The sequence below is a fragment of the Leptonychotes weddellii genome, chromosome 2, assembly GCF_054177405.1.
Source record: "Leptonychotes weddellii isolate Sample4059 chromosome 2, ASM5417740v2, whole genome shotgun sequence".
In the NCBI taxonomy this organism is placed as follows: Eukaryota; Metazoa; Chordata; class Mammalia; order Carnivora; family Phocidae; genus Leptonychotes; species Leptonychotes weddellii.
In genome coordinates this window covers 102338892-102410980 of record NC_138370.1, presented here as the reverse complement: position 1 = coordinate 102410980, position 72089 = coordinate 102338892, and positions in this window count along the sequence as shown.

Genomic DNA, 72089 nt, shown 5'->3' with positions numbered 1-72089 from the left:
TTAGCTTCCATAAAAGTCAGGGAGAAGATGAAGACCTAGATAAAAATCATGTGAAAATAATGACAAATCCTCACATTAAAAATTTTTTTTCTAATACCAAAATAGTCTATGTTAAAAGTAATCCAACACAGATTGTGGTAACTTAGCTAAAATGCTCTGGTGTGCTTCTTATATTTGGCAGTGAGAACATATGTGTGTTTTGTGGACACTTGGAAATGTGGGCTATAAAAGACGTGTTATTCATTCATTCATTTCTTCATTCATGAATACGTAATCCCTTCTAAGTTCCAGACACTGTTCTAGGGGTAGAGTTCCACAGTGGACAAAACAAATTCTTTGGCCTCCTGAAGCATACATTCTAATGGGGGAGGACTGAGGATAATAAGATAAAGAAGCCAAAGATACAGTATGCTAGACTACTGTAATTCCTAAGGGAAAAAATAAAAGAGGGAAAGAGATGAAGTATTGGAAGCAGTGATTTGAAATAGGAGTACATTTTCTTCTAATCATTCACTAATTGCATAAATTTATAGCATAATATTCATTTAGAAACATCCTTTAACAAACTGACCGTGTATTCTTTCCATCTCCACACCATATGCTGTGGGAAATTTTGAAGTCCCATAGAGATCAAAGATGCAAAATAATTCTAAGTCTATAAGCAGAAAGTCACATGTTCCAAACTGCTGAAGACTTATGAGACTACTGAAAACAAAGTTTTTCCTACTCTGTTGGTCTCTGGATTCTACTAGGAGATAATCTGTTGAAGCCACATACAGTATCAATTTGCAAGGGAGGCAAGGGCTTAAAGTTTGGAAGATTTTTCAGACTTCTGGTTAACTTTACCTGCTTAAGAAATTTTCACCACTAAGTACTAACCTTTGATAGCTAAAACTACAATCTGAGTTTCTCTCTGTATTAACAGCAAAAATCTGAGGACACTCACTCCTTATGTAGACAGATGGTTTTAAATCAAGAGTCGTAGTGGCATGATGACAGGATATTTCCATTTTGTCCTTGATTTGTAGCTAAGTCCTAGAACTGAAAATAGGTGCTGTATACTCCATTTTTTAAAGAGAACCACCAAAAATGGGGCCATGGATCTCCTCTCAGGATTTTCCAAAAGATAGCACAACCGAGTATGGTCACCTAACACTACAACCCTCCATCCCAAATCCATAAAATGAGAGGACCAGGAAAAGGAGAAACATGCCTTAGAGTCCTCAGAGGCCTGCAAGTTCTGTTGCCTGGTGAGAAACTATTCCTTTTCTTCCCCAGGAGCTTCCTTCTCCTCCCGAAGGCCCAAACTGTAAAGATTCTGAGTGATTCCATCAGAGTAAAACAGCCATCTCATTCCTCTGTTGGCTCTCTGCTAAGGCAGTCGGACTCACTGATCCTCCTTTGAATCTGCCCAAACTGTAAAGATTCTGGGTGATTCCATCAGAGTAAAACAGCCATCTCATTCCTCTGTTGGCTCTCTGCTAAGGCAGTCGGACTCACTGATCCTCCTTTGAATCTACCCAAACAAAGAGAAAAAGAGTTGGAAAGAGAGGTAGCCACAGCACAGCCTGCACCTCCCCTTGAGTTCTGGAAAGGGTAGCTGGGCTCTAAAAACTCTGTTGGGGCTTCTTCCAAGAAAGCTCAGCTGTACAGTGAGGTGATCTCAGCAGCAGGAGGCTGTGAGGGAGACACTTAGGGAGAGAGGGTAGAAGAGGTTGGCCAGACCTGGATTCCCCATGTCAGGAATTGTGCATAAGGAAAAGCTTATAGGATCTGTCCCCCATGACTGAGCCAGGCTTTGAACCCTTGCCCCACCAAGGGCAAGGTTAATCATTGGCGTCATGACAACCAAGTAGGAGAGATCCACAAAATGGAGAAAGTTAAATAATGAGGTGCTGGCCCTGTTACCTCTCCCTTCTTCCTACTCCAGCACAGTCAAGGGAGCCTGGAAGAAGCAGAAACCCAGAAGTTTGAATCAAGATATGTGTGTGGGACTGGACTGAGCATTAATACCTAAAAGTAACTCAAGAATTATAATATATGTCCAAGATGCCAGTAGAGAGCCCACCACTCCATAGAAAAACTGATTCAACATTTTATAATTGAAGTGGAGGCTTGGAAAAAACAAACACATTCACCAATGAAAATATGTAACCAGTTGCAAGAAGATATGAAATAGAGATGTGCCCTTTGGTTTAAAAACCAGAGCAACGTAAGTCCCTGACCCATAGGAGGTGCTCATAACGCTTTTGTTGAAAGAATCTACAGATAGGGATGCCTGGGTGGCTCAGTGCCTTCAGCTCAGGTAATGATCCCAGTGTCCTGGGATCCAGTCCCGCATTGGGATCCCTGTTCAGTGAAGAGCCTGCTTCTCTCTCTGCCTGATACTTCCCCTGCTTGTGCTCTCTCTCCCTCTCTCTCCGACAAATAAATAAATAACATCTTGAAACAAAAAAAAGAATCCATGGGTAGGTTGATTTCATCTAAGTAAAAAATAAGCTAACAACTGTAGTTGAATAAACATACTGTAGATGTTCCAATATATGATATCTCTACAGTCTGATCCTTCTATCCACAATTCCAATAAATTGCAAATACGGGCTGAAAAGTCACAGCTTTCTTTTTAATTGATGAATTTGGTATTTAAAGCATACCTCTTCCAGAATGGCTGTTAGGAGCTGGAAAAATATTGGTGGAATAAATCATCTTTTCCAATCAACCCTCAGATGATAACTAGACATCTCTCTCATACTATAACCAGTTTTGTTTCTAGTCAAGTGCAGAAGAGTGTCTCTTAGTATAAACACTGAGTGATCCTTCTGAGTTTTCTGAAATACTTTTTAATGCCTCTTGTAATAATGAACCTTTAGTTTCAGTAGGGCATCTGCATTTGGTAATACTATCTCTATAAAGAAATTTCGATTAGGTATAATCTAACTCTACACCCATTATCTTATAATTCCAAACCATGAACACAGAGAGCTACGTGATTTGCCTAAGATTACATAGCTGGGCAGTGAGAAAATTGGGACTACATTACAATCAGTCACTTCCCCTTCTCACTGCTGCCTCCAACTCAGACCAGCCCCCCACAGCACGGAGCCAGCGCGGGGAACCTGGCCAAATCAAACAGCTTATATGTTAAGGCTACTAGTTAAATGCCCACCCTTTGGGGGTTCTTTAAACTCATTACATTAAAAAATCATGACAGCTTTCTCAAGAGATATTAATCACAGATTCTCACTTAGATTAAATGATATGATGAAGAATGAATATTCTGGTACCCCTTTTCCAATTTTAATCAAAACAAATTGTAGATGTCTTATAGGCAACCACCCACAGGCCCCTCTTTAGTTTTCACTCCATGATCTAATATTCCAGGATAAAAGATGCTCCCCAAAAGATCCACATTATTACAATCTGGTCTTGACTGCAGGAAAAAAAAGTGATTGAGGCAACTGTGCTTTTTTTTTTTTTTTAAGCGTGCAAAGAGAGTTTAGGGAAGGGAGAGTTTGGAAAGCTACTTATCATGCTCCCGTCACTATACTGATGAGTGGAATAAAAAGGCCCAGCATGGAGCTATTCTTCTGGCTTCTCATACACAAAATCATCAGGTTGCTTTCACCTTGTTTTTCTAAGGTTTTAAAACCAGATTTCATCAAGCTCTATGTAGTCCCAAATCCCCTGCAGCACATACCAACATAAATAAATAAACTCCTGCAGATACCCACAGCTTAAGAAGAAAAAGATTTGAATTAGAGCTTTGCCTTAAATCAAAGGCAGGCTTGCTGTAATTACTGCCACCACTGAGATAAGAAAGTACATCAACAGCTCTGCTAATATAAGCTGTGTGCTTCTGCTGGCTGGTGACACTCCTGTCTCATTTCTCCCAAATTAAGCTCCTTTGGCCAAAGACAATGGCTTTGTAAAAGAAAAAAACAATTCAGAAAGCCAGGGTTACTATAACAACTAGCCCAACAAGGTTTCCTTCCTGTAGGAGAAGGATTTAATAGTTTAATAAGCTCAAAAATTACCTTTAGACCCTAAAGCTCAAAGTGAAGGTCAAAAGAGTTTAAAAGTTAATAATGGTGAGGGCCTTAATAACAATGTACTCAGAAGTCTTTTTAAGACTAAATTCAACACTGAAAATAGCAGCTAGTTAGGTGAGAACCAGTGGCATGAAGCCAGAAGACAGGTGCCAGGAGGAACCCCTAAACAAGCAGCCTGGAAGAACTCTGTCAACTTTCTGTAATCCATCCCAAGTATGACAGGCACAAAGTGTAGAGGAAGGAGCAGATCAAAGCAGATGTGTAAATTCTAGGGTTGGTATAGCTTTATTCTAATGTAAAGGTGGGGCTCTAAAGGCCATTATCATAGATTTCACAAATCAATTTAGAATTCAGTAAGCAAACAACAGTAACTGCCCATTGTAATGTAACGGCTGGTGATATATTATGGGAAGACTACAAAGTAATAAAAAAAAGGTCACTTGCCCAAGAGAAATTTCAATTTACAGGTTGGAAGGAATACATAGAAAAATAAACATAAGCACACAAGTGCTGGAAACATGAAAACATTTTCAATTAGGCTCTAAGTTGATGCCTACTGGAGAAATCCTTTAAAGTGGAAACTGTCTTTTGTACTCTTAGTTTTATATAGCAACCTTACCTGTATAACTGAGGGGGAAATGAGTGTCAGAATGATGTGCTTGTGTAACATAACCTGATTATCGACAGCAAACTCATATTATTAGTATGTCTTCAAAAACTTGGAGATCTCTTTATTTTATTCCTAAAAGATCTCTTAAAAATATCAACAACAATGTAAGAATCTATGGAAACATTTTCCAAGACTCTCAACTTTTTGACCCGAGAAAGGGAGCTGAAATGACTTCATTTGGCCCACTGGTAAGGTTCTGATTTGGAATAGTTTGTGTTCAAACTATTTTGGTAGGGCAATGTTTTTAAATTTTTTGAATTTTAAAGCCCTTAGGTGGAATATGATCTCTCCATCTTGCTATAGACTCTACCATTCCCAATTGTTTACAACTGGCCTAATTCACGCATTTATCTTTTGCCAGCTAGCCCCACATAAATATATGAAATTATGATTCTTACCTTGGAGTTACCAACTTTCTTGTGTTCTGGTTTTAAAACTGTACACACACATGCACACACACACACATACACACAAGGTTTGGGAAAATTATCTGACTGGAAGTTTTATATGATCCAATAGTGTCGTATGTTCTTAAAAAAAAAAAAAAAAGCCAATATAACTCAAGTTGCACTAAGAAATGTCCAATGGCCAGATTTCTAAATTGAAATGGAGCACCATTTTCAATTCTGAATTCCAGAAATTAAAACTGAACTTTGACAAATTAGAGTATGACATGGATATAGAAGGTCTGTAAGTCATGTTTTAAATGAACATTTGACCAAATCATGGATAGGTAACCTTCAGGAAAAAAAAGTGTAGTAAAAATTGCAAAGTTGTCATGAGGAAGAATTTATAGATTTGTCCTACTTTACTATATGGAAAGCAGAACTAAGGGGGCTCCTGGGTGGCTCAGCCAATTAAGCATCCAGTTCTTGATTTCAGCTCAGGTCATGATCTCAGGGTCATGAGATGGACCCCCACATTGGGCTCTGCACTCAGTGGAGAGTCTGCTAGAGAGTCTCTCTCTCCCTCTCTCCCTCTCTCTCTCTCTCCCTCTGCCCCTTCTCCCTCATTCTCTCTCTCTCTCTCTTTCTCTCTTTCTCTTTATAAATAAATAAATAAATATTTAAAAGAAAAAAAAAAAGAAACAAAGAAAGCTGAACTGGAACCAAAACTTGGTTATAAAAGTATCAGGTTTAGGGGCGCCTGGGTGGCTCAGTCATTAAGTGTCTGTGTTTGGCTCAGGTCATGATCTCAGGGTCCTGGGATCGAGCCCCGCATTGGGCTCCCTGCTCAGCAGGAAGCCTGCTTCTCCCTCTCCTGCTCCCCCTGCTTGTATTCCCTCTCTTGCTGTCTCTCTCTCTGTCAAATAAATAAATAAATAATCTTTTTTTTAAAAAAGTATCATGTTTAAAAAGGTTTAAATTTGACTCAACATAACTATGAGTTTTTGAATTATGGTTATTCCAATAAGTTGGTGATCCTAGAAAGAATGCATTTCCTCCCCATGCAGATATTTGAATCAGCCTACATACACTAATTGAGTACTTTATAGGTCTTTCCATCAAAATCATTTGGAAATCCTCTAAAATATATACATATATATATATATATACATAAAATCTGGGGGGTCTCCATTAAAACACATCTCACCAGGATATACCTGATGATGCCAGTCAAAACAGTGTATGGGTCTCCAGCAGCAGAACAACACATCTAAACTGCATGACCTCTATCATTATGTTCAAGTATAAAAATTGAGAATCATTTCAAGAAAATTCTTCTCGGGGTGCCTGGGTGGCTCATTCGTTAAGCGTCTGCCTTCGGCTTGGGTCGTGACCTCAGGGTCCTGGGATCGAGCCCCACATCGGGCTCCCTGCTCGGTGGGAAGCCTGCTTCTCCCTCTCCCACTCCCCCTGCTTGTGTTCCCTCTCTCGCTGTGTCTCTCTCTGTCAAATAAATAAATAAGATTCTTAAAAAAAAAAAAAAAAAGAAAATTCTTCTCAAGATCTGCCCTTCAAAAAAGAACAGCTTCTTCTGTACATTTATTTGGATGACCCAGAAAGTCATGCCATCCCTCTGAAACCTCAACTCCAGAAATAAACTGTTGCTTAAATGATTTAATACCTATAAAACACCAATTATCTTTCAGAAGTTCTTTCCCTCTACCAAGAGAGATTATTTTTTCCTAGGATCCAGGCTTTTCTCTCCAAAAAGGCATTTCTTCATGTCTACATTATTTAGTCTAGATCAGTGTTTCTCAAAATGTGATCCCCAAACAAGAAGCATCAGCATTACCTAGGAACTTTCCTGTAGTGAAGCCCAGCATAACAAGATTTCCACATGATTCTGATGCATGCTTAGGTTTAAGAACCACAGGCCTAGATAAACACTAAGAGAGTGGGAGCAAGATGAGTCACCAGGATGGAAAATTTTACCCGCTGACATTCAAAATCCTGCAAAATTGTGGTCCAAGATGGGCATGGACCTTCTAAATCTATTCTCCTTCCAGATCTTCCAGCAGCACAAGATGTGAGACTGCTTATTCTCGCGATTCTCCATCAAGAAATTCTGAACTCAGAATATGCACAAGTACACACACACACGCACGCACACACGCACGCACACACACCCTTTCTAAAAACAAATGTTAACTCTGAGAGACAGAATAAATAAACCCATGAGGATGATAGAAATGTTTTTCAAAAGGCCCTCTAATTTGGAAAGACACAAATTCTCACAATAGAATCAGTACTTCATGTTAATATGCATGAGTGTTTACTCCTTTCCTTCATCCCCTACTCTGATTTGTCAACCTCTTAAACTAGTTGAAACTAATAAAGAAGCCATTACTTAATGGACTCTCTTAAAACTACACAAAAACATGCTGCTCTTTGACTATGAAATTCCAACTGGTTTAAAATTCTAGCCATGACTCATTCTCAACCTGTCTCCAACATCTGGGAAAAAGATGAAAGAATCATTATTTGGTCCTGTTTTTGGTTCAATATCCTTATGAACATTATTTGAATGGATGAATAAATATGACCATACTTTTCTGTGCACACTTAAATGCTGAAGAAGCCATTGTGTCTCTATTACACAATTCTAATCTTTTCATTATATGGCTTACATTTTACAGAGTGAGAACCTGCCTGCATACAAGAATACAGGCACTCATATTTAAGATAATAGTCATGGGCCATTGGGAAGGAGTTTCTTTCTCTGCATTTTTATGAAGCTTAAATACTTATTTTGATGGAGATTAATGCCCCCTCTATAATTAAGTAGAAACCAAGTATTCAATCACTGTACCTCCCCAATTATCAGTCCATACTTAACTCATCACCAACTTTAGATGAGCTGTTGATAAAGTGTCTTCTGAATTAAGATTTCACATTCACAGGGCTCTTAATTATATTTTCTGCTTACTCTTTACTTCTTAGAAATAACTTTGACAACTTAAAAAATTTTTCTTGCAGTTAACTTGTGCCAAACTGACTAGATATTACAAAGATGGAAGAATCTTTGGTTGTAATAAACAATAAAATAAGGAAAACAGTTAAAACACATATGTAATGGGGTGCCTGAGTAGCTCAGTCAGTTAAGTGTCCAACTCTTGATTTTGGCTCAGGTCATGATCTCAGAATTATGAGATCAAGCCCGGCCTCAGCTCCACGCTGGGCATGGAGCTTGCTTAAGATTCTCTTTCCCAGGATCCTGGTTGGTTCAGTTGGTTGAGCGACTGCCTTTGGCTCAGGTCATGATCCTGGAGTCCCAGGATCGTGTCCCACATCAGGCTCCCTGCTCAGCGGGGAGTCTGCTTCTCCCTCTGACCCTCCCCCCTCTCATGCTCTCTCTCTCTCTCTCTCAAATAAATAAATAAATATTAGAAAAAAAAAAGATTCTCTTTCCCTTTCCTTCCGCCCCTCCCTCCTCTCTAAAAACAAAACAAAAACAAAAACACATGCAATAAGTCTTTGAACCAGATGATTGCTAACACACCTTCCGGCTCTAAAAGTCTAAGACCCAGTGATATCTAAATAAACATATTGATTCTTACAATACAGCCTCTGGCAAGTGGCATAAAGAGCAAGTAATATGTTTGAGAGACAATAACCTTGGCCACAAAACTGAATGTCGGTTAGCTGAAAGATAAGAGGGAGCACATGTGCAAATAAAAGAAGACAAATAAAGAGGCTCTGGGGCTTCCTTTGTGGAAGACCCTCACTATTCATCCTAATTTCTTCATCAGATGATTTCTCTGAGTGTTGCTCCATACGATGATAAGAAAAACAGAAGGGCATTTGGAGTCTATGTGAATATTAATTCAACCAAATGGGTCCCACAGACACAGATAAAATTGCCACAAACTGGCAAATAAATTTCTTGAAGAACAGAAATCTGATAAAGGATATTTATCTTTTGCCATATTTCACAGACAACAAAAGAAGAGATTATCTTCTAGTAGCACTTTGTTTTGAGGCACTTTGCCCAAGGCAAGTTAGGGCTTCAAGATTTAAGAGTAGCATGTGAGAAAGGATTAGTGTATTAATTAGAAATAGGTTTGTCTGTGAATAACAAAAAATGTAGAATAATACTAGCTTTAAAAACAAATAGAAGTTCATTTCTCTCTCAAGTAAAATACAGTAAGATCCTTCTATTTTGTGGCCCACTTGGCATAATTTCCATTGTCAAATTCACCTGATGGTTCAAGATGGCTACTCCAGCCCTGGCCACTATGTGCTCCCCCTCCCCACCATCCCAGTAAACAAGGGTAAGAAAAAAGAAAAAGAAAGGCATATCCTCACCCATAAGAACACTCAAAATTTTTCATAAAATCTTAAAAGTTTTTATCACAAGAAAAAAACTTTTTATAACTACGTATGGTGATGTGTATTAACTAGATTTATTGTGGTGATTATTTCACAATATATACAAATATCAAGTCGTTATATTTATACCTGAAACTAATATAATGTTATATGTCAATTGTATCTAAATTTAAAAAGAAGAAAAATAGACAAATTGGATCTATACTTCATTAAAATTAAAAGTTTTTGCATTTCATAGTACACTATCAAGAAAGTAAAATCACAACCCACTGAATGGGAGAAAATATTTCCAAATTATATATATGATAGTGGTCTAGTATCCAGAATATATAAAGAATTCTTACAACCCAACTATAAAGAGACAAATAATACAACTAAAAAATTGGAAAGGGATTTGAATCCAAATCTTTTGATTCAGCAAGCAATCTCTTATCAATAAACCAAAGAAAAGATGAGCAAAATCATTAGCCATCAGGGAAATGCAATCAAAACCTCCATGAGATACCATATCACACCCACTTAGCTACAAGCAAAACAATGGACAGTAACGAGGGTTGGAGAGAGAGAATGAGTGAAAGAATGCAGTACAATGTTAACATTTGGGTGGGATTCTGGGTAGAGTATATAGGAATTCTTTATACTATCCTTACAACCTTTCTCAAGGTTCCAAATTACATCAAAATAGAGAAGTGAAAGTAAAAAAATAAATAAAATACTACATAACTTTAAAAACAAAAACAAAAACAAAAAAACACTTCCCAAAAGTTTTCCAACTTTCTCATTTATTTGTCATTGGCCAAAATTTGGTCAAATAACCACTGGACTACAAGGAAGCCATAAAAATAACATGCTAATTAAAATTTGGGAATTTCATTACTGAAAGGGAAGAAGGGAAGACCTAGAGTGACCATGTAATTTATCTTCCAAACTGAAGGCACCATTATTAATTAGGAGGTGATGGAAATACTCTGTCATGATTGTGCTGGTAATTACCTGGTTGAGTTCATTTATGACAACTCATTGAACTACACAACCAGTACTGATAAATTTTATTGTATACAAATTATACTCCAATAAAACTTACAAGAAATAGGTAGATGCAAACAGATGACAGATGATGATAGATGACAGATAGATAGATAGATAGATAGATAGATAGATAAATAGATAATAGATAGACAGATAGATAGATAGTAGATAGAAAGATAGAGATCAATCTCTGATAGAGCCAAAAAAAAAAAAATGGTGGGCAAGGATATCAAAGGTAGGGGAGGTGTGAGTTTGCAAAAATCTACTCACAACTCAATATTTCCATTGGTATTACCATAAGTAGAGACTGAATAGCTCCATTTCACTAGATCCTGTGCATTTCTGTGGCCTTCCAAATGAGCTAGAGTCTTGATTGGGCCTCTTTGAGGAAGCCTAAGAGATCGCCTCTCTAATAATATGATTCTTCTTCTGAGGTCCCACTTGCTTCCACCTAACCTGATCACATGATTACATTCTTCAATTCTTTTTCTTCCTCCATCTGTTCATTTATCTATGTGCCTAGAAGTACTGAACCATCAAAACTATAGATACTCTAGGAGCAAAGGAACAGGCCCCTGTAGTGACTATAACACTTCCAAGGAAAGGAACGCTGAGACTTCCGGTAGCAGAGTTGCTATGGTCTTGGGAAGCACCTTGCATGCAGGTGAAAAGAGTTTTTACTCAATTCGGTCACCAAATGAGAGCTCTTTGAAGGGATTTCTGCAGATATCGTGCAGGAGAGTGATACGATAAAACCATGCTTCTGTTAAAATGAATCTGGCAAAGTCATATAGGATGGATTGAAGAAAAAGAGATTAGAGGAGGTAAATTCAATTATGAAGCCTTCACAATGGCCCAAGTAAGAGCAAATGAGGGTCCAAACACAGTGGAGCAGTGGGTCCAGACAGGGAAGTGTGAAATGAGATGAGGTAGTGAAGTGCTGTGGAGGATGGGAGAGGCGACTGTTCTCTCTCTGCCCACCACCCTCTGGCCCAGTCCCAGAAGTGCAATACGGAGGAAAAATAGTACAGTCTGACAAATAAGGGTGTGGGTGGCCTTGGAACAACCTATTGAAACTGAAATTATTATTCTCTCCCTATAATTTATATTTTTTTCCCATCCTACTTACAGTATTTAGGTATTTGTTTTCGTTTTTTTACAATCATATACATTTCTGTTACCGCGACGGAGCATTGACATTAAATGCCTTACAAATTCTTCTTTGTTAAATTAGGTTCTAATACAACTGACTACCATCAATAAGGCTGTCATTATCTTGTTGTCCTCTTTCTGTAATTCCATTTCCTCCCTTTAATTTTTTTGATTATTTTATGAGTGCATTTCCCTTTGCCCATACGGGCGATAAAAAAGTATTTTTTTTTCCTTTTCTTTCCTTTTTTTCTGAGCAGCCAAATTTTGTAGCAGGTTTATAAAATTTCACTCGCACTTTAACTCAGATGCGAGGAGAGGATGAAAGTTCTTTATAGTTCCCTCTGTTATAGACACCTCCCCACTCGTTAACAAATTTACTTAATTAAGTTAAAACTTAATCTCATCCTATCATGCTAACTTCACCTATGGACATATTCAGACTTTTCAAAAAAAAATCATTTAGTCCCTGATCTAGCCGCGCTCCCCTGTACTTCTCCCTGTCATGACATGCGGTGCATGGTGGTGGGAGCGGGGAACAAGGCTTTTGAGTCCTCTGGGAGAAATAAAGAGTCAGAGTCTTTAATGCACTGTACTCTGCTTCCCCAGGTCTCCATGGCAACACCCCTGGCTCCTGGGTGCTCTTTGCCCGCTGCTGTGCTGCAGAGTTCCACTCTATGTCAGTGGGACTCCGGTTTCAGTCTCCTGGCTTTGCCAGCACCTTATACTATATCCGGGTTAACCCTGTCTGTCCTCTGCTCCTGCTGGCCACAGATCTCTGCATGACAGCCGCCATCTCCTCCCGGTCCACCAGCCTGGCGTGGGCTGTGCATGCAAAATCACCTGGTGGGCTACTGGCTCTCGGTTTAGCTTCTCATGTAGGCCACTGAAGGCAGCTCAGGAAGGCCATACTGGAAGATCTCCCTCTTCTGAGCACACTATATAGCTACATTGCTTGGCCGTGCCTCAAGTTGGTACAAGATGAGGCTCAGAGGTGATGTCTGAGTCCTAATCTCTGCCCACCTACCCATTCCCATCCACCAGGTAGTTAGATGCCCAGGCAAATTAGGTTGGAGGGCTTGGAAGGAAAAAAAGAATAGCACATTAAAAATTTTAAATGCTACTCCCTTTCATTTATATTCCCAGTCTTGCCCTCTATACTGTAAGAGCTAACCAAATAATGAGAATTATGTTTAAATTTCTCTGTCCTACCCAGTTTAGCATTTGCATAATAAGCCTTCCAGTTTAAAAGTCAATAAATGCAATTTCATCTGCTGCCAATAATACGTGCCAAAATATGCTTATGTTACAAATTATCTCTTACTTTTCCCCCCAAGATATTATCTCTGTATGATTAAATAAAGATCATTAAAAGTGATCCATTCTGGACGCATTGTCAAAGGATAGCAAAATATCTCAACAAGTACCATATAATATGACTATTTAACCTTTGCTAAAAGCAGTAAGACTAATTACTTGTGGTATGAAATAGAAAGGGAACAATAAAGAATCCCCATATTTTTAATACAACTCAAAACTCAAGGGTAAATTATAATGGGCGGTGACCATAACCACATATTGACCACAGCTATTAATTTGCAGTAGTATGGATTGACCATCTATAACAACAACCCTCTAAATTGAATCGTGCTGTTTAGAATACTAAAGGTCGAACAGCAACTCCTGAGTGCTAAATGTTAAATTATCACGGAATGTGCAATATTGAAATAAATATGTACAGTACCTCTTTTAGAAAAGACAGGCCCTAAAGTGTAGTTGGCTTGCTTAGGTGCAGCTTACCCATCCATGAACCCTCAGGGTGCATTAAGCCAAATCATAACAGCCTGTACCAACCCCTGCCAACAGTCTCATGTTCCATTTACTCAGAGTCAATAGACTCAATCAGAATAGCTTGACATAATGGTGACACTAATTGTCACCCAAGGAGATTGGATTTAATTATTCAACACTGTAATGTAGAAAGTAACATGGGGAGTTTGGGGAGAAAAAAGAGATCCAGTAAAACCTTGAATTTGATGAAAGTTTTGAAAAATAAGGATTTAAAAAAAGATGTCATTCAGTCTGGAGCAAAGAACCCTGAGGGGATATTTATCAGCTGTAACTTTTAGAGTCATTTCAAGAATGAGCTTTGGAACCACAAAAACCTGAGCTTAAATTCTGGCACCTCTGCTTACCAGCTCTATGGGTTTGGGCAAATTATACAAAGTTGATGAGCCTCAGCTTCCTCATCTGTAAAAGGGAAATACTGACCTTGTCAGAGAATTAAATGAAATAACGTAGGTGTAACAGTGTTGCCTATGCCCCATTATTCTAGCCTGGGGAGCGTTTCTCAGCACCCCGCTAGATATACGTCCTATTTGATCCTCCGGGGGGCCCTGTGGCGTACGTGTCACAGCATAGCTGGCTGGTGCAACAGAGGACATCAGCAGCACTGACCAGGTGCAACTCTCTCTTCCCAGGACTTAGCTGTAAAGGGCACTCAGTCACTGGGGAGATGCAAATTAAAACTACAATGAGATAGGTATTTCACGTCTACTAGATTGGTTAAAAAAAAAATTAAATGACAATACCAAGTGATACCAAGAATGCAGAGCAACTAGAATTCGCATACACTGCTGGTGGGATTACAAATGGTATTGTTTTTGGAACCCAGTTTGGCATTTTCTTATGGAACAGAACTTACCCTTACTGTATGATGTGCAAATTCTAGTTATGGGTATCTACCTAGGATTGCCAAAAGAACATGCCAACAAATGACCTGGGTGCTAATGTTTATAGCAGCTCTATTCATAATAGCCCAGAACTGATGAAAAAATAAATGTCCATCAGTTAAAGAAAGGATAAAAACATTGTGATATATCCATACAAAGCAATACTACTCAGCAATGAAAAAGAACTAATTCTTGATACAAGCAACAATATGGATAAACCTTTTATTTTAAGATTTTATTTATTTATTTGACAAAGAGAGAGAGAGTGCACAAGCAGGTGGAGTGGCAGGCAGAGGGAGAGGGAGAAACAAGCTCCCCGCTGAGCAGGGAGCCCGATGTGGGACTTGATCTCAGGACCCTGAGATCATGACCTGAGCCGAAGGCAGACACTTAACTGACTGAGTCACACAGGCACCAATATGGATGAATTTTGAAAGCATTATGGTAAATGAGGGATGCCAGAAACAAAAGGCTACATACTATATGATTCCATGTATATGACATTCAGAAAAATGCAAAGTCATGGGGACAGAAATCAGATGAGTAGTTACCAGAGTCTAAAGGGCTGAAGAAGGGATTGACTGCAACGAGGTACAAGGCACCTCTAAGGTATAATGGAAAGGTTCTACATCTTAATTTTGCTGGTTATATGAATGGATTCATTCATCAAAACACACCAAACTCTGCATTTAAAATTGTAGTTCTGCCTTATTATATAACTTATGTCTCTATAAATCTGACTTTTTAAAAATCTCATAGCTAGCAAAGGGAAGTAGAAGAAGTATAAGAGAGAAAAAATTAATAGGTTATAGATTTAAACCCAAATTTTTGTAAAAATCTTTATTAGATGATGTTTATGAAAGATATATCTAAAACATAATTTACAGGCGCTTGGAAAAGAAAAGGACGAAAAACAAGATATATCATGCAAACACTGAAAAGAACACAAAAAATATAAAAAGAGAAAATAAATATCAGTGTAGCCAATAATTAATTCTTGGAAAAGAATAATAAAACTCATAAATTTCTTGTCAGACTGATCAAGGAAAAATGGAAGAAGCCACAAAGAACCAGTGTCAGAAATGAAAAAGTAGACATCATTACAGATCTTGCGATCAACATCAAAGGAGGATATGGTAAAGAAATTTAAGTTAATAAATTTAAACATGTACATAGGTCATGTTTCTTGAAAATAGAACTTACCAACACTACCAAAAGAAAAAAAAATGCAATATTCCTTTAACTATTAAAGATGCTGAATCCAAATTGTCCCACAATTTAAAAACATTAAAATTAAATTATCTTGTTCCAGATAACTTGAAATACATAGGAAGAAATAACACAAATCTTATACACAATTTTCCCAAGAGTAGAAATGGATGGTGTGTTAGGAGGCTTCTGAAATGATGCCCAACAATCCCTGCCTCCTGGAATCCTTGCTCCATGTAATCCCCGCTGCTTGAGTGTGGATTGAACTAAGTGACTTGCTTCCAATGAACAAAATAGAGTAACGGTGGGCTATCACCTCCAAGATTAGTCACCCAAGACCAGGGCTTCTGTCTGGCTAGCAGGCTTTTCTCTGGCTGGCACTCTTTCTCTCCTTACTCACTTGGATGAAGCCAGCTGTCTTTTTGTGAGTTGCCCTATGGAAAGGCTCACATAACAAGGAATTGAGAGTGGTCTTGGGCCAGCAGCTTATGAGAAACTGAAGCCTTAATGCAACAACCAGCAAGGCACAGAATCTTGCCAACAATCTGTGAGTCAGCCTAAAGTGGATCTTTCCCAGCTGAGGCTTAAATGAGTGCAGACCTGTGAGAGTCTGAAAGCCAGAGGACTCACCTAAGCCTTTGTTGATCCACAGAAACTGTGAGAACATAAATGTTCTTTTAAAACACTATGTTTGGGGCTTACTTGTTACACAGCAATAGATAACTAACAGAGAGAAAGAGCTGCAATTTTATTTGGGGGCCTGCCAGGCTTTTAATCTCTTCTATCATGCAATCTTAGAATGTAGGGCAAGTTCCAAGGAGACTCAGCTGAGCACCAGGTATTTCTACACTCCCAGCAGAAAAGGAAGCAAGTGCTCCAGCCCCCAAGGGAGGAGCCAGAGGGCATACCATGACACCCATTGCAGGCGGTATGTTTGTTAACATCATAAATCTAACAAAACATGTGGAAGCTCTCAATGCAGAAAACTATAAAATGTTATTGAAAGAAATCAAAGAAGGCCTCAATAAATGAGAAATCAAAGAAGACAGCAACACAGGAGAAAATATACCATGGGTATCAATTAAAGGTTGAATGTCATAAAGATGTCAAATCTCCCCAATTTGATCTATAGATTTGATATGATCCTAATAAAAATTCAGAAGTTGTGTATGTGTATAAGTGGCCCTTGACAAGCCAGTACTAAGATATATATGGAAAGGTACAAACAGAAAGGGCTAAACTTAACCAAGAGATTCTTAAAGAAAAAGAAATGGGTGGAAAGTATTTGCTCCACTGAATATTAGTTGTGATTATAAAGGTACAGTAATTAAGACAGTAAGGACTAGCATCCTAAGAATAGAAATAGCTCAAAAGAATGTAATAGAAGTCCAAGAAATAAATTCATGAAGAGATGAATATGTGATTTACTGCAGATATGGCACTGCAGAGCAATAGAGAAAGACTTTTTTTCCAAAAATGGTGCTGGAACAATTAGATAGCTATATGGGTATCTTTAGGGACAAAAATGAAACTGGACCCTTACATCATACCAAACACAAAAATCAATTTCAGGTAGATTATTTAGCCAAATGTAAAGGACAAAAGACAGGAGATTTTCTAAAAAGTAATAAAAGAGACTATCTTTGTATCCATAAAGTAGGACAAAACTTCTTAAACAGGACACAAAAAGCTTGAACTACACAGAAAATATTGATAAATCTGACCATATTAAAGTTCTTTGTCAAATGTCACTGCTAACAGAGTAAAAAAGCAAACCACAGAATGAGAAAAAGTATTTGCAACACATAGAGCCGAAAGAAGACACACATCTTGAATTTATATTAAAAAAAAAAAAACGTCCAAAAAATCAAAAAAGTAAGTCAAACAATCCAATGGCAAAAATGCTCTTGAGTTTGAATCGGCAGTTTGAACCAGAGGTTATTCAAAGAGCCAAAAAACAACCTCACTGAAAATGATGGAAATAAAAATTAAAACCATAAAGCAATATCCTTAGGCTGCCATTAACACTTCTTGGAAAAAAGTCTAAATGACAATACCAAATGTTGAAAAGACTATGAAGCAAAAGGGACTCTAGTGCTGGTGGGAGTCAGACATTTTGTCATTGTCTACTTAATCCGAAACCACACAACCCCTGTTACTCAGCAAGTCTGCTGCTAGAAGTGTGCTCAGCAGAAATGCATGCACGTGGGCACCAAGAACTAGGTACAAGAATTTATAACAGTGTTACTCATGACAGCCCACAACTGGAAATAAACCAAAAGCCCATTAATAGTAGAATGGAAAAATGAACTGGGTGCATTCATATATAAACACAGTATAAAAATAAACTGCTACCTTTCAGTTATAGGGTAAGATCTGAGGATCTAATGTACAATATTACAGTTAATTATGACTACAGTTAATTATACAATTAACTATATTATATGTATTATATACTTGAAATTTGCTAAGAGAGGAGAACGTAAATGTTCTCACCTAAATAAATAAATAAATAAATAAATAAATAAATAAATAAATAAATAAAAATAGGCTGGGGCAGGGGGGATAATAAAAACTCTACACCCTGCAATATGGATGGATTTTATAGACATAACATTGAACAAAAGAAGTCAGCACAACAGAATTCATATTGAATTATTCTATTTATATGAAGTTCACAAATAGGACACTCAGTGTGTAAAAATACATGCCATCTATGGTGGTAAACTCTAAAGAAAAGCAAAAATGTAGTAACCACAAAAATCAGGATAGTTTTTAACTTTGGAACAGAGAGAACTAGGAAGTAGGAGGACGTAGGAAGTAGGAGGAAGTAGGAAATAGGAGTGCACCACCTCTGGGGTGCACCTCTGGGGTGCGCCTCTGGGGTGCTGGCAATTTTATATTTCTTGATCGAAGTGGTGGTTTCACTAACGCTGGCTTGGGATCTCATCAATCTCTACTTCAAGCTTTGTTCACTTTTATTTATATATTATATTTTACAAGAAAAGAAGGTGAAGAAACTTAGATGGCTAAGAAAAGAAATGCAAGTTTCTTTTTACCTAAAGAAATGAAATGTTCCTCCTGACCTAAGAGCCTCGCCAGCTCCAATCCCTGGAACTTCTGTTGGGTATTTCTCTCCTTGTGCATATACCATAAACTTATATCTGTGTACGCCACGGCTTTTTAACTTTTAAAATAAATTTTATGGGAAAGCCTGGGTGGCTCAGTCGGTTAAGTGTGTGCCTTCAGCCCAGGTCATAATCCCAGGGTCCTGGAATTGAGTCCCGCAACGGGCTCCCTCTGCTCTCTGCCCTCCCCCTGCTTGTGTTCTCTCTCTCTGACAAATAAATAAATAAAATCTAAAAAAAATAAAATATAATAAATAAATTTTGCTATTCATATTAACACATGATAATCTCTCACTATTAATATGTGACCATCTCTTCACTAAATATCATAAACATATTTCCTGGTCAGTATATGTTTATTAGCCTTATTTTTTAAGGCTGCAGAGCATTCCATTGTATAGATATGCCATAATTTACTTAATCATTCACTTACTGGAAGATATTTAGGGGTGCCTGGGTGGCTCAGTTGGTTAAGTGTCAACTCTTGATTCCAGGTCAGGTCATGATCTCAAGGTCGTGAGATCGAGCCCCACATCGAACCTCATGTTGGGATCTGTGCTGGGCATGGAGCCTGCTTAAGATTCTCTCTCCCTCTCCCTCTGCCCCTCGTGCACACATGTGCTTGCTCTTTCTCTCTTTCTTTCTCTAAAAAGAAAAAAAAAGACATTTAAATTGGTTCTTTGCTCTTCCAGATAAGACTTCATTGAATGTTCTTGGATATATATTCATATTACTGTTTTATTTTGGTTTGGTTTTTTTGTTTGTTTGGTTTGTTTTGTTTTAATGAATCATTCTATTACTCTCTCTGAGTCCTTGAAGTTTTTAGCTTCTGGCTCACTGTTTCTCCAGCCCAACTCAGTTATAAGTTTTGGAGATGCCGGTATCAATGCATATGAACCTTCCAGCATCCTGCCTTGCTTCTCCGTCCCTCATCCCCCTCTCCTCCAATGACCACATCTTCCTAGCCTGGTGTCCTCTCCCACTGAGATACTTTAGAGTACACCTTGTTGTGACCAGTACCAAGCATCACACTTTCAAACCATCACACCTATATCCAACGCTCCCTGACTTCACCAAGATCTAAAAGTCATGAATGAAACCCACCTTATACTTTCCTTCTTCTTCATGTCCACTTCCCTACCTGCCCTATAACCCAGGCTCCCTGGCTTAGATCTCTTCTCTCTCACTCCGTTCTCACTTCCTCATGCTCACCTAACAAAACCCCAAACCTGACAACAGCCATATTTTCCTCATACTGTGCCTGCCCCCATGTACTGAATGTCAGCTGGGGAAATGTAGACAATGCTGATTGCTTCACTTTAAATGATCTAATAGATCAGCTTCTCTGGCTTAGATCTGCTTCTCTCTCGCTCTTTTCTCACTTCCTCATGCTCACCTAGGAAAACCCCAAACCTGACAACAGCCATATTTTCCTCATACTGTGCCTGCCCCCATGTATTGAATGTCAGGGGGGAAACATAAGACAGTGCTGACTTGCTTCACTTTAAATGATCTAATAGAAATGGCAAAACCGTCTTCCATCTGCCAGGTTAGAGAACAGCAAGCAAGTGGTCAGCCCTTAGTGCAGACCAGTTAGCCTCCTAGATTTCTCCAGCCCACTCACTCTTGCAGCCTTCTGGAAGACTACATGTCACTGTCTTCTCTCTCTCAAGCCTCCAATACACCGCCCCCCCTTTACTCTCAACTGAAGAATGTGCTTCCTCTTTCACTGAGAAAATTAACCAGAAAAGAATTTCCAGAGGCGCCCACACCACATTTATTCCTGTACTGGCATCTACACCCACGTGGTCTGCCTTCGCACCCATTACTTCAGATGGATTATCCCTGCTCCTGTCTAAAGGCAATCTCTCTTGTGCACAAGATCCCATTGCCTCTTGCCTACGCAAACTCATCAGTTCAGCAATGCCTCTGCCTCTCTTTCTTCCATCATTAATTTTCTACTTTCCACTGTGACATTCCCACCAGTGCACAAACAAAAACTGCTATAATTTCTACCATCTAAAAACCATTAAAAAAATCTCTCCTTGACCTCACATCTTCTTCCAGTTACTCCCCATGTAACTGCATCTATGATCCTACAAAACTCCTTTAACATTTTCTTACACTTGCTATATCTAATTTATCCCCATTTTTGGAACCCACTATAACATAAGGAGGCTTTCACCCTCTACCACCACTCCACTCAAAACTCCTCTTATCAAAGACACCAACCAACTTCTCTTTGATCAAATCACTACTCAACAACTTGACCAGTCAGCCATGCCCTTGGAAAACTTCCATCCTTTAGTTTCTGGAATAACATACTCTCCTTATTTTTCTCCACTTTCACTGTTCACTTCTTATCTTTTCTGGTTCAACCATAGTCCCTTATGATTCAATTTTTATCCCTGTTTATTTCCAGGTTATATATACATATACATAAGCTTCTGGTTCCCAAATTTGCATTAATAACTGAGATCTCTCTCCAGAACTCCAAATTCATATATCAGCTTTCTGTTAGACAAATCCATGTGAATGTCTAATAGACTTCTTGAACCTAACAGACCCACAGCAGAAATTCCTTTTAACCTGCCCTTCCCACTGCCTGCCCAGTTTCAGTAAAGAGCACTTCCATCCTTCCTGTTCCTCAGACCAAAAACCTTGGAGTCATCCTTAGGTCTTCTCTTTTTCTGATTCCATGTCCAATGCATTAGCAAATCTTATTGGACCTAACTTCAAAACATATCCACTTCTCATGACCTTAGGCACTACCACCCTGTCCAGAGCCATTATCATCTTTTATCAGGATTATTGCCATGGCCTCCTAACTGGTCTTCTCTTCTCTCATAGGTAGTCTGTCTTCAACACAGAAACCAGAGTGATCCTTTCAAAACTAGAGTGAAGTTCCCATCATGCAACTACTCAGAATCTTCCAGTGGCTTTCATTCCACTCAGAGGAAAAGCTTCATTCCTTATAATGGTCTCTAAGGTCTTATGTAATCTACATCCTTGCAACCTTTCTGTCCTCATCTATTAGCACTTTTGTTCTTTGTCTCCAGCCATACTAGTCTCTTTAAGAACTACCAACCAAGACTTTCACTTGCTTCCCCTTCTGCCTAGAAACCTCTTCTACCAATAATTGCCACGTCTAGCTCCTTCACTTCCTGCAGATATTTATTCAGTTACCTAATGGACGAGAAATTCCAGGACTATCCTATTTAAAATAGCTTTCTTTTTCCTGCCCCCCACTTCCTGGTTATATGTACTCCACAGAACTCATCATTGTGTGTGCATGTACATAAAACTTACATATACATAAAATTTATTATACATATTATCTATTTCTGCACCTTAAAATGTAAACTACATGAAGACAGACTCTGTTGTACATTTCGTTCACATTCCCGGCATCTACAACAGTGCCTAGCAGTAGCCACAAAATCATTAGTTGAGCAATTTAATGTACACATTCATATTTTTAACAGATACACAGTCTTCATCATTTAATATGTTGACTCTGCTTTACCTTGGCATTTCAACAAAGCCTCCTCCTCCACTTTGATTCTTTACACTTAGATTTAAGAAGAAAACAATCTTACATTATTTTCTAAAGTTGGTGGTTTAATTAATGTCCCCAGTGTGGTTGATTCATTTTAACACTATGTTATTTCCTTATCTAATCATTGACCGGGACAGGAAGTGGAATTAATGGCTAATCTTTCAGGATTCCCCTGAAGCACTACTGCATGAGGCAATAGAGCTTTTTCCTTAGTAGGACACATTTTCATGTTCTCGTGTATATTTAGACACTGAGTCCCTTTAAAACTAATGGGAGGTCTGTGGGCCAAACACATTTATAGGAAATGAAAGGAAATGGCACAGTAAAAGCCAGCTGTGAAAAAAAGATCTTCTAGGTTGCTGTTACCTAATGTGTCACCTGAAAGACTTATTTTAACATTTCTGTTAAATAAAATGAACAGGAAAATGCCATGCACAGTATTCATTTGGTATTCTTGCTCTTACTTCTATGAATACCTCCTCTTCATTTGAGTCATGTACTGGGGTAAGAAAAAAAAAAGCGTGGAATCTGACTTTCTCCCTAATTCAGAAATGCCATCCTATACTTAATAACTAATTATAAAAAACCAAAGTTTTTTAAAAATTGCAAAAACAATTTTGATGGAGTTTCAAGTTGCAAACTGTCAATACATAACCAAGTTATTCAAATTTTCAATGAAAAAAATAGCATTTGGTCAGATTGGTTGTGGTTTGGCTTGGTTTATTATTTGCTTTGTTTTTAAGAGACCTAGAGATTTATTCTAACATTGGGTGTTCTCTTCCCTTCAAACTATACTGAGTAGTGGATCTACTCCTCCATATGCCTGCCAGCGTCACACTTCTTTTCTTTATTCCTTGACACATTCTTACCTATATAGCAGTTTGTCAAAAGGAGTAAACTTCTTTACCTTTTTTCTCCAGCCATTGCTAACCAGTATTGTCTGTTGCCTGCTCCCTTCACATCGCAGGCATACCCCATACCTACCCAGCCTCTTTCAGTATCAAAAACAGTTTCATTTAAGGAACTGTGATTCACCTTCAGGTACTAAAAAATCCCATCCGGTCTAAATTAGGACTTCAATATGACTTTCACTTCAAAACTCCATCCCTCCCCACAGTTCAAACTTGATCATTGAAAGAGGTAACTGCGGGCGCCTGGGTGGCTCAGTTGGTTAAGTGACTGCCTTCGGCTCAGGTCATGATCCCGGAGTCCCTGGATCGAGTCCCACATCAGGCTCCCTGCTCGGCAGGGAGTCTGCTTCTCCCTCTGACCCTCCCCCCTCTCATGTGCTCTCTCTCATTCTCTCTCACACAAATAAATAAATAAAATCTTTAAAAAAAAAAAAAAAAGAGGTAACTGCAATCACAAAGTGATCTTGTCTGTTTCCTCCCTTCCTTCCTGCATCCTCACTGTCTTTTGCTGCAACTTCTCCCAGGGTGAAGGTAGTAGATAGGGGAGATTATGATATCTTATATGTCAGGTGCGTAGAATATCTTGTTGTAACAGATAAATTATAATTTTCCATAGCAGATGCCCTCATGGGGCATATTTACACCCTCTTTGGGAACCCCACTAAGAGACCACCAGCCTATAAGTTGCCTCCAGCCTGTAGGAGTGATGTGTCTCCAGTTGACTTGTTCCAACTGCCCTCAGATCCTGCTCTCTTGGCCTCTTACCCAGGAGTTCCCTCTCCACAGAAGGCTGCTTTCTTGGATAAAAGCTCAGTGAGACAGGTGCCCTTCCATGGCAGCTACTTGGACCATGGGGGATTGTGTATTCTTAACCCACCAAATAGTAGAATACCATTGTGAGGGCTTCATCTTCTCTACTTTTCCTGCCACTGCAAGATGTTCCAGCCAACTTCATGGCTTAAGAGTTCTCCAGGCTGGATGCAGACAGGAAGCAAGCACCAGGTTCTTTGTTTATGTATGCCTCTAAGGGACCTGTCAAGGTCTCTGAAGAATTTTCCTGCTAGACTTCAGTTTGGTGGGAACCCTAGACAAGCTTAAGTTTCTGAAGCTACATAAGCATCCAGCCAGGAAATAGGAGTCTACACTCTCCAAATTCCTGGTATCTCTAGTCTCTTGGAGACACACCATTTCGCTTGAGGTAAGTGCCAGAATCCTATTCTTACTCACTTAGATGGGAGGGAACAGAAAATGTCATAGTACTCTTAATTAATTTAGTGGCATACCTATTTTAACTACTCTCCGATCACTCTTTAAAGTTTGTGTTCTTCTCTAATAGAAATTTGGCAATTGGGTTGATAGTTTCCTAGATAGGTTTTGCTATCTTTTAGTAATTTAGTTATGGATATGTTTGGCATCTCTTTAAAGATTTTTAAAAATTATTTTTATTTATTTATTTAGAGAGAACGAGCATGCGAGCAGAAGGAGGAGCAGAGGGAGAGGGAGAGAGAGAATCTCAAGCAGACTCCATGCTGAGCATGGAGACCGACACGGGGCTTGATCTCATGACCCTGAGATCATGACATGAGCTGAAATCAAGAGTTAGACACTTAACTGACTGAGCCATCCAGGTGCCCCAAGTTTGGCATCTCTTTAAAATGTGAGTGTACTTACCTTTCTCAGGTTTATGACCTCAGTTGAAATTCTAGGATCAAAGGAAAAATCCTAGTCAATATCCTGTGTCCCCTATCTTACCATTGCAGAATCTCTGTCATTCTGCTTTGAAGTCGAAAGCATTGTGTAGTAGACTGAATTAATGTCCCTCGAAGTTGTTCGTACCCTAACACCTAGGACCCATGAATATGTTACCTTACATGACAAAAGGAAATTTGCAGATGTGATTAAGTTGAGGATCTTAAGATGGAGAAATTATCCTGCATTGTTCAGGTGAGCCCTAAATGTAATCACAAATATCTTCATATAAGGGAGGCAGGGGGACATTTGACTTCAAAAATAAGAGGTGTGATGGTAGAATCAGCAAGTTGGAGTGATGCAAGGAAGGGCTCAGGAGCCAAGAAAGGCAGTAGGCCTCCAGAATCTAAAAAATGGAAGGAAATGGATTTTCCACTAAAGCCTGCAAAAGGAAACAGCCCTGCATACTGATTTTAGCTTAGTGAAACTGGCTTTGTACTTCTGGCCCCCAGAACTATTAGAGAATAAATTCCTGTTGTTTGAAGCCACCACAGTCTGTTTAATTGTCACATCAGTCATAGTACATGAATACAACATCATCTCACTTATGATGAATTTAGCTATAAGTAATTTAAATGCCAAGCTCAAATAGTTTAAACAATAAGAAAATGCATTATTTCATATATCAGGAAATCTAGATTAGGGCAGATTTTAGGTGTGGTAAAATCAAGACTCTGGCTTCTTCCCATTCTCCTTTGTTATGCCCACTCTGCATGAAATTTTATTCCTGCCAGTGACAATGGGATAATATGCTACCTCATTCATTGATTTAAAAAAGCTGTCACTCAGTCATGGTCCATAGATTCTGCCTTTTTTTTTTTAAAGATTTTATTTATTTATTTGACAGAGAGATACAGCCAGAGAGGGAACACAAGGAGGGGGGGTGGGAGAAGGAGAAGCAGGCTTCCCGCAGAGCAGGGAGCCCGATGTGGGGCTTGATCCCAGGACCCTGGGATCATGACCTGAGCCAAAGGCAGACGCTTAATGACTGAGCCACCCAGGCTCCCCTAGATCCTGCCTTTTAATCTGATTTGGCCAAATTAGGGCATGTGCTCACTCCAGGGCCAATAACTACTTAGAAATGTTATTCCCTAATTAATGTGAATAAGTTTTCTTAAATCAATCACAAGTAAGGAGTGAGATTAACATAATTGACATTAACTAATCAGGATCTATCCCTGAAGCCAGGGATAGAATGGATATCTGGGCAAAATCGGCATTAGGAAAAGGGCAAAGGATAAGGAGACCATACAATTTATCATTCAGCTGAAACATTACTGAGAATGAAAGGGTGCACGATTAAAAATTCCCCCATATGACAGATATAAACTGGTACTATCCACTCACCTTGGGACTTATGGACACCCAATAGTGTCAACTACAAGCATTCTGATTAAGACTGATTAGAACACCCTTTTGGTTTAAGATCAATTCCTGAGAATAAAGGAAAAATGAGAAAACACTTGATCTGCAAAGTTAGATGACTTACTAAAGTCATATAATTGGAAAGTGGGAAAACCAAGTCTATAAATAACCAACTTTTCTTAATTCAATTTCAGAGCTCCTTCCATACATCACTTCATGAAACATAGAGTCAAATATAGAAGCCAGCCTCACCTGTAATTGTTATCTAGGATTGGCATAACAAAGTTGTGGCTTAAACAACAGAAATTTATTGTCTCACAGTTTTAGAGGCTGAAAGTTGGAAATCAAAGTGCTGGTCGGGTTGGTTCCATTTGAGGCCTGTGAGGGAATGTCCTGTTCCAGGCCTCACTCCTTGGCTTATGGATGGCCCTCTTCTCCCTATGTCCTTTCTCGTTGTCTTCCCTCTGTGCGTGTCTCTGTGTCCAAATTTCCCCTTTTATAAGGACACCAGTCATATCGAATCAGGGCCCACCTTAATGACCTCATTTTTACTTGATTGCTTCTGTAAAAAATCCCACCTTCCAATAAGGTCACATTTTGAGGTACTGAAAGTTAAAACTATAATATATAAATTTGACAGGGGAACACTATTCAACCCATAACATACCCCCAAGGGAAATTCACAGTAAGGCAACCAGACAGGAGAAAGAGCTTTTTATTAGGCTATTTGAGGAGCTGCTAAGAAAACAAGGATATTACCTCAGAAAAAACTCTTTGAGAGAGAACTTGTATGAGAGGACTTAGATTTATTCTCTATAAAGTGAATAAAATGAGAATTAGAATCAACTGATGGAAATTGACTGAAGGAAGATTTTTATTCACTTCTACAACATCTATTTTCCTCTTGCATCAAGTGCCTTCTGTCTACGCATTTGAGCCTTACAGGTGATTGTTATAAACAGCAGGAAGAGAAATTATTTGGGGGCACAAAAATACTCAATAAGGGAATATACTCTCAGCATCAAAGGCCAAAGATATCACTGTCAGAGACTCCATATTAGTTCTAATAATAAAAGTTTGACATGATCCCAGGGGTCTACTGCCAACATGTGAATGAGAGAGGCTCCTCAAGACTCTCTGCCGTCAGTATGCTCACTGAGCAACAGCTTTGCCTTGTTCTTTCCTGCCCGTTTTCCTGGCAGAGTGGAGTTGGTAACTGCACTAAATTCCCAGAGGGTCAATTAAAGGTCAAAGACCACAGTGGCTTGTGGGAAAGGGAAGAAGATTAATGACACCATAATCAATTATCAATGCCAAAGATAGCTGTAAATCAGACTATTCTGATAACTGTTTGGGCTCCTTTGTCCTTTATGGTAATCATGCCCACATTGCCTCTACCAATTAAAGGCTGCCATTAGCTCCCTGCCAGCTCAGAAGTCCATTTCCCATTGACTTGAGGGAGTTCATTCCAATGGCAGCAATTACCACTGTCTTAGCCTAGAGAGAACAGACACCACAGAGCTCCTCTGTGACGTTACTGAGGTCTCCCTCATGAATGCATTTGCCACAAATTTGGTGAAGCAAGTGTCCTCTACACTGTCTTAGGAAATATAACTAGGGTGTGGGCAAGCATATTTTATAGGATAAATCCACTATAGCACTTTGACCTTCCAAAGCCTTTATTCAAAGGCTTTCTCCTCAGTATTTCATGGAAGTTCTGACATTTTTAACTTTGATTTAATGTAGGGAATTTGGATTAGGTTTTAGTCAACTTATTAAGAAAACTCTTAGAACTACTCTCAGCTGCTCATGTTAATATATTGAATCCAGAAAATCTGCTCAATGTGTCCATGTCAATGAGTTCAGTCTCATCTGTTTGCTGACGCTCTATTCTGATATATGTTCTCCAGGTTTCTATCATTATAAATTGGCAAAATTATGCAATTATTCTAGTGTGTATTGTAACTGCAAATGGCAAACTCTCTGTACCTCACCCTCTCGGATAACCTTGAACTGAAGTATGATTATAGTTCTAGAAGAAATAACAGGTGTTAAGAGTAGGTCCTGAGGAGTATCACCAATCTCTCACAATGCAACTCTCTCAAGGGAGGCAGCTACAGGTCTTTGAGGAAAGGGAGTCTAACTTCTTCAGACAGGGGAAGAAGGGCTGATGAAAAAGCAGGCTTCATGGAATATATGACTTTATTAGAATCTGTCCATATGTCTCCATCCCAATTTTCAGGATTCTACTCTTGCCCAAACAATGCTCTTTTACATAAGAGAATCTTCAAGGTTAGGAACTCAGTTTGCATATATACAATAATATGTAAAATATGACATGACTATGATATGACATGAGATAATATAGCCACTCCTATAATTAGACTTTGGGCTTCATTTTCACAAAACTCAGCCCCTAGAAGAAAAGCTAGACATTAAGGGGAAGAGAGCAATGACAAAGGAGACCGCACAAGAATACACAAGGACAAACAGGATTTCGTCATCACCTCTATCCTTGATGGCCTTGGTGGAGGAGAAGTTGATATCCTTCACCCTTTAGAGGTACAGGCTTGGCCCAGGACTTGGAGAAGCTGAAGAAGGAACACCTCGGAGCCAGAGTCCCTGACTTTGCCCCAAAGTGAGCCAGCAGATGAGCCACAAGATATGTGAACAGCATCTGTTATCCTACACGAACCTTTCTAACATAATGGCCACTGCTTTACTACCAGCATCTGTATCTTTCTCAAGTTTCTCTTGTGGCCAGCCCTAACTCTGAACTATACAGGAAGAGAATTCTGGGAAACAGAGGTCCAGCTTAGCTAAACTGACACAGCACCAAGCCACCATGTTATCCCTCCAATATTAATTTCTCCTCTATGTCTCTGTCCCAGTTACTCTCATATCAGCATCCTATCTCCTTCTTCAAAGAAACAGAAGTCCCTATGCATTCAACTCAATCAAATAATTATCTTGGGGTGGGGGTGGGAGCAAGGGGATAAAAGGTCTCACATGTCTAATCTCTCCTGAAGCCTTAAGCTCATCCAGGTCACCCTAATATATGTGTGTGGATTTATATGTATATTATGTGTGCATAAATACATATACAGTATACATGTGCACATCTGTGTGCCTATAGGTATTTATGTATGTTTAAGTGTGTAGGTATGGTATATGTATAAGAATATATATATAGCATGTATGAGCACACATGTGTACATATGGGTAAAATCAAGGCCCTTCCTTTTTACTTTGAAATATCACATTCATATTTTTATAATAGAAGTCATTGTGAAGCAATGAATAAACTAATACCAAAACATGAATAAACATAAAAAATATAAATGGCGGTTCCATTACAATAATGTAGACATTAAGATGTATTTCTGCCAGTATGAATCAATTAAATTAGAACTGAGGTCAAAAGATCCCATATTATATTTTATTTTTCTTTCTTTTTCCTTACTCGGCTTAATTATACAAAGTAGAATTCCAAGAGAATGACTGCCAGGAAAGTTTTATTACCAGCCTCTCCTGATGTCTCTTTGTTAAGTAGCTTCTAATGTGAAATCCTTATTCATTACCTAGATTCTATTTTGTTAAAGACTGATTTTAAAAAAGGTTTCATATTCTTATAACTTTCCATCTTGTGTAATTTCACCTGCATTTGACATTTTATTAAAGAGAAACCAATTTCTCTTCTTGATGATTCACTGAGCTCCTCAGATCAAACATTCCTTTGTAGGAATTTGTTTATTATATGAACTCATGTCCCCACAGCAGCACCCACACCTAAACACATGCAAAAACAATTTTTAAATTCATAAATAAGTATGATCTCCTTAGCCCTCCACTCTCTGCATACTACTGTGGGGACAAGCCTGGTAAAAGGCAAAACTCTAATATAATTATAGAGCTCACACCACTCCTCTTCTGTACCTCTACCTGACTTTCTCCCATCTTCCCCTCCTTTCTCACATACCGGATCTGACTTCCTACCAGAAAAAACTGTATCTTCTTTCTGTACACCTCTGTGCTCAGCTAAATGAAGTCTTCAGCCTTCCAAAGTTATATCATATAGACTCCTAGTGTTACTGACATTTGAATTGTGAGCTCTTAAAGGATAATAAAATTTAAAATTGAAAATTATTAAACCTCCAAGTGTAGCTCTCAGGCAACATGACAAAAACATTGCAGGGCCCTTAAATTACAGGTAAACAGCACTGCCTTCCCATCTACTCATAAAGCTGACTCTTCTTATTGTACCTAGAGAAAAGGTAGAACACAACAGCATATCTAGTAGCCAATTTTCTCAGAGTGTAAAGGTAAAGTAGAATTATTCTCTTCTTCTCTACTCTCTCAAATGTGATAATCCCTGCCAACCACAGTTTTACACAGACATATCAAAAATCTACTTCCATTATCATTTTTAAAAATGTAAGATTTAGATCAACATCCTTAAACATGTACATACAATAAAAACAATGCACAGCCATGAAGACAGCAGAGATAGGTTTATGCTCTACCTTTTCCACATATAATGGAAAACCAAGCCGTGACTGGGAAAAGTACCCAGGACGATCATTTGTGAAAACGTTTGGCAGCTACGCTAGCTTTTGCTGAGAATTGCAAAATGGAATCAAGAGAGATTGCAAAGACAAAAGAAAATTTAAATTTCAACTCAGTAAAGGCTGATTTCACTCTTTTAACATAAAACTTGTGGCAGAATCTACCTCAGCAGATCATAACACCAGAAAAGCTTCCTGAATAATTAAAGAAGGGTATTCAGGGTGAGCATTAACTATTAGATTTGGTTTCTTTAATGTAAATTAATCTAGTTTGTTTTGGAAGCAGGGGACTTTCAGATGATTTATATCTGGCATTAGAAATATATACTTAATTCAATTTTCACTGTTCTTTCCTCCATTCTGCATTTTATAGAAAATTTTGATTTTGAAAGCCAGTTTTATTCTACATACCACAATTGCAAAATTAAATACAACTAGGGTTGCTAAAGAAGAATTGGCTTGAGATGGAGCCTAGGTTTCATATCTTTAAAATATTCTCCAGGTGATTTTAGTAAGCACCCAGGATTGAGAATCACTAAAGTAGACTACACCCCCGTCCACTGGACTCCCCGTTCCTAATCTGCCCTCCTCTGGATATCATGTCCCCCACCCACACCCATGGTTATACAGTAAAATTTACCAATATCTTCAGTCCTCCATAATATCAATTTTAAGCATGGCACTCCTTCTGCTATTCCTTTTTGAAATATTCTCTCATCCCCCTTTGACCTTCACCCCACTGGCTACCTTTAAACTGAAACTCACCTCCTCAGATCCTCACTTTCTTCCACTTTCACCTTGAATTCTTCATCCATCATTATACAAACTCTTCCCATAAGCCGTAACTTTCTTGTCTTTCTCACATTCCCTTGTTTATGCCTGACCAAACCCCAATACTGGATAAATCCAATCCCCCGAATGCCCTGTACCTGGTGTGATGATTCACTACATAGCTTGAGTATTAACCACAAATCTTCCTTAGAAATTTCTAGTAATCGGGGGCACCTGGGCCGTTCAGTCGGTTAAACATCCAACTCTTGATTTCTGCTCAGGCCATGATCTCAGAGTTGTGAGATTGAGCCCCGTGCCGGGCTCCATGCTAAGCATGGAGCTTGCTTAAGATTCTCTCTCTCTCTCTCTCTCCCTCTGTCCCTTCCCACCTCTCTCTCTAAAAAAAAAATTAAAAATTAAAATTAAAAATAAAAAAAAGAACTTTCTAGTAATCCAATCATATTTCCCTTTCTAACTCACTCTCCCAGTCTCCTAGATCACTATTTTACACTTTCTATTCTCCTCAAACTTCTAAGACCATTTCCATTTTCTTCACTCTCTGGTAATGGCCTTGCTTCTCTTTTATTAAAAAATTAGAAACCATCAGAAAAGGAACTTCCACATGCTTCCACCACAAAATCCCCCTAAACCTCTACCTTGCCTACATACATCACATTGATGCTATGGCTTCCACATCATAATAATCCTCAAGACAAATCTACACAGATTATTGAGACAAAGTTCAGTAAGAAAAAGGAAAAGACACCCTCTACAATAGAAATAAGTAAGGATATATATACCATATTCATTGATTCGATAAATATTTATTGATTAGTTATTATATCCTAGTTAATATTCACTGTGCTATGGCAACAACAATAAACTAAACAAAGTCCTTTAACACCCAGGTGGACTCTTACCTTAGGGCTTTTGAACTATCAAAATGGAAACATTCCCCAAGGAATCTGAATGGCTAATTCCTCACCTCCTTCAAATCTTGGCTCAAGTATCACTTTCTCAAACAAACCTACTCTTCCCACACTATTGTAAATTTCAACCTTATGCCCATGCACACACACACATCACATACTCCCTTTACGTTATCCTACTTAATTCTTTATTTCTTCTGTAGCACATTTGCTATTTAACATATTCTATTATGTATGTATGTATTATATCCATAGAAATATATTTAATTTTCTGTTCTCTGTGCTAGAATGTGAACAACATGAGTGTAAATACCCCTATTGGCTTTGCTTATTGATGTATCCCAGGGACCTAGAATAATACTTGCACAGAGGAGGCTCTCGGTATTTGTTGAATCCTTCTCATTCATTCTCTCAATTATCTGTCTGGAGGTCCTATGAGAGTATGTTTGGTCTTTTTGTAATATCTGCCATATTGCTCAACCTCTCTTTCATATCTCCTGTCTTTTTAACCCTTTGTTTCGCCTCTAGCTCATTTCCTCAGATCTGCTTTTCTATTTACTAATTCACTCTTCAGCTATGTCTATTTAACCTCTCCATTATATTTTTAATAGCTTTTTTTTTCGTTTCTGCAATTAAATTTTGTTCCTTTTCAACATACTTTTTTTCCTAATACTCTCTTTTGTTATGATTTTGATTCATGTTTATATCTCCTGAAACATACATATTTCATAATGTCTACTAATAATTCTTATATCTAAAGTCCTTAGGCATCTGATCCTACTGTTTGCGTGTCTATTGACACTAACCATAAGTAGATTTTCCTCATGTCTTTTGAATTTGGGATTATGAGGGGGCTCTATCCGTGACAATCTTGTGAAACCTGAGTATAGGGTGGACCTATTCAAAAGGGTATGTATTTACTTCTGCTGGCCACTCTCAGACTAGCTGAGCATTTTTTTATACTAAACTTCTCAGCTTGGTGATTTCTACATAATGCAGTTTGTATAAATGTAAACCTCACACATATGTGGCAGAAACATGATTACAAGTTATTCAGAGAGTTTTTTTCCACACAAGGAACTAAATAGAAATATATAAACTTCTTCATTATCTCCTGTCTTTGTAAGCAGTTGTTGTTGGTTTTTGTTTTGTTTTGTTTTGTTTCCTTGTTCACACCTCACTAGGGATGCAGCTTCCAGAGAGGTCTCAGCTCCTGCTCTCTGTGCTCGTAAGGTCCAAGTCTAATTGTCTGCCTCATGTGACCACTGAGTCCAGCTCTTCTAGTCACTTTGGCACCACAGTATTAACTGTATATTAGTCCATTCTTTGTTTTGGCCGTGTAGTTATCACTAAGTTTGCTATACATTCAGCCATATATTCAAAAGAATGACTGTTATATCTTAAACATAATTTCTAATTATTTAAAGGTTTTCAAATTACACATGAAAATAAAGTTAAAATCAATGATCATACATGTAATGAGAGCAAATTATGAGAATCTTCCTTGCAATCTTCTCCAGTATCCTTTCACTTCCAGTGTTTCAAGATAATGTTGTGTGCACTATTTGGTGGAATGGTTTATGTCAGTTTATTTTAGTTAAATGTATGATTATGTTTAGTTTTCAGTGTGATTCAAAAAAGAATAACAAAAACACTTTTCAATTGTAATTCAACCTAATATAATGAATGATGTACATAATAAGGACAGTTTCCTAAGCACATTTACGTGTCTCTAACACCTTCAATCCTCATAGTTCTGTGGGATAAGTACTGTCATTAGCTTCCATTTTAAATAGAAGGAAACTGACACACAAAATGATTAGAGGCCCTACTCAGGGTTACACAGTAAATGCCTTAGCTGAGAATGTTTCTAATAATTCTGATATCAGATATTGATGTAGCAATAACTATTCTACCTTGTAAATTAAGTAACTACAAAAATCATAGGCCTTGATGAAAGTTAGGTGAGGAAAAGATAAAGTTCTTTGGAATTTCAGAGAATTTTAAGTTGGTGGAGATGGCCAAGGGCAGTAAATCAGTCTCCATGCAATAGCACTTAAAAAACGACTTAATAGAGGGACGCCCGGGTGGCTCAGTCAGTTAAGCATTCAACTCTTGATCTTAGCTTAGGTGTTGATCTCAGGGTTATGAGTTCAAGCTCCACGTTAGGTTCCATGCTAGGCATGGAGACTGCTTAAAGAAAAATTTAAAAGAATATCTTAGACCCACTAGCATCACTGACCATCAAGTATGACATATTGCTATAATATTAAGTCATATTATTATATTATGCCCCATATAGACTAAGTTTCTTGCAGCTCTGAACAATATTTGTTAATGAATTTATTTGCCTCTGTATTTGTCTTTCCTTGATATTTCTTCTCAGTCCTTGGCACTAACTTTGCACGTAGTAGGTACTTAATAATCTTTGGAATTGAACCAGTTGAAACAAGCTCGACTACAGTTTCTTTTTCTTGGGCACATACTCCCTGGTCAGTGAGGTGAGAGCAACCTGGAAACTGAGTTTCTAGGGAAACTCGTGGAAATCCAGGCAAAAGCTTGGAGTTTTTAATTACCATGAACAATCAAAAAGGCAGATAAATGTGTTGTTTGTTGATTTTATGGTCATCAACAACATTACATTTTGTAACAAACACACAGGTATCCCAATTGCCAATTAGTAATAGGAGCACAGATTCAAAATAATATTATCTGTTTTTTAGATAGTTCCTGGCAATTAAAAACTCCAAGCTCTTAGACATCAGTATTGTTTGATAGACTTATACAAAACTAAGTCTAGTGTTTTGAGCTTCAGAACTTACTCTTCCAAGTAAAAACATTGTGATTACCCTACCAAAGTCTCAGGCATCTATTTCTGATCATCAGGGTCCCTTCTTACAACACAATTTATTTCAATATTGGTAAAATTTTCCAATCCAGCTTTCTTTAGAACTCTGAGAGTTAAAATAGGCCACTTCCCTCAAAATGCCTCATTCTTATTTTAGAGTAAATAATCTGGCTTAAACATTTAAGAAAAACTGTGATTGTTAAAATTTGAACCACTCATCCCAAAGATATTGACCAGCATTTATTTGAGGGTGCTAATCTAATCCTGTCAACAATTTTATGAGGCAGGTATTATTATTATCATCATCCCCATAGTACAAATAAGAAGACTGAGAAACAACTTATCTAATATACCCAAGGTTGTACAACTAGTAATGGTGACCAGCAGACAAAGCCAAATAGTTTAGCTTACAAGGGATATCAATCACCATGTCTATGTTCACCCCAAGATCAACCATAAGACAGATGTGTGCCAGAGGTCAAGTAGGATCTACACCATTAGTATTTTAAAGATTCTATTTATTTATTTGACAGAGAGAGGCACGGCGAGAGAGGAAATACAAGCAGGGGGAGTGGGAGAGGGAGAAGCAGACTCCCTGCTGAGCAGGGAGCCTGACGCGGGGCTCGATCCCAGGACCCTGGGATCATGACCCGAGCCTAAGGCAGACGCTTAACGACTGAGCCACCCAGGCGCCCCTACACATTAGTATTTTAAAAGACAGGTTGAGAGCAGCTATGGAAAGCATCTTTTAGAAATACTACCTCCCACTTTACTTAAGTATTGAGAAAATTATTGTTACCTCTTTTATGGAGATGCTAAAACTGGCTGAATGGTTCCTCTGTCTTCAATGCCAAGTAGACCTCCAAGGATGCTCTTGAGTTGGAGAATCAGATCCCAAATGAAGAAAGGATATTGCAGCCTGTGCTAAGTCAGCAGGATAGCCACTGGGATGCATAAACATAAAAGCACAGGTCATAATTCCCGCCTTTTCTGTGGGTCTATCAGATCTATATTGCTTAGTGTGTAGAGTATTCTAAAATGGAGGAATAGTAACTGATGTGCCTCAGAGGAGTCCTTTTCTCTCTCCTTCCTAATTGTTCTTTCAAATCCATCTTCCTAAATATTAGGATCTTCTATGCTTTTATTTATTTATTTATTGAATGATTGATTGATTGTTGTTGTTTCTATTCCCAAAAGTTTCCTTAGTGGTGTTTTATTTCAGAGGCCCCGAGTCATCGTCTTTCTCTCCTTTGATGGATCTCTTTGGAGAAGAGACAAAAAATAGTTTAGAGCCATCGCTGGGAACAAAAAGTGTGTTCTCATCAATATTCTAGGAAACACTGGGTTGGTTTGGGAAGTTCCAGTGTGCAAGCTGCCATAGCAATTAGTTTTTAATATCTCTGTTTTAAAAAATAAACACCATGAAGAAAACTTTGCAAAAGATAGCTAAAGACTAACAAAGAAATTTTTTTCGAGAATATTTATCTTAAACAAACATCCTCAAGAGGGTGCAGTAGGGAGGAAGAAATTAAACAGAACCAGCAACTAGAAATACAAACCTATTTAGTAGTAAAGAAACACTCAAGATACTAATGCAAAATCATCGTTATCAGTTGATACAGGAAGTTTGACATAATCTCTACTTGGGCTGCAAATTTTACTTTTCTCCTTCATTCTAATGGGAGATCAAGCTGATAATAAAATCAAAAGCAGTCTTCCTTGTAATTAAAAATTATTTCAGTGTATCAAATTTAGCTTAATGCTATTACTCTGGTCAGGAATTATCAGGGATTTGGGAGGTATATAAAGGAATGCATAAAATTTTTGTGGGTTAGTGTTTGCCTCCCTACATAATCAGGATATATTATTCTAAGTTTCTTTTTCAAACCATTAGAGATAAGTGTTAATATAGTCTGATAAATGTTGAAGTGAGTATAATCCAAATTCAAGCACTTCTAGATTTACCTTGACCAAACACATATTCAGAACATTTTTATATTTGGCCAGTCATGGAAAGCAATTTGAAATGCTACCATAATTTTTAAAGTCAGATGACTTTCTTTTCTTCTTAAAGAATGAAACATAATAGAAAATGGAATTGAAGAAAGTCTGTGCTTGATAGAGCATTTAACCAGGAATCTATAAGGTATAAAAAGCATACGATAAAAGTATTAAGATACTGCCTATACATAAAATAGCAGATTCTTCAATTTTTGCATATCATGCTTCTGAATATGGTGTTCCTTATTGCAAGACAATCTTCACCAATGTCGTGTGGGTCGTCAGGTCCCAAAAATAGTTTATAGACCATGGTGATAATACTTAAGGTGTTGAGAAGTGATGAATTCTGGGTATATTTTAAAGGCACAGGCAGAGAATTTTCTAACAGAAGGGATATGGGGTGTGAAGGAAAGGAAGAATTTAATAGCAACTACAAGATTTTTGTCCTAAGATCCTGGAATGATACAGTTGACTTCAACAGATAGAGCAAACCACAATGGGACAGATTTAGATGGGAAGAGCAAGAGTTCAGTTATGAGTATGTTGAGTTTGAAATGTTTGTTAGATTTTCAAGTAAAGATGTTTGTTAGATTTTCAAGTAAAGATGTAGAGGAAGCAGCTGAATATACAAGTTTGGAATTTGAGAGGTCTAAGCACAGCAATACAAGTATGAAAGCTGTCAGCTTATGAGTGATATTAAAGTCCTAAGAGTCCATGAGGTTGCCAAGGAAGTGAGTATAAATGCTGAAAAGCAGTGGACAAAGAACTCTTTGGGGCATTCTACCATTATGTGCTCAGGGAAATGGGAATACCCAAGGAAGGAGACTGAGAAATAGTCCATCAGACAGAGGAAAAGTGGTAAGGATGTAATGTCCTGGAAGCCAGTAGAAGAATGGGCATTAAGCAGAAGTAAATCATTCATAAATCAAAGCTGCTCTTAGGTCAAATGGAGAACTGAGAATTCTTCATTGTACTTTGCCACATGAAAATTATTAATGACCTCAATGTGATTAAATTTGAAAAACAGAGGAAAAACCTTGACAATTAAAATGCTGTTTAATTGGATTTCGTAAGTGTGGTAGGCAGAATAATGATCCACTCACCCACTCAAAGATATCCAAGTTCTAATCCCCAGAACTTGTGAATATGTTATGTAACATGGCAAATGTGAATTAAAGTTGCAAATGGAATTAAGGTTACCAATCCTTAAACTGACTTTAAAATAGGGAAGTTATCACGGACTATCCAGGTAGGATGATGTAATCATGAGGGTCCATAAAAATGGGAAAAGAAAAGAGTAGAAGAGGTGAGAGTAATGCAATGGACTCCATCCACCATTGATGGCTTTGAAGTTAGAATAAAGGGGCCATGAGTCAAGAAATACAGGTGACCTCCAGAAGCTGGAAAAAGTAAAATAAATAAACAAATAAATTCTTAATTTTAAAAAAAAGATTCCCTCTTAGAGCCCTTGAGAAAAGAACCTCCCTGCCAACACCCTGATTTTAGCCCAGTTAGGACTCTTGTCAGACTTCTGAATTACCAAACTATAAAATAATAGACTTACGTTGTTTTTAGCCACTACATTTGTGGTGATTTGTGATATAGTAGCAATAAGGAAACTACCACAATAAGAAATTTGGTAATTATGTCATTGCTGTCCCTGAGTTTTCACTTTTTAAGGCCTCGTTGCTATCACAAGGAAATGTTAAGAGTATTTGTGGTTTAGTGTAGCTGATCTTTCAGCTTTAGTGTAGCTGAAAGCTATCTTTCACAATCAATCTAAAAACAAATTTCCAAGCAAACTGAGGCATAAAGACAATAAAGAGCTCAATAAGAAGACACTTATTGCTAAGTATCTCAAAGTCCTAAATGGATTAGAAATGCAAATTCAAAGTAGAGATGAGAGGGAGAGAGCAGTTGGTGGTGATAGTTTTCTCATGTTCCTTGGGCATTTGAAAACTTACAGAGTTGGGGCTAACAACAACAAAAAAAGTTTTGGGGTGTTTTTTTAAGATTTATTTTTTATTTGAGAGAGAGAGTACGAGCGGGGGAGGGGCAGAGAGAGAGGGAGACAATCTCCAGCAGATGCCCTGCTGAGTGCCACGGAGCCCACCACAGGACTCAATCTCATGACCCCAAGATCATGACTTGAGCCAAAACCAAGAGTCGGACACTTAACCGACTGAGCCACCTAGGCACCCCACAACAAAAAAAGTTTTGACCAGCAATAGCCTTTAATGAAGTAAAACAAAACATCCCAATGAGAGACAGAGAAAATAGACAAATGATGGGAGAAGTCTTGAAATGAGAACCAAACTGTGGAATGGGAAGGAGGAACAGTAAGAATTCTTGAGACAGAAGGCAGGTCAGGCACAATGGCAAGTATATAATGCTACATACAACCTCTCATGAGATTATAGGCTCCTTTTGACTTTCCCTGTCTCCAAAGAATATCATCATCCACTAGTTGCCCAAATCACAAACTCTGGCAATCAGCTTGAAGTTCTCTTTTTTTCCTTATGTCTGATTACTCATCAGTTCCAATCATCCCATCTCCCTCTACTCTCTCCATTCTCTCAGTTGTTTATCTGAATTAACCACTGCCACTTCTTACCTGGTTTACACTATAGTATCCCAGGTTCTCTCCTGGCCTCCAGGTTTCTCCTTTCTAGGTCATTCTTCATACTGCTTCCAAAATGATCTTCTTAAAGCACAAACCTCACCTTAGTTAAATCCCCCAGTGGCTTCTGGAGCCTGTCATGAAGTTCAGACTCCCTATCATGGATTACAGAGTAGTTCTTAATGAGGTCATCTCTTTTCTCCCCTTCCTCCAACCTGCTACTCTATTCCTGAATTATAATGAATTCCTTATAAATCACCATGTTTCTAACCACTGAACCTTGCACAGGCAGGTTTCTCTGCCTGGAATACACTTCTACACCGCTCCCTACCTCCAATGGCCTTAGCAGTGCTAATCTTTGTATGCTTTGGCCCTCAGCTAACAACTGCACTTTTTCCAAGAAGCTGTCCTTGATATCTGAAATTGGGTTAAGCGACACTCCTATGGGCTCCAAAACATCCTAAAACCATATGCCATATTGTGATTACCTATCCATTTCCCTGTCTTCACACTAAAGTGTTAACTCCTTGAATGAAGGGACTTTATTCTAACCAGAGTTAACTATGGCACAAAGCAAAATGCCTGACATATACTAGATTTTCAATAATTATTTTTCAAATGACAAAAAAATACGTAACATATGTATATAAAGAAAGAAGGTACAGAATTCAATCTGATGGTTTTCATCTCCGACTTCATGCTGATATTGTTTACTAGGAAGAGGTAAACTAAATTTAGCCTAAGAATCCAGGGCTGTTAGAAATTTTGTAGTTACTTATCTGCAGCCGAATGTCAAGTTAAGTGTGCAGCACTTAAATTTTCCCAATGAGTTTGAGCAAATCACAAGATTTCTTGCCATGTCCTGAGTAAACAGTGTTAAATGCTAGTTGTAGAACAAATGCTATCCCTTTTTTCTTCCCCATTCTCCTTAGGGCTTCACTCGGTCTGTTTCCTCTCTTCAGTCCTACTACTGCCCTGGGCTCAGGCTAACTCACTATTGGACACAAGATGTTGATTATAGAGCCGAGGCTAACATATTTAGCTTCCAACTTCCTCCAAATAGTCACAGATAATATGTCTTTCTTTTGTGATTTTTAGTGCATCAACCAAAAGGAATCTCTTGATTTGGCTTCTAGTTCATTGTCCTTTGTAAAGTCACAAAAATAATTTTCCCCATTTGTCTAGCTATAAATTTTCATGACATTGGGATATTTGGAAGTTTAATGACCTTATTGTAGAAAACATTTGTAGATGGGGTGCCTGGGTGGCTCAGTCAGTTAAGCGTCTGCCTTCAGCTCAGGTCTGGATCCCAGGGTCCTGGGATTGAGCCCTGCATCAGACTCCCTGCTCAGTGGGGAGTCTGTTTCTCTCTCTCCTTCTGCCTTTTGCTCCCCCTGCTTGTGCTTGCATGCTCTCTCCCTCTCTGTCAAATAAATAAATAAAAATAAAATTAAAAAAAAAACATTTGAAGATGAACAAGATACTGAGATGGTTACTAGTATAATGTGACTATTCCCTGAATGTTAATCATTCTCTCTCATTACCAGTCCAGGTGCAGCAAAGCAGTGGAAATCTTGCAATTCTTTAGTGTAAACATTCTTAGATATTAGGCGACATCGTGAAGGACCAAAGTGGTGATCAATCTCAGTAAGTATGGCTTAGAATGACTTTTGTTTCACTAGCTCCAAAAAAACCAAATGTGTCCTTTGTATGACTTTTCATTTTGGCACTAAAATGGATTTTTAGAACTAGGTGCTTATTGTTTTGGTTTTTTTTTTTAAAGATTTTATTTATTTATTTATTTGAGAGAGAGAGAGAGAGAGCACAGAGGGAGAGTGAGAGGGAGAAGCAGGCTCCCCCCTGAGCAGGGAGCCTGATGAGGGACTCGATCCCAGAACCCTGGGATCATGACCTGAGCCGAAGGCACACACCCAACCGTCTGAGCTACCCAGGCGTCCCTAGGTGCTTATTGTTAGTGAAAATTAGTAATTATTCTCCAATCATATATTGCCAATTGTGGGTTCTCATTTTTTTAATGTAGCTTTTAATCATAGAAACAGGTGAGGTTTGTGGTTCCTATGATCTGAAATAAAACTACATTATATTCAGTAGTTTGCAACTTAATGACCCAAAGTTAAATAAAACAATCAAGTTTATAGAAGAAATCTACCAATACTTTAAAAAAGTGGTCATGTAATAAAAAATTCATTGAATTACAGTTTCTCTGTTCTTCATAATGAACTAGTCAACTTTTATGCAAAATATGAGAGACTGTTAATTTCTCTGCGACTCTATACACATTTTAATCATCCTTTATATCACAGTTGACAGCTCTTTTCTGAAAAATTTGGTTCTAAGCAAGTTAATCAAAATTTTAAAAATTATAATATTTTGCATTGTTTTATTTTGTTTTGATTTTATGGAGGCTCCATGCCCAGTATGGAGCCCAATGCAGGCCTTGAACTCACAACCCTGAGATCAAGACCTGAGCTGAGATCAAGAGTTGGACGCTTAACTGACTGAGCCGTCCAGGTGCCCCAAGTATTGTTTCATTAAGCTTTATTTTTAGTAAGGCAGAAGTTTTTCCATGTAAAAGGCTCTCTTAGGAATGATCTTAAAAGTTTTCTTTCTTATCACTGTCAGGTTAAGACTTTACTAAGCAGAGTCACCACTGGAACAGATCATTAATTGGAAAGTAAAACCTTAGGATGCCCACCTCTTACTCCAGGATATCAGATATTGCTTTGATTCCAAATAATTAACTCAGTACGGAAAAAGCACAGCAGTAACTATCACTTGACAACTGCCATGTCATGTCTGTGTTTCCATGGAGACACAGTCATTTGATTCTCTTGCCTAACAATTACCATTTTGAAATCTGATCTGAGCGTCTATGTCTTTGGATCAGTTTTATGCATTTATATTTATTGTAATTGTTATCACACTGGGATTTATTTCTTACAGAGTATTTTACATTTCTATCATGTTTTCTAATCCCTCCGCCCTTCCTATTTTCCACTGGATGGATAGACTATATTACTGGTCTATTTCTATACTTCTGGTGGTTACCACTAATTTATTGATAGCATATATCCAATTACTTTCTCCTATCATTTTTAAGCCTAGTCAGAGCTATATTGTCCCCTTTTAAAATGTCAGCTGCGAGGGTGCCTGGGTGGCTCAGTTGGTTAAGCGACTGCCTTCGGCTCAGGTCATGATCCTGGAGTCCCGGGATCGAGTCCCGCATCGGGCTCCCTGCTCAGCGGGGAGTCTGCTTCTTCCTCTGACCCTCCCCCCTCTCATGTGCTCTCTCATTCTCTCTGTCTCAAATAAATAAATAAAATCTTTGAGAAAAAAATAAATAAATAAAATGTCAGCTGCTAGCTCAGAGGGCAAATTTGTACAAGTTAGAGAAAGACAACACTTCCTCAAGAAAAGACTCATTTTAAATTGGTGAGGGGGATTTTCTAGAGCCCTGACAGGCAGCAGCCCCACTAGCTGTATGCTCACACATAATCCCCACCCCCCAGCATCTCAGACATCCCGGGGTGGCAGCACATACAGGTTCTGGCCTCACCCCCACTCCACCCTTCCGCAAGTAAGGTAGTAACATGAGGGCAGAATTCAGGCCTGGATTACCTCAGATGCATCTGCAATGCAGATGATGCCTCCTTAGAGGCCATGCCAGTGTGCTGCACAAACCTGAAGTGTCTGTGTTACCTCATGCTACCGCGCGGCCGGAACGAGCCAAATCCTTTAGCATAAACTTTCCTCCTCTGGCTTTTCCATGACAATGTGATCATCACATAAAATAGTTTAGTTCTGCATCTAAAACTAATGATGTAATGTATGGGGATTAACATAAGAATAAAAAAAAATAATAAAATAAAATAGTTTAGTTCTGGATTCTTTGAGATACATTTTAGCTTGCTGATATCCTTTATTATTTAAACAGTGAATTTTATCGTTTAGTTTACTCATCCTTTGCTGTTTAGTGAACTTGACTGTTTAGTTACTCATCCTAACTCCCCTTATCTTGAAGTAGCCTAGATTCATTTCTCTTCGTGCTTTTGCATCCTTCGTCCTAGAGCAAGAGTTGACAGACTTTCTCCTTAAAGGACCAAATAGCAAATAGCTTAGGCTTGTGGATTATATAGATTCTGTGGCAGCTACTCAACTAAGCCGTCATGGCTGGAAGGAAACCACACATGTGACATCCAGGACCGAGCAGAGCTGTGTTCCAATAAAACATTATTTACAAAAACATGTGGTGGACCAGTTTTGGCCTATGGCCTACGGTTTTCTGACTCTTGTCCTAGAGTATTTTCAAAAAGGATCACCATGTGGTAAACCTTTTGAAGCACTGTACACGTGAGGATTTTTTTCATGCATTTAAATAATTCAACTGGAAAAATTCTAGATTCAAATATCTTCTTATTCAATACTCTAATAACAGTAATCCGTTACCCAATATTGTTATTGTACAACCTGGTATCAATGAAATTCTTGTTATCAAGATTGAGACGATCTGCTTTTAATCTCTGGAAGCTATCAGAATTTTTCTCTTAGACTTAAATGTTCTTACATTTCATCATAATATGCAGATGTATAAGTTCTCATTTACCTATTTTGTTTCATACTGAGTGGAACTTCTCAGTTTATCGCATGAATATCTTTCCTTAGTTTGAGTAAACCTTACTCATTATTTTTTCAATTATTTCCTTCTATTTATTGCTTGTCTTGCCATCTGAAATACCTTTTATTCAGACACTAATGCTACTACTATTTTCCATAATTCTTAAATTATTGTCACATGGTCCTTCTCTTTATCTCTTTCTGATGCCTTTCGAGAAAGTTCCTGGACCTCCTTTTCCAGTTCTCCAATTTATTTCCATTGTCCCCATTGAGCTCTTTAACCCCTCTATTGAGTTCTTTATTCAAGCTATACGTTTCATGCTAAGTATTTCCAGTGAATTGTATAAATGACCACTTTTTGTTTCATATGTCTAATTTCCTGTCTGCATCATTTGGGAGTTACTTATATGTATGAGTAACAGAAAATCTAGTTGATAAGGGCTGAAGCAAATTAAACTGTTTATCTTTCACAAACAGCAAGAGATGTAGAAGTAAGTGGTTGTTGGCAATTCCAAGTGTTAGGGTCAAGGTCTCTTCTCCACACGTCTTTCCCTCATGGAGGCTAGATAGTAAATGCCCTCTAGCCATCTTGCAGCCTGTAGCAGGAAGAAGGGAGCGCAAAGAGAAGGAAGAGAAGAAGCAATATATTTACCAGGCAGACAAACCCTTTCTCAGAAATCCTCAATAGACTTCTTATATCTCATTATCTACCATTGCGTCACATACCCAACTCAAGCCACAAGGCCATCTTGGTGGCAGGTTTTGGCTTCCCACACCCTTATAGTGGTTGAAGGCATGGCAAAAGCTCATTGGAAAGAACATTGAGTGAGCCAAACTTCAGTATCTGCCGCAATCCTCATTTTTATTTGCCTATTTTAAATTCTTTGTTTGGTTCATGTATCTGTTTATCTAGTATATTTTTAAAAACTTTATTGTCTTTTTAAACAATGTCAAACTTCAGATGTCTTCTTTTCCGCCTGGAAGGAATTGGTGTTGGAGAGCTCAGCTAGTGATGGATTCCTCTGAGGAGGGTGTGAGCCCAGGGTCTTTATTTAATGGAGAGGGGCAAGATACTATTCAAGGTGGAAAACCTCTGGTGTTAAGGACAATACTTCTGTCCTGGCACTGTTCCTTTGCAATTGCAGTCTCCCACATAAAAATCATGTCACCTTCTTAGAAAGAAGAATGGGAGGAATGCTCAGAAGGCGTCTGCACCCACTGTTTCTTCCTTTCCACCCCAGCTAGGCTTGGTGTTATCCAACTACCCATTACTAATGCTGTCCTGACAGCTGGTAAGCAAGCTAAAGACAAGTTACATAGGGACAACTCTCTGGAATTGCTGAAAACCAGCCACCTCGCAATCTTTGAGAGAGCTAGAGAGAGAGGGATGGGATAGGGAAAATTTTAAATCCACAGAGCTCGCTGTTCTGACCAAGTTTCTATTGAATAAATGCTCTTTAAATTGTGGCAAGCTTTTAGTTAATTTTCAGAGTTCTGAAAAAGTTGATTTAGATCATTTTTGCCAGTGTTCTTGTTGTTTTAATGGAGGAATGCATTTTTGGAAATCCTTGCTCCATCTTTCTGGAAGTGCTTCTCAGTACCTCATTTTTAGAATATCTATTTATTTTTATGTAATAAAAATAAATGTAGGTGTTACAGAGGTAGAAATAATATAATAGCCTATTTTATTTCATGCCAAATATGATTAGCTTCATGATTTGAAAATAGTGAACCAAAATGAAATGATTTACCTATATTCAATAGGGGGCATAAAAGGAAAACAAGAAGAAGTACAGGAATAAATACATAGTAGAGAGAATAGCCATCTTTCAATTTTTGTTTTCTTAGAATCTTTCAGTTTGGTTTCACCAGTATGCAAGTCATTTTAGAATTATTCAGATTTATTCAAAATGATTACATCCTTGAGGCAAAAACAAATTTCATACAAGTTTCCCCTGCTATCTGAAAGTAGAGCATTCCTATGAAAACTTTCGTAAGCTGAGATGGCATAAGGCAAGGAAGTAATTACCATTAATTTATATGGAAAAATATTTGAGCCTTCCCAGACCCAAAAAATAAATTATCTTTGGATTTTCTGATACTTTAGGACATGTCTTGCTAAAGGATGTACAAAATAAATCGAGATAAAGCCCAGATGCTCACAGACACAGTTCAAAGCTATGGCAGCTCAAAGCTGAGATGCTGAGTGTGGTTCCTGGGGAAGGGGCTCAGTGGGGCTGCGCTCACTGCTCGGGGTGAACGCAGCCTCTAACTCACTGTAAATACAACACTGAAGGCTATTTTCGCTTATAAAAGCAAAAATCCTCTTTGGATTTCTTTCAGTTAGTGAAAACAGGTACTTTTTTGTAGGTCTTTCACAAAAGTGAAGTGGCATAATGCAAACTTTTGAAGAATGGTTGATAACTCTATTAGGTTCTAAATACTTAATATGGTAGACATGAAATGCATTTTTAAAAAACTGTTCACCTTCATCCTAAAAAGTATGGAGTTTTTCAAAATACTACATTTACTCTGCTACCAAAAATAGCATTTATCTCATTAGTCTTTATTATACTTTTCTCAGTCCAAGTTTATTAAATTATTAAAATATTTCATACACTTAAAAGCGAGCAAACTAAAATACAGAAAAATCAGATCAATTTGCATTTTCATACCTGAGAGAGAAAACCTAAGAACAAAGCAAAGAAGTAATATGCAATAATTTAAAAAAATAAGATTGAAGGTGCCTGGGTGGCTCAGTCGTTAAGCGTCTGCCTTGGGCTCAGGTCATGATCCCAGGGTCCTGGGATCGAGCCCCGCATCGGGCTCCCTGCTCACTGGGAAGCCTGCTTCTCCCTCTCCCAACCCCCTGCTTGTGTTCCCTCTTTTGTTGTGTCTCTATCAAATAAATAAATAAAATCTTTAAAATAAATAAATAAATATAAATAAATAAAAAAATAAGATTGAGGGGTAAGTTAATGAGAAAGGAAAATCTCTTTATAAAAGAAGAGGACATGCATTGACTTTAGGTAGAAAGAACAGAATAAGTTAAATTAGTAAATTCAGTCTTGCCTGTTAGTTTGGTTCCCAAGAGGGACTCCTCCCTTCCTACTGTTTTCAATGTGGTTTCCTTTGTACGATTAACTGTGGAGAGTCTGTTCTGCCAGTTTTCAGTTCGGTTTCTGGGTTAGACGCACTGATGGGACTGTTATCTAGGTGTATCGGTGGGAGGAGGTGAGCTTAGGGCGCTCCTACTCTGCCACCTTCCCAGGCTCTAGAAAATTCCGAAGAACTATGCCGGTCAGCCATAACATAGAGTCGAAGAGAAACAATGAACAGAAAATCCGTAGAACAGTGAGATGGTATGTATTCTTGCCTACTTTTAACACTGAGAATGAGGAAAGACCAGAACACAGGGAATCTAAGCAAGTGCAACTAATGATCTCAGGTAAGACTGCATTGTACAGACTCTATTTCTAGTTGCTTAACAATAAGAAACCCCCAACCTTACAATGGCTTTATGAGAAAAACCACAAACAAGTATAGAAGGCAGTAAATAAGTACTAAGTACTATTAGGTCTGGGTAGCTTCTCCTTCATGGAAAATCTGGGGGATGAAGTGAAAGGATTTCTGCCCAAAGCATTGAATGCCATTACAAAGAAAAAGAATGTGATTCATTTGTAAAGTGCTCATGTATCCTGGTTTGCCAGGGATAATTTAAGCCTCTTGTCTTGGCTTAATCATTAATAGTTCCTCTCTTCACTCCCAAATATATTTCAGTTTGCACAATAAGTCATTAGGACCAAATATGCGCTCACTCTACTTACATGTGACAACTTAAGCCTGTCATCTAGAGAGAGCTCTTTGGCCCTCTAGCTTCTCATGCTATCATCAGAATCAGTGGGGTAAGTCATATCAATTCCCATCCTCAGTGTCATGTCTGGTCTAATCCAGACTGCTTGGAAGGAATTCCCAGATGCTCAGGAAGCCTGGAGGCACTTTGAGCAGGGGCTGGACCTACTCTCTCTTTCCTGGCTTTCCCATCACCCTGAAGAGAGGGTCACCCCAGGGACATGGAAGAGGAGGTAGGGGAAGCCAACAAGAAATCAATCAACCCACTCTCTGAAAATGTAATGCTTTATCTTTTCAAACTTCTGGAAGGTAAATGGGAAGACCTTTCATTCTAAAACAGAACACTGTTTTCAGGTTTCAGAATACACATGGATTAAATGTTAATTAAATGATTTCTTATTCCTGACCAGTTCTCTCAGAGACCCATAAAATCCTTTCTTTCTCTCCTTGACCTAGAGATAAAAACCTGTCCCCACACTCTCTTAAAAGAACTTATGTATACGTATGTAATTTTCAATAAATCACTTGAAGTTGTACATACTCAGAAAATTGATATACTATCTCATTCCCATTAACCCCGCTAGAGGCTTCTGTCAAAGTTACTTTGATCTACTTTATGCTTCCTCCTTCTTTGGTGTTCACCAGAGGGCAGCAAAAAATACAGTGCATCATCACGGTGCAGAAAACTTCTAACTCTGCCAACTTATCCAGTAATGAGGATGACCAATTGATGAGTCAATGAAATAGAGCCTTGTATTTGAAATGTAAAAGACACCTTAGAAATGTGGAAACTTGGGGGCACCTGGGTGGCTCAGTCGGGTAAGCATCCGACTCTTGGTTTCGGCTCAGGTCATGATCTCATGGGTTGTGAGACAGAGCCCCACTGGAGCCTGCCTTGAGCCCCACAATGGGTGCCATGCTCAGTGGAGAGTCTGCTTGAAGATTCTCTCCCTCTGCCCTTCCCCCCACTCATGTGCACATGCTCTCTCTCCCTCTCAAATAAATAAACCTTAAAAAAAAAAGAAACATGCAAATTTGGAGGACTCAAGAGTCCTAGAAGATAAACACAAACACTTTTTCTTAGAAAACATACCACATTATTATCCATTTTAATTGCAAAATAATAAATATTAGTATTTTTATAAGTTGTCCAAATTTACAGTTGTCCTATTTACAACGTGATAACTTGAGTGAGACATGTAGTTATGGATAACATAAGTCATTGCAGTTCCTCACCAATGTAACTGCACACCAATGAGTATGATTTCTTTGAGTAAAAGGAATGTCATTCTAGTTCCCCCTTCAAAAGAAAGACTTCAAGGAAATAATCAAAAGATCCATGTTATAGAGACCAATTATTTCTTAGAGCATTGAATTGATTCTAACCAATTTGGAAGAGCAACTACCATAGAAATTCAAAGATCTCTTGAAGCGAAAAGGCAGAGAATAAATAAAAAATGTTAATAAATGAGTGAACAAAGAAATATTAATCCTAATTCTAGGGCAAAGGAAAGAAGTCTCTTAATTTTTAGCACACTAATATTATGAAGATCAATATTTTTGTCATTGTTTACAACATGTAAAATCTTTAATCCTCAAGTTCTTTGAAATGGAATTAGATCATCTTCTTTCTAAAATAGTTTTAAAGAAGTAAATAAACAAACCCAATGAATTAACACAATCTCTTCTGGGCCTGGGAGTCTATTTATTTTTCACAAAACACAGTTCAACTTTTATAATGTGATAATACACTGCTTTTCATAACACTAGATGCAATGTCTACATAGCAGTGTATATCTCCCACATGAGTAAAACCTAAGCATTACAAGTTGAGATTTTAGCGGCACTGGGTGGCTCAGCCATTTAAGAATCCGACTCCTGATTTCAGCTTAGGTCATGATTTCAGGGTAGTGAGATTGAACTCTGCTTCTGGCTCTACACTGGGCATGGAGCCTGCTTGAGATTCTCTCTCTCCCTTTGCCCTTCCCTGCTCATGCACTCTTTCTCTCTCTTAAAAAAAAAAAAAAAAGTTAAGATTTGTGTGTGTGTGTGTTTTTTTAAGATTTTATTTATTTTTTTGACAGACAGAGAGAGAGCACAAGTAGGCACAGAGGCAGGCAGAGGGAGAGGGAGAAGCAGGCTCCCCGCTGAGCAGGGAGCCCAATGCGAGACTCAATCCCAGGGCCCTGGGATCATGACCTGAGCCGAAGGCAGCTGCCTAACCAACTGAGCCACCTAGGTGCCCCAAGAAGTTAAGATTTTAATAAATATCCAGTCCAATCTACTATTACAACCAAAGGAAAAAAAAAAAAAACAGTTGATAACTCTACATGGTTAAAATGCACAAATAAAGTTGGAATTATAGGTAAATACAGGGCGCGCTATGGTGCCTTCCTCAGGAAAATGGTGAAGACAATCAAAATAAGCCAGCCTGTGGAGTACACTTGCTCCTTCTGTGGCAAACCCAAATGAAAAGGTGAGCTTCAGGGATCTGGCACTGTGGTGTAGCTGGTGGTGCCTGGACCTCTGTCATCACTTCTGCCATCAGAAGCCTAAAGGAATTGAAAGACCAGTAGAAGCTCCGCCGTGTGAAACATTGCTAGCCTATAATAAATGGATTAAATTATGTAACAATAAATAAATAAATAAATAAATAAGTTCATTGTGAGACAGAAGTAAAAATTAAAACAAAACCCTACACGGTGGGCAAAGAATGCAGGGATGCCATTCCACCTAATGAAGAGGTGCGGAGAAGTGTGGGACAATGCGACATCAGCGATTTCATAGAAACCTGACAAGTCACACCCCCTACGGGGTGATTCATCAACCCCCACTCAAAACCAAGCCCTGAGTATGTCTCCTTTCCCACAGCTCCATCACTGCCCTGGTCCTCCTCCCCTTCGATCACGAAAGCCTCAGGCTTTCTCCTTTATAACCAGTCACCAGGGGAGTGAATACACAAACAAATGAGATGTACTGGCCAGGTCTGAAAACCTCGAATATTACAAACCCTCCTTGGCTAGCCAGTATCCCTCCCCTCTTTTGTTTGCCTTTAGGCAGAGCCTCTGGGACAGTTAATTTTTTTTCCCCAAGGACATTTTGCAACCCCTTTAATCTGGGCTGAAAGGGGTTAAGAGAACACAAGATTACTGGTTGATACCACCAAAGATAAACTTCTCTTTTGGGAATAAAGAAGGCACTCATAAATTTTTCTTTGCTTTTCTTGGTATCTCCAGGTAAAACTCTGAGTATTTACTATAGAATATAGGTTATTGGAGTGATGAAGGGGAGAGGTGTCCCAGATTGGTAACTGTATTCCAAAGTCCATAGTCTCCTTTTCTTCTGGCACAGACTAGATTCCCCACTCCTCTCCAAATAGGTGAAACCACTGAATATGAATGCTTGTGATCCAAGCCTGGCCCATACCAAACAGCTAAACCTTTCTTCTCTCTTCTCTTCCATCTCACTGAAATGGAGGCACCCTCAGAATGAACTTGGAAGCCACTACTTGAAGAAGGCTGGACTTACATCAGCCTCAAGCCTAAGGATAAGTGGAGAGCAGCATCTCTGACTTATTGAACCTTTAAAGTTTATTACATGATTCAGGAGTATTCTTTTATTGTGCTTAAGCCATTACTCATTGGAGAGTGTATTTGTGATAGCAGTTCACTTAGCCTAAGTATAGAGAAGGACTAAAGTAGGAAAGTATATTGCAATGTGCATAAGCTTCAGCTGTATAAAGGGTTGTTGGTTTGCTTTGGTTTTAACTCCTTTGAGTTAGATTTACAATACATAACTCATTATAAGAACACAGGCTAAGGTCAGTAAAATATCTTAAGATTCTAGCAGTTAAACTTGTTTCTGGATTTACTAAGTTAGCACAGAAACTCAGGGAAGCCACAGCAATTGAGAGGGGGCTCTGGTGGTGGTAACAACTTGTTTACTCACTTCTATTAAGACTTCAGCTGAATTGTAAAGGGATATCATCTCTTAAAATGTAATATCACATTTGTGGACACACTAAAAAGCGATCAAATGATAACAACCACATCTCTGGGGGGGGGGGGTGCTGTAAATCATCATACTATCAATCAGTGCATCTAAACGCTTAATTTGTGTCCAACACTGCCAGAAATTGAGGAGAAACAAAGGGCTTACAATGTTATCTGAAACTGGGTTCGTCTCTTGATAGGTGTCGAACCAAAAGACACAACCAAGCCAAAGAATAAGAAAAGGAGAAGTTTTATTTGCTACACATAACAGAGAACACCAGGGAAATTTCCCAAACCAGTGTCTCCTCAAACAACACCTTTATGGCTCTAGGCAATTTCAGAAACTGAGAACAAGAGACCCAGTATTATGAGAAAAGATGCTCCTATTACTCATATAACTCAAGAAATTCCAAGAGCTTGGGGAGCTTTTGAGCCAGGAATCTTGGATGATTTGGTTATCTGAATGATAAATATATATTTCTTTTTTTTAATATATATTTCTTATAAATCACAGTATCTCAGTACTTTGAGAAAGATATATATGTGGGTACCACTTAATTTCAGAAAAGTTTCATGGAGGAAAAACTGCTGCAGAAAAACAATTAAGGTTTGGATAAGGGCAGAAATAGAGGACAGACTGGAGAGGAGGGGGACCCATGTTTTGCCCCTCAACTGAGCTCCCAACAGCACCAAGATTTCTTCCCAGTTGCAGAGAAACTGACACCCAAGTCTTCTGTTCTTTTCTGATATATCTCTGGACTATGACTTAGCAGAAAAAAAAAGTTGCACAAACAAGAGTTCAGGAATCTCGTTCCATTTTAATTACTATTTGTATGACCTTGAACAAATCCCTCCGTGCCTCAGTGCTCTTTGTGAAACTGGTGTAGTTAGGCCAAGACTGTCTCACAGCGTCAAATGGGTCAATGAATATAAAACCCCTAGGAAATATGGGAAGAGCAATTCACATGTAAGTCATTATTACTGCCATCCTCACTGCCTCTCCTGTTATTTGCAAAGGCAGGGGAGGGAACTGATGTATAGATTACTTCTGTTATCTTCGGAGTCATACAGCTGTTTGTGAAAGATAAGCTTTCTCTTACACCTTTCCCTCGATTTAGGGTTGCACAGTGGGCACCAGGCATCAGCTATGGTTATTCAGTTCACTTATAGTCAGATGGCCTTCAGGGGCAATTTGAAGACTTCCTGGATGAACACATATCTCTTCATAGATTGGTTATACCACCTGTTTCCATGGCAACTTTAGATCCATTTCACAGTCACCCACTTTCTGTTCCCATTCACTGTAACATCTCTTTAATAGCAAGAGACAGAAAGTTTAATAAAATAGAAGCATTTTAATAAGTGGAGGTATGATTTACATGGAAGCTTTTGCCATTTTGGGAATCTCTAGAGTTCTCTGTATGTTACAGCAGACTCATAGTTCTTTGTCTAAGAGAATGGAGGAAAGCAGATGTTTTTTATAAAATTCCTTATAAGAATGTTGAAACAACATTGCCCCACAAAGCCTCTGCCATGTTTTATAAACAGAGATCACTGGCCAGCATTTACTTCTCCTTATTCTCCCGGAAGAGAAAATGCATGTTCTGAGTTCTCATTTGCCACACGCACATCTTCATGACTATCTCACACTCTTCCTTTTTCCCAATACCTGGTCATGGTAGGCGGGAGTCCAGAGGTGGGACAAGGATCACAGCCACGCCAAGACTGGTCTATCAGGATTCTGAGCAAGCTCACAATTCTACGAGGTAGTAGTGTTTTTCTCAGTTTTCCATTTGAGGTTATTGAGGCTCAGGATATCTGACTGACAGTGTTGTAAAGTATATAGTGACAGAGCCAGGACCCCCCCACACACACAAGTATGTCTTGAGCAATGGACTTGCCCATATTTTGCTGGCTGTACTGTCTGCATAGCATAATCATCACAGTTCTGAACACTGAAAAATGACTCTGATTCTTAGTTTGGGTTCCTCCAGAAATCAGAACCTGAGACAAAGACTTGGTGCAGGTGCTTTATTTAGGAACTGAATCCAGGAAGCAGGAGCAAATAAGTGGAAACGGTAAGACAGGAGAGAGGAAAACTATCGTAAATTGTTTTTTTGAGGTCAGAGATGGGTTGCTCTAGGATGGATTCTTGTCTCTACCAGGACCTCTGAGAAGCACATAGAATGCCTTCTAGAATTATCCAGCTGTCAATGAGAGGTTGGAACATTTACACACTAATCTCCCACTTCCACCCCCATTGTCTGAGAGTTGTCCCCGGGTATGTTAACTCTCCTGCAATTTCTGGATGCTGTTGGGTGCAACATAAGAAGCCCCCAGAGTCAAAGAAGACCCTGGGCTCCAGGTGGCAGTTGGCTGGGTTGAGCTGAGACTGAGCTATAGGAGCCCTGCCTGCACAGCCACCACTGAAATTAAAGCTGGACCCAGAGGCTGTGGTCCAAGCACCAGTGTGTTAGCTGTACCATAAGTCCAGGATATTTCACAACTTGCTTAAATAACTGTTGATTTAGCCTTGTGACTTACACACTCATACTAACATGAATGTGACCTTAATGACAGTTATGAAGTTGTACTATCACAATACACACAAGTGATTCAGCCATAGTTTCTCCGGAGCAGTGATCACAGCCTGAGTGTGGGCTCTGTGTGCCTTGCTCTTCTCCTGGTTTCATGACCAGAAAGTCTGCATGCACAAGTTCCTCAAATTCAGTGTCTTTCATTTTCCTCACCTAGGAAATGGACATAATAAAATTCACCTCATAGTTTAAGGTAGGGTTAAATGAAATAATACATGTAAAGTACTTACAAGAGTGCCTGGATGTAGTAAGTACTCTAAGGGGTGGATAGAATTTTATCAAATAATTCGTACTTATGAACATAGCCATTTCCTTCTCTCATAGCAGGAGGTGAGTGCTTAAAAGCACTCCATGTCTTCCCACTCAGGATTATAATATGCTAACCAAAGGCTTAAAACAAAATAACTACAAATCCAGAAACCAAACACCATGAGGACGGGAAATTTCACCACCCCAAACCCAACATTTTCTTGGCACTTTGTCTCAGAATAATGAAAAGTGTTCTGCGCGTTCCTCTCTCTCACACAAGCTAGAGCTAAAGGAAAAGATCTCAAAGGCTCATATTTCCACTTGGTAAAAATCCTTTACTCTGATGGAATAACAGCTGGTTAGAAAAGGGGAAAACCAACCCACACAAGAGCTGAGAAGCTTCTGGTCTCCATGGTAACAGTGTGTCATAATCTGACCCCTTTCATCACCTGATTCCCTTAAGATAAAAAAAAGCAAGGAGACAAAAGCCCTAAGACAAAAAAAAAAAAAGTAGTCATCTGTGGAGTGGATGATGATAGGTCAGCAAACACGGCTGGGAGGTGATTCTAATCACCTACAGTTACGTGACATTTCCTCGGAATTATTTCTTCAGTAAAGGTGATAGGTTAGTATTGATCAAGCAGAGCCTAGTTGAAATTACCACCCCCCCCCCCCTTGTATGCCACAGCACATATGTAAGATGGCATCCTGGGGATAGGGGACAGTTTGCAGACAAGCCACCATTCATAGCAAGATAATTGGTCTCCACAGGAATGAAATATATGATACTTGTCTTCTTACCATGAGCCTTTGCTTGATTTCTAGGAAAGATACTAAACATCTTTTGAATGATCAGAGCTGCACATCTCAAAGGCAAGTCCAGGAACTCCTACATCAGAATCCCTGGGGGCATTTTGCACATTCCCAGGGCCGCTTTCAGAGATTCTAGAAAAGCAAGTGTGGAGTGGAGCCAGGGAGGTTGTATTGAACCAGCAGCTTCAGGGGTTTCCTTGACACCCGACAGTTTGAAACCATTCAGAGCTGGAGAATTACTCAAAAATCTAACTATAGCTAACTTTCCTCCACTCTGCTATCTGTGTTGGTATTCAAAAGATCATTTATAAATGTGATGGATGCCACTTTTCTACAGATGACCTACAGAGATAATCCATTTTTTGAGACAAAAAACATAGGGAGGCCTTCAAAACCACTGAAGTGAAAAGGAACAAAAATCTCTTTTGGAAAAAGAGCTGTAAGTTAACAATGAAAAGTGTAAACTTTGGCTTGACTAATTTCATTTAATTCCCTATATGGGCTCACCAGTTATAATAATGTCTATCTAATCAATATTTTCTTTACATTGAAGTAAAAGAATACCTTTTACTTCTTATAAGATAGAATTCTTATGTTAAAAGATAGAAACCTACTGCTATAAATCACTAACTTATTTCACATCTCCTGGAAAATTGTTTTAGTTCCATTTAGATGTCCATCCAATTTTATTCATATGTTCATATATTCAAACATTTACTAAGTACCTATTAAATGCAAGGCAGTCCTCCATGTGCTGGAGTTAAAGAGGTCAAAACCACTACCATGTTAGTGTTCACATTTTAGGAAGGAAGACAGACAATAAAAAATGAAGTAAAATAGCTACCAACCAGGTCAGGTGGTGAAAAGTGCTACGGAAAAATATAAAGCAAGGAATAAGATGGTTGCAGTTTTTAATAACTGGTATGAGAAGACCTTTAAAAAGAAGGTAACGTTTGAATAAAAATCTGAATATGATGAGGGAGCAAGTCTTACAAATATTAGGGAAAAGAATGTTCAAGGCAGAGGAAATATCAAGTGTAAAAAGCCCGAGGCAGAAATATACTTGGCCTGTCAGAGGAATGTCCCGAGGTTAGTGTGAGGGAGGGAAGGAAGGGAATGAGGGAGGAAGTAGTAGAAGATAGGGTGACACATAATAATTCCAGCACGGGAGGCACATAGTATGACCTTTGACTTTTATTCCAAATTCAACAGGAAGAAGCTATAAGAAGATTTTGCCCAGAGAAATTACATTGACTGACTTGTGCTTAAAAGGATCATTCTGGCATCTGTATTGAGAATAGACTATCAGAGACACAAGGATAGAAAAAGGAAGACCAGGTAGAATATATTCCAGTACTTCATGGTGAAATGATGTTGGATAAGACTAGACTGGCAGTTGTGGTGGTCATTAGAAATGGTAAGGTTCTAGAAAAAACTTAAAGGCAGAGCCAAAAGAATCTGTGGAAGAATCAAATGTGGGATCAAGAAAGAGAAGAGTCATGGCTTTTTATTTGAGAAGTTAGAAAGAATTTCCAAAATTGGAGCTGCCTTTTATTGGACGTGGAAGATTGGGAGAAGCAGGTTTGGGGACATGTTAATATTAAATCATCTATGAGACACCCAGGTAGCAATGTCAAGTAGACAGCTGGATCTATGACTCTGAAATTCAGGAGAGATATCTAGGTTGGAGGTAGAAATTTGTGAATCACCAGTCTGGGTGCTATTTCCTAGGGAGTGGGTATAAATAGAAAATAGAAACTCCATGTCTAAATACTGGACTACTTCAACATTTGAAGATCAGGGATCTGAGTAGGAATCATCAAGGGGACTGAGGAGTGTCCAGGGAGGTAATCGGAAAAGACAGAAAAGTGGAGTGTCCTTGAAGCCAAGCAATGAGCACATTTCAAAGAGTGGGAGAGATCAAGATGTCAAATGCTTCAAAGTCGGTAGCATGAGGGCTGGGAATTGACAATTGGATTTAGCAACATGGAGGTCAATGATGGTTTTCACAAGGGCAGTTAGATGTATTGATGGGATCAAAATCCCAATTTGATTGAATTCAAGAGCGAATAGAAGAGGAATTGGAGAGAACCAGTATAAAAATCTCATTTCAAAACTTTAGTTGTAAATAGGAGGTGAGAAATGGGATGATAATGGAAAGAAATGTGAGGTCATGAGAAGTGACTTTTTTTTTCCTTTCTTTTCTTTCTTCCTTTTTTTTTTTTTTTTAAATATGAGACTTTAAAGCATATTTACAGCCTAAGGGACAGGAGGGAAGAAATGCTGAGCAACGTCTCTGAGTAGACAAGAAGGGATGAGAGCTAATAGGCAAGTGGAGGCATTAGAATTTTTTTTTTCTTTAGTGACAAATTGTTCGTCTGTTAACATCAGAAGAGAAAGCAGATGCATATAGCTGTGTAGAAGTGGTTGTGGCACCTTATGGAAGGTTTCTGCTTTTTGCTTTTTTTTTCCTCGGGGAAACAGATAGCAAGCTCATCTATAAGAAGGAGAGGGAGTTTTGGAGGTTTGAGGAGAGGCATAAGGCTGAGAACAATGTTGTGGTCTATGAGACTGGGAGGCAATGGACTTGAGACTCTAATGTAACTGCCGACAGCACAGGGGGCGCCTTGATGAATGTAAGGTGAGACTAGTTAGCCACTGTGGCCTACATATTCAGGGAAAGTATAAGTTTAAGAGTCAAATTTAAAGGTCTGAATTAGCCATCATGAAAAGCTTTCCAACGCACAAAATTTCCCCATTTACTCTTTTTTTTTTTTTTAAGATTTTATTTATTTGACAGGGAGAGCACAAGCAGAGGGAGAGAGAGGGAGAAGCAGTTTCCCTGCTGAGCAAGGAGCCCAATGTGGGACTCGATCCCAGGACCCCAGGATCATGACCTGGGCCGAAGGCAGCTGCTTAACCGACTGAGCCACCCAGGCGTCCCAACCCCATTTACTCTTGATAAAAATCTGTTTGAGTATTTCTCACTCTTCCCTAGAAGTGCTGAGTCATGATTATTACCCCTGCACGCCAGATTTGAATTTTGGAGAGTTTGTTGCTGATTATATTGGTATTTCCCTTTATAGGACAGTGAGGTATATTTTTTAAATACCTCACTTTTCCAACCCTCATCCTTTATTCCATGGTATAAAAGTCTCTTTGGCATGATTGAATCTGACATACTTTCTAAGTTTATTCCTACCAGTATGATGCTAAATGCAACTCAGAGGATATCATTTTCAGTCTTGAACTTTTGAGGTTGCAGGGGCCAAGGGCAGGACGCTCCAAGATGATCCACTTGGCATATTAATTATTTTAAATAAAAGTTACTTAAAAGACAGCCTGTGCAAGAAAGACACTCAGCCTCTCCTCTGTCCTCTTGAAAGCAGGAAAGAAATCTTCCATATGGAAGATACTCCTCCCTCCACCAGGAGGTAAAGAGACATCCTAATCACCAGAGATGGGAAACTTAGAGCCAAGAAGGATAGATAAATAACTCTTGCTACTTTTTAAGAATTTACTACCCCAGCCCAAATTTTGTTTAGAATTCCTTACTAACTGAAGCTTCCAAAGTTAAGTTTCCTTTGTCCTGTCAATTCCTCACAGATTTATTATCTTTTTGTCTATTTTTGTCTAAAAAGTATAAAAACTGCCTGCCTTGATCAATTCATTGTTCAATTTCATTATTGGGGGTGCCTGGGTGGCTCAGTCAGTTAAGCATCCAACTCTTAATTTTAGCTCAGGGTAGATCTCAGGGTTCTGAGATTGAGCCCCACATTGGGCCCTGTACTGGGTGTGGAACCCGCTTAAGATTCTGTCTCTCCCTCTCCCTCTGTCCTCTCCCTCTCTCTTTTTCTCTTTCTCTTTCTCTCTCTCTCTCCCTCTCAAAAAAAATTTTTTTTCTTTATTGGGCCTCCCTGTGCACTTAATAAAACTTTGGGGTTTTTTCCCTGTTAATCTGTCTTATGTCAATTTAATTCTTAGTCCAGCTGGAAGACCTTGAAGGGTAGAGGAAGAATTTTTCCTTCCCTTCAAGGTCTTAAATATTTATACCAAAGAATGATACAAAATTTCTTGAAGCTGAATTAATTTTAGTTCCAGACCATATGGCATATTACATACAATTTACTAATGGCAAGAGAAATAAAACTCAAATTAACCAAGAAAGGATTTTATAGCTCAGAAAGTCAGGATGTTTTATATGAATCACAGGAATTCCTGCAGTCAGTTCTGCTTCGGGATTCTTCACAAATCATGAGTTTTCATTCATTGCTACTAATTAACACTCTGCTTCACATCTTGCTGCATTTCCCATTCATCCATTGGTTTCTGGGCAGTGACTCAAGTAAGCTGTGAGAGAGAGGTATAGCTGGCATTTAGGGGGAAAAATCCTAGATTTATAGCTGCATTGTGATTTCATAGACACCACCTGCTATCACCAGGAACAACTGCTTCTTCTGCCTCTTTTTCTTAGTATACATCAGATACCTATTATTTTTTGAAACTTAAAGTTGGTAAGAGAAGGGAGGAACAATATACCAATGCCCACTTTATAAGACTCAAACATATTTTTTTTTCACTTTAAGATATCTTACAATTTTATATTCAGATGAATCTCCCTGTTTATGACATATTTTGGTCACCTGTGTGAGTTATTTGATAATGGGTATTTGTTGTTAAAGCCCTAATTATAGCATGTCCCTATAGAAAAGTGGAATTCGTTTGGCCATTCTGTTAATATGATGCCATTTCAGGGGCTACCTGTGTCTCTTTTGTTGATTGATCCTTTGATTAACTAACTGATTAAAAGGCTGGTCTATGTGCTATGATGGCAAATAATTATTTCCAAGCATGTACTAGTTTCATAAAAAATATTATTTCATATTTGCCTTTCTCTTCAAGATTCATTTACCAATTAACATATCATTGAATTTACATGTCTCCTACACTGTGGGTGCTCTGTGTCATTTTGACATAAGCTTTACATTTTAAATTCTTCCTTCTGATGATCCATTCAGATAGAAAGTAGTTTGGATGCTGGATAACAAGAGTATGCTCTAGAGTCAGATTATCAAGCTCAGTCCTCACTCCAATCTTTGGTAGCTTTGTGATCCAGGAAAATTGACTTAAAGTCTGTGAGCCTTACCTGTAATATGGAATAATAATAGCACACAGATCATAATGTCATAGTGAGGATCAAACACACTAATTCATATAACATGCTTAGCACCTTACACCTGACAAATAGCAAGAATTCACTAAGATGAGTTCTTACTAAATTTGTAATATACTAAATGGACTTATCCAGGCTGTATGATATTTAGAAAGTTTTTAGAGTGGATTGATTCCCAATGTTTCTACTTACAAGTTATTTAACCTCTCTGAGGCTCAGTTGTTTCTCAGTGGTTAAAATGGGATAATTCTTCCCTCAAGTAGGGGTTCATAAAGTCTCCTATTACAGTGTTTGGCACTTTATAAATATTCATTAAAATTCCTATCTGTATTAATCTGTCATAACAAAATACTACAGAATGGGTAGGTTAAACAACAGAATTTTATTTTCTCACAGTTCTGGAGGATGGAAGCCCCATCCTGTGCCCAACCTTCTCCCTGTGCCCTCACATGGTCTTTCCTCTGTGTGCAAACATCCCTGGTGTCTCTCTGTGTGTTCTAATCTCTTCTTATAAGAACACCAGTCAGATGGAATTAAGGCCCACCTTAATGGCTTCATTTTAACTTGATTACCTCTTTAGAGGCTCTATCTCCAAATACAGTCTCATTTGGAGGTGCTTGGGTTGTTTCCACCTCTTGGCTGTTGTGAATAATGCTGCTGTGAACATCGGTGTACAAGCATCTGAGTCCTTGCTCCCTATTCTTTCGGCTCTATACCTAGGAGTGCAACTGCTGGATCTTTTTTTTTTTTAAGATTTTATTTATTTTTTTGACAAAGAGAGAGATAGCGGGAGAGGGAACACAAGCAGGGGGAGTGGGAGAGGGAGAAGCAGGCTTCCCGCCGAGCAGGGAGCCCGATGCGGGGCTCGATCCCAGGACTCTGGGATCATGACCTGAGCCGAAGGCAGACGCTTAACAACTGAACCACCCAGGCGCCCCCAACTGCTGGATCTTATGGTGAGTCTATATTTAACTTGTTGAAGAACAGCAAACTCTTTTTCCACAGAGGCTGCAGCATTTTACAATCCCACCAATGATGTGTGAGCTCCAGTTTCTCCACAAGATCACCAAACTTATTTTCCCTTTTTAAAGATTATAGTCATTCTTGAGAGTGTGAAATGGTACCTCATGGTGGTTTTGATTTGCATTTCCTTGATGACTATGATGTTGAGCACCTCTTCATGTCCTATAGTCCATTTGAATGTCTTCATTGGAGAAATATTATTCAAGTCCTTTGTCCATTTTGGAATTGGGTTTTTTATTGTTGTTGATTTGTAGTTGTTCTTTATATAGTCTCAATCTTAATCCCTTATCAAATATGTGATCTGTGGAGATTTTCTCCCATTCTGTGGGCTGTCTTTTCACCTTCTTGGTAGTATCATTTGCATAAAAGTTTTTAAATTTGATGATGTCCAATTTATGAATTTTTTTTCATTTATTGCCTATGTTTTTGGTATTATAATCACTAAACCATTGGGAAATCCAAAAAAAGGAGGGTGGAAGTTAGTTTCAATATATAAATTTGGAGGGAATACAGTCCAGCCCATAACACTATCCTTCATCTCAGATAATTCAATTATCACAAAACAAACAAACAAAACTTAAAGAAACAGGAGTTTAAGTGCTCCCGTTATCACAACCTGAAGAAATAGAGAAGTTTCTGTATAATAACTTCTTATTCTTGCAATAAACTGTAAATTTTATTTTCCTTCCCCTGCTTTATTTCTTAAATCTTGAAATCTTAGGTAGTGATTCTAAAAATACATCCACTTTAATAAAATGTCATTACAGTAAATTATTACATACTGAGTCATATATTTTTAAATATTTGACTTGTTATCTCTAAGCAATGTTTGATAAGCAAATTAACTATGTGAAGAAGAATTAGAATACCGTTAACTGAGAAAAATTTTTTAAAGATATAAGAGGAAATTTTTTTTTTTACCAGAACTGATAATATTAACTTGCCCAAAACAACTTTGGCAAACACCTTAGCTTGCCTACCCGACAGTCATTCACTCTCCTTTGTGCCAAGAAACTCTATTATGTCCATCCTTCTTCAAGAAGCCTTTGGCCACAAGGGAAGTTGAACTCTCCAGACCCTGAGGGTGAATCATGATTGGCCTGATAGCCAACACAGTAATTCCACTCCCCTTTATAGTGATTGGCCTAAGTGTAGATCAATGAACCTGAAGGGAAGTCTGCAAAGAGCTCTAGAAAAAGGAATAGAAGAAAAGGTCACTTTCTTCCAAATACTGTAATAAGAGGCCATGATTCTTGGAGATCCTGCAACCATCATGTCCTCCAGAATTAATACCTTTCCCCCCTCTGAAGCTATGCACAAAATAAGAGAGCAAAGTCTCTGAAATCAGAGACTAATTGTTCCCAATACAGAAATTAATTTTTAAAAGAAGTTAATTTTAAAGACCTGCTAATTGTTGAATGAATGGGAACTAAAAAGAAATCAGAGCTACCATTATATACTTGTTCCTTTTAACCCCCACCCCACCTCTAATTACTATACTTAACTATTTATTATCTTCCACTGTACAACTTGATTTTTGCCTACTCCAAAATGATTTGGAGTGACTAGTGACCACTATATGCCCACTTCAACACCCAGATTTGTACTTATAAGCACTTTTAAATTACCAGTGTTTCAAGATCTGTCATGTGTCTCCTGTAATAGTTTTACATGACCCTACTTGTCTATCTGTGATCCGGCATTGTTTCACAATAGGCCATACTCCTGCGTTCAATAAATAAAGCTAGGGCTCTTCATAACTCCTAAGAAAGATAAATTTACCCATCATTCTGTTTTCAAGGAACTGGGAACAAAAGATGTGACAAAACAGGTCAGAAAAAAAGTTGATCATGTTGACTGTGCTCTATAACCCAATAATCACACAAACCAAAGTGGCAAGATGATCACAGACCTTTGGTGACAGGACTCATTATCTTAAAGAGCAATTTAGCAGGAAAGAACAGTTCATCTTGTTCAGTGAATGGAAAATGTCGGAGTTTAATAGTTATCATTTTTATAGCATCTGTGGCCTAGCACACAGAAAAAAAACAAATCATGAAGTTTAAATCCAGGTGATAATTTATGTCTGGTAGACACATTATTAAGTAAGCACTTAAGGTTTTAATTTGAATAAGTTAACACTCCCCTCCTGGACTGATGCTGTTCCTATCCACTTTTGAGGGAATGTGGTGAGGAGGAGGGAAATAGTGGGGAAATTAGAGGAAGTTTCTTGGTCACCGGTTGACAACTACCCCCACTTCTTGCACTGATTCTAAAAAGCTCTGAGAGTCAGATGGTCTCTTGGAGCAAAGAAATTTACCTTTAAAATATGGAATATTATTCTTCATCTTAGATAAAGCAAATTTTTCTTGGTTAGGTTACCCATTCTTTGCAATAGCTAGAGGAATGACTTCTGTCTTCCAAATCTTCATGGAAGCCCGTGAGCCAGTAGAAAGGACAGACAGAAGGAAATCCCCAGAATCAGAAGTAACGGAACAAGAAATGGTTAAATGTTCCACATGGCAGTTCAGTGGATTTAGTGTAATTACACCCAATGTTCTTATCTTCAGCTTTCTTAAAAACACCCCTGATATGTTAGAGCAAGATGAGAAATACAAACTAGCGTGAGGAAAATAAAAGAGTCAGTATGGCATGCGAGATGGTAGGGTAAGTTCCAGGATCAGACACATCTGATGTGTCTGATCCAAACCCCCCATTTCTACCTGTGTAAACTGGGGAAACAATTTAACTTCTCCAAGCCTCAGCATCCCCATTATATTAGAGGATATATGAATTCCTATTTTGTACCATTGATGTAAAAATTACATGAGCTTATGTATGTAAAGTATTTCCCGAGTGCCTGCAGTTGCTAAGCACCCAAAAAACAGTACTGATTATTGTGCTACTACTAATAATGATCTATATTCTTATCTCACAAATAAGCACTATTAATGTTTTGGCATGTAGGCTTTCATTTTGTTTTCTGTGTGTATGCTTCACATATTTTTTATTCAATAATGGGATCATACTATGCATAATCTCTGTAGCTTGTTTTTTTAAAACAATCTTTCCACGTCAATAAATAAAGTTCCACATTATAATTTCCAGTGGCTGCCTAACACTTCCTTTTATAGCTCTCCAATAATTTATTTCACTGATCCTCTTATTGCTGAGCATTTAGGATGCACCCAAATTTTCGCTATGATAAGCAATGCCATGATGAATAACCTTGCACATAAATACTTCAATATAATCTTCATTGGGTTAAATCCCTAGAAGTGAAATCTCCAGGTCAAAGTGAATGTGCACTTTTTTAGATTTTTTGACAGATTTTGACAAATTTTCTTCCAGAAAAGACTCCCACTGAGAATATGTGAAATTCTCTTTTTTCTGAAACTATCCACAACACTGGGTATTATAATTTCACCTTTGCCAATATGATAGCAGTGAGAAAGGGTTTCATTGCTGTCACGATAAAATAAAAGCACTCTAATGGCTAAATGAAATCTCTTAATTGTTATTTTTCAGTTGAAATTTATTCTAGAGAAGGAATCAACAAACAATGGCCCACAGACCAAATCTCACCTGCTGTCTATTTTTGCATACCCACAAGCTAAGAAATGTTTTTACAGATGACCACTTGCAATCAATTTGATGATAGGGAATGTTAACTTGAACTCCAATTAAGTAAAATGTTATTTAGAAAAAAATTCAATTCTTCTCATTAGCCAAACTACATTATGAAAACTTGTACCCAATAATCATTATTTTATTTTGAATTTTTTCAAAGAATTCTGAGGAAATTTGTTTGCTTTCATGTGATATAATTTTCTACATAATATTCTCAATTTTGCACCCTGGCACACTAAGCACAAAATACTTACTATCTGGCTTGTTTACAGAAAAAAAAACTGCCAACTCCTTTTCTAGAGTCCCAATTACAAATATGAAAGCTTAACCATATTTTTAAGTATTTCACCTTATATATGAGAGTGACAAATTTATCAAGGATATTCATTTCTTCCACATATCAGTGAAGCTCAAACCTGGAGTTGTCAGGTTTCCCAGAGATAATCTTGGAAGGAAAAAAATGAGGGCAAGGAGAAGCCAACAAGTCTTCACACTTCAAACATCTTTATTGCCTCTTCTTTCATATCTAGGTTCCAAATAAGATTTCATGTAAATAATTAGTCCCACTGTAAAAAAAAAAAAAAGTGTCTGAAAACTGGTTTGTAACATGGAACAGGGCTTCCCTTATGTTAGAGGCTTCTTTTCCATATCTTCTTCCAGTGACCACTGACAGTAGATGCTTCCCAAGAGATCCCAGTCAACCAGCTTTCAAACCCAACTGCTCAGCTTTTTAAAAGGTTATATTTCTGATTGATGAATGACCATTACAAATAAATCCAAATTGGTACTGGTAATTTTTTCTCTTTTCAGGAGGAAACAATCTTGATTCACAAAACTACTTCACACTTAAAACTGTTCAGCAACTATTCCCGCAGGAGGAGAGGAAAAAATAGAATTTAAAAGGAAAAATAAGCAGAGGCACCTGGGTGGCTCCCTTGGTTAGGCGTCGGACTCATGATCTCAGCTCAGGTCTTGATCTCAGGGTCATGAGTTCAAGCCCCATGTTGGGCTCCATGCTGGGTGTGGAGCCTACTTAAATAAAATAAAATAAAATAAAATAAAATAAAATAAAATAAAATAAAATGAAAAATAAAAAAAGAACAGAAAAATGTAAGCCTAATTTTCTTTTTTCTGAGCAATTTATTTAGGTTGTGAGAGTAAGCTATACTGAAGCTATTCCTTCACTCTGTGGCAAATGTAATGAAATGGTCAGGAACAAAAAAATAAACACAGGAATAGGGACCGAGTTGTTTTTCCATTAACTGTGACTTTCTTGATGATGGTGCGTTTCCAGAAGGTTTAACATAATTGCCTCTTCCCCTACCTGAAGCTGCTTTAGATACATCCTGACAGGGGCGCCTGGGTGGCTCAGTTGGTTAAGCGACTGCCTTCAGCTCAGGTCATGATCCTGGAGTCCCGGGATCGAGTCCCGCATCGGGCTCCCTGCTTGGCAGGGAGTCTGCTTCTCCCTCTGACCCTCCTCCCTCTCATGCTCTCTGTCTCTCATTCTCTCGCTCTCAAATAAATAAATAAAATCAAAAAAAAAAAATAGATACATCCTGACACATTCACACACACACAGCTCTTCTACCTTTGGGTGCAGTTTGGCAGGAAAATTCTTTCAAATAAGCAAGAAAGAAAATTGTCTGCTCTTTACTGGGTATAAGCTATTAAAAACCAACAACAAAATAGTGTATCAATTCCATAATGCGAGCTTCGGGCACTAGAATTAAAATTGGTCTAATCAGTTTGTATCAAAGTTATCTTCATTCTGGAGGCAGATAAGTCAAGACAATGAGAATATAATCAATCGAATTATCAAAAGAGTAATGGTGATAATAGCAATAATAGCTAATGTCTGGGTGTTGTCTGTGTAGCAGGCCATGAGCAGGTCATGAGAACCAGATTCAACTGACTTTTTTTTATTAAAATATAATGGACATATAACATTACGTTAGTTTCACGTGTACGTCAGTGATTCAGTATTTATATATATTGTAAAATAATCACCACAATACATCTAGTTTACATCCATCACCACACAGTTACAAATCTGTTTTTTTGGGGGGGGGGTGCCTGGGTGGCTCAGTTGGTTAAGCATCAGACTCTTGATTTTGGCTGAGGTCAGGATCTCAGGGTCATGAGATCGAGACCTGCGTGGGACTCCATGCTGGGCATGGAGCCTGCTTAAGATTCTCTCTCCTCTCCCTCTGCCCCTCCCCACTGCCCATGTTCTAGCTCTCTCTTCCTCGTCCTCTAAAAAAGTTTTTAAAAATAAATAAATAAATAATTTCCCTTAAAAAATCTTTTTCTTGGGGTGCCTGCGTGGCTCAGTCATGAAGCATCTGCCTTTGGCTCAGGTCATGATCCCAGGACCCTGGGATCGAGCCCCGCATCGGGCTCCCTACTCAGTGGGGAGCCTGCTTCTCCCTCTCCCACTCCCCCTTCTTGTGTTCCCTCTCTCTCTGTCTCTCTCTGTCAGATAAATAAATAATCTTTTAAAAAAAAATCTTTTTCTTATGATGAGAACTTTTAAGATCTAGTCTTGTAGCAGCTTTCAAATATAATACAGTATTACTAATTATGGTGACCATGCTATACATTATATCCCTGTGACTTACTCATTTATAACTGGAAGTTTGTACCTTTTGACCATCAACTGACTTTCACTAGTGATAACCCTCACTCACTTACTATAATCAGGCCCTGTTCCAGTTCCAGCATATGCATTGACTGCTTCGAGTCACTGGTGCCGGGGGGTAGGCACCATGACTGACTATCACCATTTCACAGATGTGGTTTAGCAGATCACCATGCTCACAGAGTTACTACTACACAGTGGGCTGGGAATGTGAGCCTAGCCTCTTGGTTCCACCCGTGAGAGCACTCATCTACAACCTTCTTCTGCCTTGGAAACCTGCCTGATTTGGAAAAATCAGAAGATTATAGTAAGATAAGCCCTAGCTTCAACCATCACTGAAATGGTGAAGAGAAAGTTTGAAAACAAATGAAATAGAAACCGCAGAGAGTATAGAAGGAGGTAACTACTACCAAGAGTGCATTTGATCCTTGTCTATTATCTCCAAAAACTTTGAGAGTAAAAACCAGGAAAATGAGCGACATATCAGCCTCAGTACATTGGGCCATTAGATGGAAGAGAGCAGCCGTCCCCAGATCTGGCCGAGGTGAGGAGATAACCACAGGAAGGGGAAGCAGCCAGGGACCGAGCAGCTTCGCGCCCCCCAAATGCTGGTGCAACCGCAACATGGTAAGTATCCGGATCAAGTGGCGGTTAGAAGAATTGTAAAAATTGAAAGAAAGTAGCCACGGTTTCCAAAAGTGTATTCTAGGTGATGCTAATAAAACCTCTTAATAGAAAAGCCTAGGAGGTTTGATAATATGAGGAGAAACTGGGGCGCCCGCATGGCTCAGTTGGTTAAGCGTCTGCCTTCAACTCAGGTCATGATCCCAGGGTCCTGGGATCGAGTCCCTGCTCAGTGGGGAGTCTGCTTCTTCCTCTGCCCCTCCCCCTCACTCTTGCTCATGCTTGCTCTCTCTCTCAAAAATAAATAAATAAAATCTTTAAAAAACTAATATGGGGAGAAGCTGGGTGAAAGAGTTACACAGGTTTCTTTCCCTTTTTTTTTTTTTTTTAAGATTTTATTTATTTATTTGACAGGGAGAGACAGCGAGAGAGGGAACACAAGCAGGGGGGAGTGGGAGAGGGAGAAGCAGACGCCCCACTGAGCAGGGAGCCCCATGTGGGGCTCAATCCCAGGACCCCAGGATCATGACCCCAGCCGAAGACAGACACATAACTGACTGAGCCACCCAGGTGCCCCTACACAGGTTTCTTCACTGAAAGGCTGACAGGGTCTTTGATAAACTAAAGTGAATTTCCGTGAGATGACCGTAATATGCAGCATTTCCTAAACTTTTTTGAACACAGCATTCTTTTTTCTTAGAAAAAGATGTTAACATTCTGTAGATTACCTATTTTCCATAGAACACTGGATGAATGAATTAACCAGCCTTTATTCATTCTCTGTGGTACAAACTAACAGAGCGCATTGTTGGGGGAAGATCGGTGCTATGCATCTCCTGTGTTCACACCCCTGCTCACTTCCATGTACCACAGTATCATAAATCAGCACACCCAGGCTGCCTTATCATGTACAATGCAATGTGATCTATAAGCAGGACTACTAAAACTAGAGGTTCATTAGCTACCTGAGTTGGGGAGGGACCATGAACTACAGACACTATATGTGTCTACGTTTATTTCCACTGTCATATGGTGAGAGGCTCCATCTTGTTCATCAGAGATTCACATAATTCCAGGATCCAAAAAAGCTTAGGAACCAACTGTACTTTACACAGTCAAAATAATCTTTACAAAGGTGATATGAATGCTGAATTCTAGATCCTGCTTATAATTTCAGACAAATCAGAGTTTCTTTGGAGTTTAGTTTCTTCATTTGAATATTCTTTGTCCTGTGTACTGTGTAGAGTTAATATGACAATGAAATAATATAATAAAGAAAAATGATGAAGAGTATAATGTGCTTTGTTACTATTATTATTATTATTGTAACATAGAATTATATTTCCTCCATCAGAGGCAATATAGGAAAAGGAAAAAATCTGTAGCATTTTAAGTAACATGTGTCTGAAAACCACCACAAACTACAAAGTAATGGAAATCATCAAAGAACTAAAACCAAAGCAAAGGGGAGCCTGGGTGGCTCAGTCCGTCAAGCATCTGCCTTCGGCTTGGTTCATGATCCCGGGGTTCTGGGATCGAGCCCTGCATCGGGCTCCCTGCTCGGCAGGAAGCCTGCTTCTCCCTCTCCCACTCCCCTTGCTTGTGTTCCCTCTCTCGCTGTGTCTCTCTCTGTCAAACAAATAAATACAATCTTTAAAAAAAAAAATTCTCTGTCAGGTAAGGTCAAGATGACAATTAAGTCATTTGATGAATCCATCTGAACCAAGGCAGGAATTCCAGTGATCTTAAGAACCTGTTGCAAAACACAAACATTTTAAGTGAAAATAGCATTTAAGTATTCCTCCTTTAAAGTAATATTAGTAATATTCCTGCTACCCAAATATACTTTCAAAGAAAGCAAATCTAGCATGAGGGCAGAACCTTAAAAATACCTTCAATTACAATTTTTTATAAATGATAACAGCTCAGTGGCCTCGTTACTATGAAACAGAAACCATTCACTCTCCCTAAGTGCTATTTAGAAAATAAAGGGGCTTATAAAATAATGAGTTAAGTGTCCACCACTCACCAGACATATTCATGCATGGTCCATTTAACCCTGGGAGACTGAAATTAATATCCCTGTTTTACAGATAAGGAAACTGAGGTTCACAGAGGAATGACCATGTACACATAGCAAATACATATCAGAGGTAGGATTAAAAAGTCTGGTTTCTTTGATTCCAAAATCTTTTTCCCCTTCAGTAAGTGTGCTGTTTTTACATTTTTTAAAGAAACAAAATAATTTTAAAAATTAATAAACTAAAAACAAATGCTTTTGGTGATATAAGATGAAATCTAAAAGTGTAAGTAGCTGAAAATAAGCTCATAGTAAATTTGTAATACAAAAAATATTTCTACTGTTATTCCCAAAACTTATTTTTATAATTGCATACATAGGAGAAGTTTCAAAAGAAAAATTACTTTTAACAGAAGTACTACTTAGTAAGTGATAGTGTAAATGATACATGAAAGAAATAGTATAACTTATCATTTAAAATAGCAGAAGCACTTAATGGCTAATATTTATTGATTGATTGACAGTAGATCAGCACTAAAAAAAATACAAGTGTTATATATAATAAAAATGTTCTCTGCTCAATATTATCTATTTTTATACTGATCTTGAAATAGCAATAGCAAGTTCTGTATTTTAAAACCAGGTTGAAGGATGATCTAGTTTCTTTGCACCCTCTGAGTCCTTTTTAAGAAAGTTTTTTTACCTTCACAAGTTCTGTGTGAATACCTCACAAATCATTCCTTTCAGCTCTGATAAACAAAGAAGTCAAGGAAGACACTTC